General features: G+C 35.8%; 8 protein-coding genes and 1 pseudogene across 9 annotated transcripts; 5 read left to right on the top strand and 4 right to left on the bottom strand.

Annotated features, from left to right (window-relative positions):
* Positions 1-4,590: 4,590 nt before the first annotated feature.
* LOC110409708 (homeobox-leucine zipper protein ANTHOCYANINLESS 2-like) lies at positions 4,591-9,805 on the top strand. Its single transcript, XM_021419148.2, is given in 10 exon segments — positions 4,591-4,776; positions 4,938-5,152; positions 5,271-5,388; positions 5,487-6,149; positions 6,503-6,604; positions 6,677-6,889; positions 8,214-8,340; positions 8,343-8,387; positions 8,471-8,838; positions 8,952-9,805. Coding segments are annotated over 10 exon segments (2,433 nt in total). The 3' UTR covers positions 9,348-9,805.
* A 766-nt stretch (positions 9,806-10,571) lies between these two features.
* On the top strand, positions 10,572-15,057 carry RPD1 (Ubiquitin carboxyl-terminal hydrolase family protein). Its single transcript, XM_021441080.1, has 2 exons — positions 10,572-12,569; positions 14,719-15,057. Exon 1 carries the CDS (start codon positions 10,703-10,705, stop codon positions 12,125-12,127), a length of 1,425 nt encoding a protein of 474 aa, XP_021296755.1. The 5' UTR covers positions 10,572-10,702; the 3' UTR covers positions 12,128-12,569; positions 14,719-15,057.
* Positions 15,058-16,291: 1,234 nt separating this feature from the next.
* Positions 16,292-21,479, top strand: LOC110420315 (E3 ubiquitin-protein ligase XBAT33). Its single transcript, XM_021433587.2, is given in 11 exon segments — positions 16,292-16,978; positions 17,113-17,172; positions 17,634-17,705; positions 17,918-18,102; positions 18,404-18,564; positions 18,655-18,713; positions 18,793-18,839; positions 18,949-19,092; positions 19,732-19,823; positions 20,675-21,126; positions 21,128-21,479. Coding segments are annotated over 11 exon segments (1,524 nt in total). The 5' UTR covers positions 16,292-16,801; the 3' UTR covers positions 21,203-21,479.
* Positions 21,480-21,872: 393 nt separating this feature from the next.
* BFT (PEBP (phosphatidylethanolamine-binding protein) family protein) lies at positions 21,873-23,378 on the bottom strand. The gene is made up of 4 exons (XM_021430982.1): positions 23,106-23,378; positions 22,924-22,985; positions 22,760-22,800; positions 21,873-22,656 (listed from the first exon to the last, which is right to left on the bottom strand). Exons 1-4 carry the CDS (start codon positions 23,304-23,306, stop codon positions 22,439-22,441), a joined length of 522 nt encoding a protein of 173 aa, XP_021286657.1. The 5' UTR covers positions 23,307-23,378; the 3' UTR covers positions 21,873-22,438.
* An 8,563-nt stretch (positions 23,379-31,941) lies between these two features.
* Positions 31,942-36,124, top strand: EMS1 (Leucine-rich repeat transmembrane protein kinase). The gene has a single exon (XM_021430971.2). The coding sequence runs from the start codon at positions 32,138-32,140 to the stop codon at positions 35,960-35,962; it is 3,825 nt and encodes a 1,274-aa protein (XP_021286646.1). The 5' UTR covers positions 31,942-32,137; the 3' UTR covers positions 35,963-36,124.
* Positions 36,125-44,832: 8,708 nt separating this feature from the next.
* On the bottom strand, positions 44,833-46,796 carry HSFB2A (heat shock transcription factor B2A). The gene is made up of 2 exons (XM_021421563.2): positions 46,237-46,796; positions 44,833-46,114 (listed from the first exon to the last, which is right to left on the bottom strand). The coding sequence occupies exons 1-2, from the start codon at positions 46,492-46,494 to the stop codon at positions 45,410-45,412; spliced, it is 963 nt and encodes a 320-aa protein (XP_021277238.1). The 5' UTR covers positions 46,495-46,796; the 3' UTR covers positions 44,833-45,409.
* A 5,081-nt stretch (positions 46,797-51,877) lies between these two features.
* LOC110415941 (transmembrane protein 161AB protein) lies at positions 51,878-53,540 on the bottom strand. Its single transcript, XM_021427735.1, has one exon. The coding sequence runs from the start codon at positions 53,426-53,428 to the stop codon at positions 52,034-52,036; it is 1,395 nt and encodes a 464-aa protein (XP_021283410.1). The 5' UTR covers positions 53,429-53,540; the 3' UTR covers positions 51,878-52,033.
* A 4,873-nt stretch (positions 53,541-58,413) lies between these two features.
* Positions 58,414-60,159, bottom strand: LOC110420773 (uncharacterized). 2 transcript variants are annotated; one of them, XM_021434143.2, is made up of 3 exons: positions 59,718-60,159; positions 59,127-59,224; positions 58,414-58,823 (listed from the first exon to the last, which is right to left on the bottom strand). In XM_021434143.2, exons 1-3 carry the CDS (start codon positions 59,926-59,928, stop codon positions 58,734-58,736), a joined length of 399 nt encoding a protein of 132 aa, XP_021289818.1. In that variant the 5' UTR covers positions 59,929-60,159; the 3' UTR covers positions 58,414-58,733. The 2 variants fall into 2 exon arrangements, with proteins under 2 accessions (XP_021289818.1, XP_021289822.1); XM_021434147.2 differs by having other exon boundaries at positions 59,127-59,221; positions 59,718-60,073.
* A 2,239-nt stretch (positions 60,160-62,398) lies between these two features.
* The window catches only part of LOC110425735 (tetrahydroberberine oxidase pseudogene), a 2,120-nt pseudogene continuing 848 nt past the window's right edge, over positions 62,399-63,670 (top strand).

Raw genomic sequence — 63,670 nt, 5'->3', positions numbered from 1 at the left:
TTTTTACATGAAAAACTACTTATAATTAAATAGTGACACCATGAGACATAACTGTTCAATTAATATATGTGACTTTCTAATAGTCACAACTTATCTTATTAAAAAATATAACTTTTCATTTTGAAAATACACCAACAATTTTAGATGAACAAAACTTACAACGATAATGACATATAAATGTAAACTAATTACCCAAATACGTCCCCGAATTATGTAAAAAAAGTTAATTAGGCATTTTATTAAGCTCTTGAATTTTTATTTTAAGTCAAATAAGTTTCTCTCTAATTATTAACTAACTTTTGTTAATCAATAGTACAATTGGCACATTTATACCTTGTCACTTGCACAGAGTATGTTGACATGACATTTTGATGACATCAATACTATATGGTGGATGACGTGATAACAAAACTTACCACTTAAGAATGGTGTGTTTATCTATTTTTCCCTTGCCAACCAAAAATAATTGGGTGAGAAATTTGAAAAAAAAAAACATAATGTTCAATAAGTCTCTAAATTATTTAAAAAATTTTAAGTCTTTATTATTTTATTACATTCAATTAAGTCTCTATATTTTTATTTTGGATTAAATAAATACTTATGATTGATGATTGACTAGTTGTTATTAATCAAAATATCACTTGTCATTTTAAAATCACATGGCACTAATATATTGTTGACGTGAATGGTAAAAAATATTACATAATCATGTTATCGTATTAAATTAATATTTCATGTCATGATCAATTATAATTTATTAATATGTCATATCATCATTAATTATTATATGTCAACATGCTATGCCAATATCATGCGACATAAAATGACAAATAATATTTTGACTAAATCAATCATTAATTATAAAGATTTATTTGACCTAAAATAAAATATAAGAGTTTATTTGTCTTGAAACAAAAGTACATATAAGGGTTTGGTTGAATGTAATAAAAATATAAAAGTTTATTTAATTTTTTTAAAATAATTTAAAGGTTTTTTAAATATTATGCCAAAAAATTAAAAAGAGGTCTTCATTATCATTTGATTTCATTCTTAACCTTGTTTTAGGGCTTCTATTAAAAATTTAGTAAGTTATCCAAAAAGACAAAAAATCAAATCCCTACCTTCATTATCCATTAATGCCGTTAAAAACAAAATTTCACTATAATTATCAAATAAAACCTAATTCAATTCTTGTATAATTTGGTTCCAAAATACACCTTTCGATAGCCCTAATACCAATTAATTAGTTTTAAATCTATAGTTCCACCATGAATACAAAAACAAACTTTGCAAAAAATTGGATTCCAATGAAATTGCCCAATATTTCTACAATTGAAATAAACTTAAAAAAAATCATTACTTAAACAAATAAAAACACAACAAAAAACCATCAAAGAAATCTAGAAAAATTTTCATCTAAAATAAAGTTGCCATGATTTTTCTTATTAGATAATTTACTAATTTTTCTACAAAAACCCTGAATCAAGATCAAGAACGGAATCAAATGATAATGAAGACTTAGGCTTTCTTTTTGTCTTTTTTTTTATAATATATAAAAAAGCCCCCTAAACTATTTTACAAAATTTAAATAAGTTTTTATACTTTTATTATATTCAATCAACCTCTTATACTTTTATTTTTAACCAATAAACCCTTATACTTTTATTTTTAATTAAATAAATTCATATAACTAATGATTGACTTGATCAAAATATTAGTGGTCATTTTATGCCGCGTCATGTTGACGTGGCATACCAATATATCATAATTGTTGTTTTATCTTTTTGGATTATTTGCTAAATTTTCAGCAAAAACTCTAAATCAAGGTTTAGAGCCAAATAGGACAATGATAAGACTTAGTTTTATGTGTTTTTTTAAATATATATATATAGTTTAGGGGTTTTTTTGCGTTTTTTGTCATCAATGTATAATATGTGTTGTATCTCTTAATTGTTAAGTACTGACAAGTATGTATGGAATATCAATTGTCTTTCCAAAAAGACACGGGTTTTTTCTATTTTAGACATGACGACAGAGAAAATTTTATATTTCATGCACGTGATAAAATTGTGATTTGAATCAGTTCTCAAGTTTCCATAAATACTAATATTGTTTTAGTAGAAAATAAAATGCTTGCGAGATTACCATGTATTCGTTATTGACTTAAAATTTGTTTGTTGGTATTATTAAATGTGCTCAAACTCGTAATCGAGTGAAATTTAAAATACAATGATTTGATAATTCCTTAAGAATCTTGCAAATAAACGTTTAAACATGCAACTTTGTAAATGTCATACTTATTATATACCAATCAAATCTCTAAACTTTTGCCTTAAGGTAACTTCCCAAACTCCATTTGAGCATATTCTCAAATCAACCATGTTAGCTATTGATTCCAATGGAATTACAGTAACTCAAATTGGAATTATGTGCTTCCTTTACCCTTTTTAACGTTTTCTTACTTTAGTACAATCAAAGTCAATGATTCACCATCACAAGTCTCGTCTGACATCTTAAAAAGTTCAATGTTAAACTTTTTCCCTTTGGCAGCTGAAAGAATAACAGAGAGGCAGGCTCAAATGTATATGTCACCATTAGGTAAACAAGTTAGGTTGAACTGGGATTTTTAAACGTTAAAAATTGTGGTTATTGAGGATATGATGGGATAAAAAACGCATACAAAGCTATTGATTATGGATTTGGGATTGCGAAATTATTACAATGAAAGGAAGTGATTCTGATGGTGCAAAGCATGTGCATGCATATTCATTGTCAAATGATGAATGGATTTAGTGAACGTTCATCCAATAATTGCCCTGATTTTCTTATATTTAAGGGAAAATTAAAAGCAACGATAGGGGAATCCAAAAAAAAATATGGGGAGAGTTGGCGTCTAAATTAGGGTTTGAACAGAGGCCTCCTGTCACGGCTGAATTCGATTAAGGAATCTAGACTGTGTCCCCATGTAGAGAACATTAAAAGTACTATATTGACCCTAAAAGTTTTCCAGAGAATGGCCAATGTATCCTCCGGCCTTGTACGTGTCGGCTTTGCGATGGATGTCTACAATAAGTTGAAGGCGGGATTACGGAACGACGAACCAGTGGATCCCAAGCGGTCGAGAAGGGACAAGCCTTGCGTAAACCGACACGCGCGGGGGAACGCGTGGGGCTAGAAAAGGGCGGACATCCCGAACCCAGTTTTGGAAGGTAGTGGGTCCCACACTGTTTTGAGCTCTTGATTTTCTCTCCCCGCCCTTTATATTATTTTATTACCTCAGCCAAGATTGGTGCATGGTAGGAGGACGGGGATGAGAGGGAGAAGGGGGAGAGGAAGAAGAAGTAAAAGGCCATTGAAAGAAAAATAAAAAAGTGAGAGAGATCCCTGGAGCCTTCTCTAGGGTTTAAGAGGGTTTTTCTTTTTATTAAATCGAGACTTTTGGATATTAAACAAAACCTTTAACCTGTTTGACCATTGATTTCCTCTACCTTTTCTCGTTGTAAGTCAGCTTACTTCACAGCTTCCCAACTCCATTACTTTTATTTAATTTTCTTCTTTGGGTTCTTTTATTCTATAGCTTAATATTTTATTATATACTTTCTGTCCTTTTACTCTTCTAAGTTCTACAGATCCCAACAGTTAGAGAGAGAGAGAGGAGAGAGAAACAGAGGATCTGATGCGACCTGTATCTATCCTCTCTGTGCCGAAACACTGACCTTTGCTTACTCTCAAAATTTAAAAAGGTATACTTTTTTTTAAAAAATTTCCGTACTGGTTTTGGGTTTTGTTTTTGTGTATTTATTTCTTACAGCCTGTTTCTTACTTGCATTGCGAGAGAAATAGAGAGAGAAAGAGAAAGAGGTCAACTGGGTCCTTTTATGCTTTGATTCTGGTTGAGTATATTACTATCATATATTTGAATAGTGTGAATGTGAAAGTGATGACCTTTTAACTTTTTGTGTTTTGGTTTTCTTTTCCATGCCATCTTTTTGAGCCCCTTTTGGTGTTTGTATGCAGTTCTAACTTTTTCTTGGGGTCCTTTTCATTTCTGTCAAATATACTGACAAACAATTGGTCAATTGGACTGATGGAAAATTAGGGTTTTCATATTTGTCAGTCTTTCTATGGCGTTTTCGGAGTTTTTCGCAGGCCTGGCTTAGGTAGAGAGATAAAAGAAGGTGTGAACTCTTTGATTTTAAGATAAAAAAGTGGTCTTTCTTGCCTCTTTCTCCACTACTTTTCTCTTCCTTAACTGACTTTGTAGAGAGAGAAAATTAAGAGTCGGCTTAGAGAGGGGGAGATGCGTTTTGAGTCATGCAATGCATGGGCGTTGACAAGGAGACAGCTTTTTTCATTCTGTCTTTGTTGCGAATAAAATTGTTAAAAAGGTTTTAGACTTTTGCTCATTCTGGGTATTGTTTGTGAGGTCAAACTTGACGACACGAAAGAGAAACGAAATTGAAGCATAACCTTGTGAAAGTGATAGTGACCGTTTCCAAGAAAAAAAAACCGAAATGAAATAATGATAGACGAAGTATAGAAAAATTTTAAGAGAAAAATAAAAATTTTTCCTTTTATTTTCTTATTTAAATGAGTTTTGGGGATTTGATCAAGACTAGTAGCAGCAGCGACAGTGGTGGTATGGGTGCAAGGATTGTTGTGGCTGATATTGTTCCACCCAGCAACATGCTAAGTGGTGCCATTGTTGAGCCACCTCTTCTCACCCAACATATTCCCAAATCTATGCAAAGCTCTCCTTCCCTCTCTCTCTCCTATGTATTGCCTCGTCTCCCTCTTAATCTCTCTCTCCTCTGCATTGTCCTTTAAGTAATTTATTACCTACTTTATTTTATATATATTTTTGTTTTGATCTTTGCTGTGTGTTTGTTATTATTTTTAAGATGGGTCATTTAATGGGGGACTTACTTTTGGTGCAGAAAAAAATGGATGCTCATGGTGAGATGGGGCTGATTGGGGAAAATTTCGATCCGAGTTTAGTTGGGAGGATGAAGGAAGATGGATACGAGAGTAGGTCTGGAAGTGATAATTTTGAAGGTGCATCCGGTGATGATCAGGATGCTGCTGATGATGGACGGCCTAAGAAGAAGAAGTACCATAGGCATACTCCACATCAAATACAAGAGCTTGAATCGTATGGTTGCTTATCTTACATTTTATTATATTAAATTTTGTATTTTGTAATTCGGTCATCAAGATTTTTACGGATTTGCTTGTTGAAGTTTATTTTCTTGCTTTATTGCGTTCTCTAGTTTCTTCAAGGAGTGTCCTCACCCTGATGAAAAACAAAGACTGGAACTCAGCAGGAGGCTAGCCTTAGAGAGCAAGCAAATAAAATTTTGGTTTCAAAACAGGAGAACCCAAATGAAGGTAAGTTGATAATCTATTTTGCTCTTTTTAAATCTTCATGGTTGAGGTATAAAATTGAGTTCGAGACTGGTAATAATATGAATTGTTGTTTGAACCAGACCCAATTGGAACGCCATGAAAATGTTATTCTTAGACAAGAAAGTGATAAACTTAGAGCCGAGAATGATTTGTTGAAGCAGGCCATGAGTAGCCCAATATGCAACAGTTGTGGTGGTCCAGCAGTGCCCGGTGAAATATCTTATGAACAGCATCAACTTAGGATTGAAAATGCTCGATTAAAAGACGAATTAAATAGGATTTGTGCTTTAACAAACAAGTTCTTGGGCAGGCCTCTCTCGTCCTCAGCCAGTCCTATTCCTTCCCAGGGCTTAAACTCCAATTTGGAGCTTGCAGTAGGAAGAAATGATTTTGGTGGCTTGAACAATGCAGGCACTACATTGCCATTGGGATTTGATTTTGCTGATGGGGCTATGATGCCTTTAATGAAAACTATGGCCAATGAAATGCCATATGACAGGTCAGCCTTTGTAGATATTGCTTTGGCAGCTATGGATGAATTAGTTAAGATGGTGCAGATGGATAGTCCCCTTTGGATCAAAGGCTTGGATGGTGGGATAGAAACCTTGAATCATGAGGAGTATAGAAGGACTTTCTCCTCTTGCATTGGCATGAAACCAAGTGGCTATGCAACTGAGGCTACAAGGGAAACTAGCCTGGTTTTTCTCCGCGGCTTGGCTCTTGTAGAGACGCTAATGGATGTGGTATGCCATTCATTCACTTCTTGCAGTGCTGTTGTTGTTGTGTTGAACTTTCCTTCTGCTGTTAGGATTTGGTTATCTGTTTTGCCCTTTTGTGCCCCCTTGTTAGACTCTATGAGGAAAAAGTTTTTGTTCTCCCTAGATAATCATCAGTAGTGTTTGTCTACCTATATGTTACCTTCACGATTTCATTTGATAAATATTGCTCTGGTTAAATCAATTTCACTTCTGGTAGAGGTGGTGCTTATGCTTGCTGTGAATGGTCCCATCACTGATTTTGCTGATTGAATCTTAAAGAAAAAAAATGTTTGAGAGTTGTTGTTTGACTGGTTCTTTTGCTGCTACTCTATGTATAGAACCGTTGGGCAGAAATGTTTCCCTGCATGATTTCAAGAGCAGCAACCATTGATGTGCTATCCAGTGGTACAGGTGTAACCAGAGACAATGCATTGCAAGTGGTATGTTTCTCTGCCATCTGTCTTTATTTCTTTTGCTTCTTAGCTAGGTCTTATGAAGATCATACCTTGCAGATGGATGCTGAATTTCAAGTGCTTTCACCTTTGGTTCCTGTTCGTCAAGTGAGATTCCTTCGGTTCTGCAAGCAGCATACGGAGCGTGTGTGGGCTGTGGTTGATGTCTCTATTGATGCTAGCCAAGATGCTGCAACTACACAGATGTTTCCAAACTGCAGGAGACTTCCTTCTGGTTGTGTTATCCAAGATATGGACAATAAGTACTCCAAGGTAATCACTAATGTAAATTCTTATCTTGTTCTCTAAATTTTTTATAAATGAATGTGTACTTGATATTTTGAAGTTCATTGAGCTCGCATTGCATGTCTATGATATTTTATAGGTATTTAATGAGGTTGTTGTTATAACAACTAGTTCTGAGTTTGGTTGTGACTGCATGAAGGTGAAATAATGTGCACTTGGACTTCCAGTCTCAATGCACCTTGACTTGTGCTTTACGAAATTTAATACTCCTTTTATTACTCACCAAATTTCCCTTTTCTTTGATGGGGCAGCTGATAGGATATTGTAAAATCTCACCTAAGAGTTGAAGCTTTTATTATTTTTTGCTCAAGAAGATGCTTTCTTTTTTAAATCATTTAATCGTCAGTTTCAAAGCTAAGGTTGCTTATGTCTGCACTTAAATAGTCTACTGCTACTTGCTGAGATGAGCAAATCAAGGGTACAGTCACAGTTCTATACTAGTATAATTCTGAGTGTACTTTAATCATAGCCTTTATCTGCAGGCAAATCCTTGGAATTCTCAATCATTGTTCTATAAATTATATTTTCTTGTTTCTATTCCTATCTCTCCTCTCTTAATGCCTTTTTAATTGCCCATGAGGTGATATGATCTGGATCCAGTCGTTATCTTGTAATCTTTAGAACCCCGTGTTATGTGCCGCTCTGTTTCTTTTTATAATGTTAGACTGTAATTTAGTTTAAAGTTTGACAGAAATTGTCTATTCAAGTTTCATGCTTCTGTTTTCTAATTGTGTTGACATTTTGTCCTATGTTACCTGGACTGTTCCTCGATATTTGACTTAATTTCTTTCCTTCTTCTATCTTGTCTCTGCCCTACTTCATGCAGCAGTGTTTTGAAGTTTCATGGATATTTTTCTTAACGAAATAACAAGAAAAATCTCATAAAAGAAAGACCCAAGAAAAATTCTTGTACTTTGACACATGATAGTTTGGTGAAATTTACCAACCTAGATTTGAGTCTAAAGGGAGTTATAAACACATACTTTCTTTCTATCTTCCTCCCTTTTACCGCCGACTAGATAATGCTTATTAGGAGAACTTTTCCTTTCAAACTAGTGGAGTAGACAGTAAAAGTTTTCTATGCTTCGTCGTAGTTAGTATCATGACAGATATCGATTTAAAAAAAAAAAAATCCTAAATGAAACATTTTTAAAATTTGAGATGAATGGAGCCAACAGAGCTTATGCTTTCTTTGTTTTTCCATAAATCTATGAGTGCCTTCTATATGAACTCATGATGATCAGTTTGATATTTGTTGCAAGCGGGCATGCTTACAAATCGTTAAATGCAGGTTACATGGGTTGAACACTCAGAATATGATGACGGTGCTGTCCATCATCTCTTGCGGCCATTACTCAGTTATGGTTTTGGCTTTGGTGCACATAGGTGGCTTGCCACTCTTCAAAGGCAATGTGACTGCTTGCTGTACTAATGTCCCCCAACATCCCGGGTGAAGAAAACACAGGTCTCTCTTTACTGCTATGTCATTCTTTCATCTTTGACAAATGTGGCAGAGTCCCTCTTCTAATACATGGAACTTTGGCACAGGAATAACTCCTGCTGGGAGGAAAAACATGTTAAAGCTGGCACAGCGCATGACCTATAACTTCTGTGCTGGAGTTTGTGCTTCAAGCGTGCATAAGTGGGACAAGCTCAGTGTTGGTAATGTGGGTGAAGATGTAAGGGTGATGACCCGGAAGAATATAGATGATCCTGGTGAGCCTGCTGGGGTTGTGTTGAGTGCTGCTACTTCTGTTTGGATGCCCATAACACAGCAAAGGCTGTTTGATTTCTTGCGAGATGAACGGATGCGGAGTCAGTGGGACATTTTGTCCAATGGTGGGCCAATGCAGGAGATGGTCAAAATTGCCAAGGGCCCCGGACATGGCAACTGTGTCTCTCTCCTTCGTGGCAGTGTAAGTGATCACTGTCTTATTTTAGTAGACTTCATCTGATTTTCTCATCCACTTTTCCTTCCTACTATTCTCCTTTTTTGAGATGTATAGTTCCTTTATATGCAACGTTGCAGGCCATTAACGCAAATGAGAACAACATGCTAATTTTACAAGAAACATGGAGTGATGCCTCTGGTGGAATAGTAGTCTATGCACCTGTTGACATATCATCAATTAGTGTGGTGATGAATGGTGGTGATTCGGCTTATGTGGCACTCTTACCATCAGGATTTGCAATTCTTCCTGGTATTTCACCTAGTTACCATGGTGGGCAAAGCAACTCTAATGGACCTTTGGTGAAACCTGACATTGATGGGAGTATAAGTGGTGGATGCTTGCTTACAGTTGGATTTCAGATTTTGGTGAATAACCTTCCTACGGCTAAGCTAACAGTGGAGTCAGTTGAAACTGTTAACAATCTCATCTCCTGCACAATTCAGAAAATCAAAGCTGCCCTCACAGTTACATAGCTGGAGCCGCTGAGCCTGAGAAAGGGGTTGCTTAAGAAATTTATATTTATATTTTTGTGCTTTTGTGAAAGGAAAAAGTAAAAAAGAAGAAGATAGATTTGTGGAAAGTATAGGAGATAATGAGATAATAGAATGGGAAAGGAAATGAAGCTTGAGATGGTAGTTTGGGTAAATTAGGTTTCAAGTCAAGAACGAACCGCTCGTGGAGAAATTTGTTCTACCGTGAATCTTAGCAGAATGGTACTTGCATCATACTGAACGGTGCACAGTGGGATTGTGGTTCGGGCATTGACTTGGTCGACCTGTGAGATTCTCAACTCTTTAAATTCTCAGTTGGTAAACTTTGTTTTGTTAATGTAGTCCAAGTTATAGAGAAACACAAAGATAGACATTGCAAGACTGGTCTTGATTTTTGTGTCTTCAATTTTATCAATATCTTGCCCCAGCTGTCTTTTACTTGTTTACAGGCGGGTTTGAATATTTTTATCATATGCTATGACCTTGGAATCTTAACACACAGGGTCCCGACCTCTGCTTTTGTTGGTTTTTTCTCTCTATGTTTTATGTGGTGTGTCATCCCTGATCACATGTTGCGTCTAATTCAGGGTTTCTGTCTAGGATGGTGTATTGGCGTGGGGACAGACAATGTAGCATATCTCCAAGTGTTTCTGTGGAACATATTTCTATGTTTTTGCAAAACCATCCTGGTACTTTTATCATTACCAAAACATCAACGTTTTGAATCTAATCAATAGCACGAGTATGAGTAGGTTCATTATCTATGTAGACTGGAGCTATTATTCACAGATAAAAATCATCATTTATGATTTATCCCATTGGAGTGCAAAAAACTCCATAAACAACAATTCCATTTGACTGTAATTAAGGAAATTGTTTTTAGATTATGAAAGCAGCATGTTTAATTAATTAGGAATATTCCCTCCAGGAGCAAAACTTATCACTGGTTCACATTTTTTAATGAGAAACTTCACTTTGGGCCATCACGGAAACAGATAGAACGTCTTCCTTTTACCAGGCTTTAGACCCAAAACAAACCCATATTAAAACTAGGCCCAGACCTAGGCCTTAAGTTTATCAGCAATCAGATTGTTTTAGCTTGGGTCCCTTGCCAGCCCACAATCAAGCAACCCTTTTTTGGACCTGCCCTACTCCGTATAATAATGCCTGTTGCCTGTTCGTCAAGGCGCCTTGGCCGTCTACAATCTACATGTCCGTCAAGCTCCCCGGGCCCAGCTTCAAACTCATCTTTTCCGTTACAACCCCATTGTATTTACAAGTTTCAAAATTCTGCCACTCCCAATCAAAACCCTAAACCCCCCATTAATCCATAAACGATGCTGATTTTCTTCACTTACACTTCCAATCTCCTCAAACCCAGAACCCCTACGCCTCTCAGACCGCTCCCTTCAATCCTCTTTTACAATTTCTCATCCCAAAAGCTCATGTCTCAATCCACCTCTATCCCTAAGAAACAGCAAAGAGTACGCGACCACGGTTACGACAACTACATGGAAGTCGAGAAAAAGACCCGAAAAGTCCTCAAATTTCAGTCTCTAATCCTTTCCCAACCGAACCAAACCTTGCCCATCTCTCGCTTCGACTCTCTCGCTCGTCGCCTTGGTCTCGGCTTCAAACAAAACGAAGCCGGCGCTTATCTCCTCAAATTTCCTCATGTTTTTGAAATCTATGAGCACCCAGTTCAGAGAATACTTTATTGCAGGCTAACCCGGAAGGCACTTCTCCAAATTGACCGAGAAAAAGAAGCACTCAATGCCCAGATACCTGATGCCGTGACCCGGTTAAGGAAGTTGCTTATGATGTCGAATACGGGTCGGTTAAGACTGGAACACGTTCGCATTGCGAGGAAAGAATTCGGGTTGCCTGATGATTTCGAGTACTCGGTAATTCTCAACCATCCACAATTTTTTCGATTGTTTGATGCTAAAGAGACTAGGAATAAGTACATTGAGATCGTTGAAAGAGATCCTAAGTTAGCTGTCTGTGCTATAGAGACAGTTAGGGAGAGAGAATATAGAGAAAAAGGATTTGACGCTGAGGATATTAGGTTCTCATTTATTGTGAATTTTCCGCCCGGTTTTAAGATAGGTAAGTATTACAGGATTGCAGTTTGGAAGTGGCAAAGGGTTCCATATTGGTCGCCCTACGAGGATGTGTCTGGTTATGATTTGAGGTCATTAGAAGCTCAGAAGAGGATGGAAAAGAGGGCAGTAGCAACTATTCATGAGTTGTTGTCATTGACTGTGGAGAAGAAGATTACATTGGAGAGGATTGCTCATTTTAGGATGGCAATGAATTTGCCTAAGAAGTTGAAGGATTTTTTGCTACAGCATCAGGGGATATTTTATGTTTCAACAAGGGGGAATTATGGGAAGCTTCATACAGTGTTTCTTAGGGAGGCTTATAGGAAAGGGGAGTTAATTGAGCCTAATGATTTGTATTTGGCGAGAAGGAAGTTGGGCGAGTTGGTTTTGATAAGCCCTAGGAAGGCAAAAGTGGATAACGAACTGGTTAGCTTTAAGAGAGATAGAGAAGGTGATGAAGTGGAGCGTGTTAGACGAGACTATGTGGAAAATGATTTTGAAGATTTTGGGGTTGAGGGTAAAGTTCGGCAAGATGGGGAGGGGAAGGATGGTTCAGATTCAGATTTAGTTTCTGATATTGAATGTCATTACACAGATGAGGATGAGGATTTTGATGAAACTATGGATCAAAAGAAGGATGCCCGTGTAACTGAATAATAACCAACTTTTGTTCTACTCATTTTTAATTTGATAATATTGAACTTATAACCAGCTGGACATTAAAATGGAGGACAACTTTGCATTTACTAAGCTTCAACAACCAGAAGACATTTTGTATTAAGGATTGCCATGTCTGCTCTGGAGAATTTTATCAGGTGGAAATAGCACCTCATGTCGGAACTTGATTATTGGAGAAGATCTATATGAGACAAGTATGTATTTATGGATAACTTGGGGGTTTGATGGATATGTAACGGAGTGGAAGCATATTTGATGTTGGTTAAATTTTTATGGACTACTAGAATTGAAGCCATCTGTACTGCCATGTCTTCTTGCCTGTGTTACTCGCCCAAGAAAGAATTGCCAAAAAATTTCAGCAGGTAAAAGGAAATAAGAAGCGCCCAGAAGTTTTGCTTCATGAAGTTGCTTGTGCAATCATGTAAGTCTAATAATTCTCATATTCACAAGTTAAATTACCTGCACATATGTTGATGCATGTGGTTATATAGGCAGTCTGTTGAGAGTAGATTATTTTTATAATTTGATTTGTCCAATTCCTCTCCCGTTTAATGTTCTGTTGTTACTCTCATGATGAGGTGAATTAACCTTCTATTTTTGGTTTATACAATTGCATACCTGTTATCTTTCAAACTTTTATCTTCCTTTGTGTGTGGTTATTTATTGCTGTTCATAAAAAACAATAGGTCATTGATCAGGAGTGCTTCTCAATAGGAGTTTGAGAGCTTCAGAGTCAGCAGTTGTTTTTAATTTTTCCCCTACCTCCGTCTGGATGTTCTATTCTCCCTTTCTAATATCTATATAGAGGTTTTTTTTTTCTTTTTGTTTTGAAGGAAGAGAAAAAAAAAAGGAAAAATACTGGGTGGGATGTAGAGCGTGGGTGGGTGTTTTGCTTTTCAGTGCAAAGCTTTATTGGTTCTTGTAGGGACTTTTAGGCAGGTCTTGGGCCAGAAATAGCTGTCCCTGTTCCAAGATAATGTATGTAGACTTTTTTTTTAAATTTTTTTTTTATTTTTTACAATTTCCAATCTAGCATTTATTTTGGAGGGACTAATCCTTAATAGCGAGCTATTTTCAAGGCATATATAGATGTGCAATAGGGTCTAATCAAATACTAGCACTTTGTTGCAAGTAGCTGTTATCATTTTAGGTTCTTTGATGAGTCTAGTGTGACAAGGTTTTAAGAAGATAAATATGCAAGATTATAATCAAAGTCATTGGCTTGAAGTTTTCTTATTATCATTTTTGGCATATATGTAATGAATTTTTGAGGAGTCTGCTTATCTGGTTAACCAGACTGGAGTCCTTTTAGTTAGGCATCATATAAATTTTTCTTACTCTGGTTAGAAGTTGTTTATCACCTAATCTGGCTGTCATGTTATAAACAGAAGGCAGACCTGATGGATTTTGTGGCTAAAATTTGTTTTAGTTGGCTCTAAAATGGCATACCCATAGCCATATGCAAATTGTCGCAAGAAAAATAGTCCAAAACCATATGCAAGTCATATAGTAATTAAATAATGTGATGAACATGCTGAAAAAATTGGGTTAGAAGTTAGGACCTTCACTGAATCCACTTGGTGTCGGTGTTAATGGCATGGCAGTGACAGTGGTGTTAACCATCCAATTAGGTTAAAAGAAAAGGACTGTGGCAGCTACTTGGGTTCTGTTTTTGCAGATATTTTTGTTTTAGGTTTTGTAATATGTTAGGGTTAGACAATACTAGAAACTGATTAAAATTCGACAGTTGGAGGTGGTCTGGTAGACAAACTAAATATTCTTCACTGTCAATATATTTCAAATTCATTTGTTGGTTAATGTGGCAAATGCTTGGAGTTAATTTCCTTCTCACCCTGGTTTGATTTCCTATATTAATAATATATATATATATAATTAAATAAACAGGTTTGCTATTACTCGGATATTAAACATAATCAAGTTTAGGTATTTGGTATCTAAAGGGTGATACTTGAACCTGTCCCAAATCTGAATCCTTTGTAATCCGGTAGGGTACCCTTAGGTACCTGAAAATGGCATCCTTGCGATGAAGGAAAAGACTTTTTGTTTTACATCCCACCTTTGTTCCAGCCAAATAATATGAAAAGGAGAAAAATCTTGTTTTCCACTCCAGAAAATTCTTTCCATGTTGAGACATGGAGTTGATATTTGTTGGGCAATAAGTTATAGTTTAATATAAAGTGGCTTGTTGTACTAAAATTGCTTTTGGGCAATAAGTTAGGCCATAGGTGTGGAGCAGAAGCTGAGACTTGTCTATAAAAGCCATAGGGCCAGGTTGGTTGGTTTGGTTTGAAAATCAAAGCCAAAAAAGATCTACAATTGAAAATTATAGTGCGTCACGTATGAGTAAAGTATTGCTTTGTACCTACCCAAGTGTATCTGGAGGAGTATTCATATTTCCACTTGTAACCACTGAAAACAACGGATACCAATTGATGAATATAGAATTCCTCATTGCATGTCTGATATATTCTGTTTCTATTTATGATGAAGCAATTTGCAATTCTTAACTTGATAATTATTCGTTTTCTTGGTAAACGGTTGAATCCCAGATTCTCTCTGCCAGCATCCTGGAAGAAGGTTGCCATATGAGTCGTGAACATAATACAAGTAGAAGGCGTCATCAGCTGTATGTTTTTTCATTGCCCAACAAATGATTCTTGGCAGGTTGTGAGTGTAAACAATTGGACGCCGAAAGCTTGTTGCTTTGCAATTGTGTTACGCAAGGCATAAATGTTCTAGTTAAAACCGTTTATGGTCAGTCTGTGGTTTGATTATCGAACCTTGTCTTTGTATATTTGTTGATTCTTTTGTAAAGTTTTGTTAATAATTCAATGACAGTGAAATATTATAAAAGAAATTGTAATAAAACTTTATACTAATCTTAGATATTTTAACAAGTCCAATCATTTTGGTTATCAAACAGAAAATGTGGACTAACAGCTAACTTGGCATCGTCATTTGCCCAAGCTAAAAGACATTATAGCTTAAGCAAGATTATACTTGGTATTATCCTGAACCTTCATTCTTAAACAACATAAACTAAATATGTGCTTATCATTCTTAGCTCTTTGATAATTTAACATTCAATTTCATCTAAATCATAGTGCATGTCCCATAATTAAGAATTAAAGTTAACAAGTTTAATCCCCTCTGAAAACTAAATTTAAGTTTTCATTTGAATCTGCCTATTTAATATATCCAACAGCGATTGTAGGGACATTGATTGAATAAATGTGTGATGCCTTGACCCTTTATCTCATTATTACCGATCTTCATGAATTAGGACCCAACAACCCACTTCCATCTTTGCAAACATGTCTACTCATTTAATTAGAATTGTCCTGGAAATTCTTTTTAATTAGAAAAAAAAAAGGAGAAATTTTTATTTTTTTGGGTTGGGTCGTAATTTTGTTCTTTTTTGGGTGGACTTGTGTGTGTGTTTGTTCTTTTTTCTCTCAACTGCCGAATTGGCCATTTTCCCAACTATCGACGGCCCACATTCCCCACCAAACTGAGCTAATCCTGAGGGTAAATTTGATGATACTAATATCCTGTCTGATCTGCTTACAGCTTTTCACGTGAAACAATTCATGACAGCCGTCCGATCATCATCTAACCAATCAAGTCGGAGATCATCGATTACTGTGTGTGCCCCCACGTGTACAGCTACTCCCCGGTATTTAAAGTTCTGATCTGTGTTTTACGTTTCATCAGGATGATGCTCAGTATCTGCAGTCCTGGTTATCGTGATCTGTGAAGTATGAGATAATTTGTCTTTCGGCAGACTCGAGAACGCACGCGCTTTCCGACCTTTTAACGCAAGGTGGGCCAATGGCTGCACTGCAGTTAGTACTGAGAACACTTTCTTGTCCTTTTTCTTTTAACCTATTGTAAATCCATTTAAAAATAAAAATAAAAATTATTTTAATACACGAGTATTTTGCACATTTTAAGTAATTGGTTACACTATTCTTTTTTAAATCTTAATTTTGAAAATCTATTTACTATAAAATAAATTAGAATATTTGCTGTTACAATGATCTACTGCCGTGGGAAGTGGGGATTTCATTATCAACTTGGAAGAGAAATAGTGAAATTTGGAAAACAAGAAAGCAGAAGTGAAAGTGAAAGTGAAAGTGCCATCGTTTTTGGTCAAGAGAAAACAAAGAAAGAGGAAAGGTAAAGTGGAAGTTAGAAACGTAGTTTGGCACCGAGGCATCCTGTTTCTTCTCCATTTGTCCTCAAAAAACAGCGAAAACTGGACCAACAAAACAAACAAGGAAACAACATAGCCCCAGAACGGCTGAAGAAATCAAAAGAAAAACAAAGAAAGAAAAAAGTCCGCCACGTCATCCCCTTTCGCACATTTCTTCTACTACTGGATTTTTTTGTTTTTTTTCCACTTGGAAAGCGAGCATAACACGAAAATCCTCCCCCCGGCTCTTCCCCGTACCCTCCCTGCAACCGTTATAGCGTTGCATTTTTTGAAGAAAATATATTTGAATTTTGTTCTACGACGGTTGACCTAATTTCAATTCCCATACAAAAGAAGACGGCGGAACAGAAAAAAGCTTCCGTAAGTCTGAACTCAAACAGATACCTGAGGGAGAAACAGAAAAGGAGCGAATCAAAATGGGAAATTCCTTTGGGTGCTCAGCTTCAGGGGAGAGATTAGTGTCTGCTGCGAGAGATGGGGATTTGGTGGAAGCCAAGATGCTTTTGGATTGCAATCCTTGTCTTGCTAAATATTCCACTTTTGGTGGCCTTAACTCTCCTCTTCATTTCGCCGCTGCCAAAGGCCACAATGAGGTTTCATTTTTTTATTTTTCGCGTTATAATTTTTTACCTTTTGTTTCCCTTTAGCTTATACAATGTCTTGTGGTTGATTTTTTTTTTATTATGTTCTGATTTCCTGTTTTATTTATTTGGTGGGTTTTCGGTAGATTGTTGCTTTATTGCTTGAGAATGGAGCTGATGTTAATTCCAGGAATTACTGTGGCCAGGTAACAGATTTTATCATTTTCTTATCTGGGTTTTGTTCACTCGAAATGTTGCTGATTTTTTTTTAAAAAAAAAAGAATTTGAGGATTAATGTTTGGAAGATAGTTTTATTTTTGCAGATCTTTTGCTGTGGGTTTAGTTCTGCTTTAGAGTTCCTATGTAGATTTGAAATTTTAGAAAATTTAGTATTTAATTGTATGAATTTGGCATTTGGAACCGAAATGGAGCTTTCGGACATATTTTGAAAGAAAATTCTTCTGGTCGGCAAGCTTCCTAGAGAATCTACCATATTGGTTTAGAGAGCTCGTTTAACATGATTTAGATTCCAAATCTGATTCTGTGGAAGCCCAAAGCCAGAGTCAAAGAATCTGGACTTGAACTTCTGCTCTTTGCTAAGCAACAAGTGGAACTGATCTGCAGTATTCCTAACTTTTAAGTTTTTCTTTATGTTTGAATTTGAAAGACGGCATTGATGCAAGCGTGTAGATATGGGCACTGGGAAGTTGTGCAGACCCTTCTGCTTTTCAGATGCAATGTGAGTTTCATTTTTTTTTAACTTTTATAGTTACTCGAAAAGTATTCCTCAATGATTGTTTAGTTTTAACTGGGTTGGATGCTACTCCTCATGAGAGCTTCATTTGCTTTTTGATGAAATTTCCTTTTCCTAATTTTGTTTTAAATTTAAAGGAAACTTTTTCCAATGTTTGTTGATTAGTTGATAACCAATGTTATTTTACTTCCTTATAGGTTACAAGAGCAGATTATCTAAGTGGGAGAACTGCTCTACATTTTGCTGCTGTAAATGGACATGTAAGATGCATAAGACTAGTTGTAGCTGATTTTGTTCCTAGTGCTCCTTTTGAAGCTATAAACACCCAAATAGAAGGTGAAAGAGGGGATGGTTCTGGTGTGAGGAACAAAAATGATCAGAGGTGTGTGGTTTTATTATTTCACTGAATCACCCTCCTGCTGGCACTGATTTGAATTTAAATGGAGAATTAGGTTCAGGGTTCTTTGCATGTTCCTTTCTGTAATATTTTAAAATCAATTAGTCCGAAAGAAGTTCTTTTACAGAAAAAATGCAGTTTTGAGTTGTGCAAACAATAGATTCTCAAAACAAACATATTTCTCTGAGTAATCTCAATTGCTATGGAATTACTCAACCTTTGATGCCTGCCAAAAGTTCTCGGAACTGTTGTCATTATGCTAATTATGTAAGTTATTACTATGCAGCGCACTGTCAAAGTTTGTAAATAAGGCAGCTGATGGTGGGATTACTGCTCTTCATATGGCTGCATTAAATGGGTATTTTGATTGTGTACAGCTTTTGTTAGACCTTCACGCCAATGTCTCCACTGTCACATTTCATTATGGAGCATCAATGGATTTGATAGGTATGGTTTTCATTTTAGTTTTTCCATGGATGGTTGCTTTGTGATTTATACTTCTGGGGGATATGAATACTGTGTTTTTTATTTTGGCAGGAGCTGGAAGCACTCCTTTGCATTATGCTGCTTGTGGGGGAAATTTGAAGTGCTGTCAGGCAAGACTTATAGATATTGTTTTCGGACCCATCTGTAATTTCTCTTGAATTAGATATTATGTTATTCTTTTTTCTGCAGATCCTTCTTGCAAGAGGAGCCAGTCGAGTGACTTTGAATTGCAATGGGTAAACTATCCATTGATCTTATTCCGTTCTTGTTTCTTTGGTCTTTCGTGTGGTTGCTATTTCAGTTCTGAACGTATCATGGCTAACAGAATTATCTGTATTTTCTTAGGTGGCTGCCACTTGATGTTGCCAGGATGTGGGGTCGTCATTGGCTTGAGCCCTTGCTGGCACCTAATTCTGACACAACCATACCTAGATTTCCTTTTTCCAACTACTTGTCCTTGCCTCTTTTGAGTGTACTTAACATAGCAAGGTAATCCTGTAAATATTATGGTCTACAATCTAGGTAGGCTGAGATTGCTAGTTTTCAATCACTACTGAACAGTTGTTATTGCACAATGTTGCTTTAAAAAATAAAGGTTATTCATGATAATTTGATTTCTGTCAAACTCGAATGGAGAGCTTGGTCAGTGTTTGATATAAGGTGATTCGATATACTTTAATCTTTTGTTATAAAACATTCTTCTATGATGGAGAGATTTATCATGAGAAAAAAATATGAGAGAAATTTAACAAGCTTCTTGTTTAATCAATATGCGGTTAGCAGGGCTGGAGCAATTCAATTTCTTTGTTGCTGTGCAATGTTTCTCCTTGCAAGAGTTACTATTTCTTAAATTTCTAACTTTTAGGTGATTGAAACTGGTTATCATTTATAGATGGGTTAAGAGTAATCATCTTGTTTTGAGGCACAGGTTTCTTTCATGTTGCACATCAAAATTCGGTGTCTTGTGTGTCACGTCAAGATCATTATTATATGTAAAGCTTGGTGCCAGATAATTCAACACCCTGAGAATGTGACTGTTTAAGTACATACAATAATTGGATGCAATAGGCTTGTCAATGTGCTAAAAGTTTTTGTGGTACATAGCTCAATTTTGACAATTGTTAGCAGAGAATGTGGGTTGCAGTCCTCAACAACCTCCTCAGATGATGCTGACACTTGTGCAGTCTGCCTTGAAAGAGCGTGTAGTGTTGCTGCTGAAGGTATGTCTTCAACTTGATTTTTCAAAATTTTGTTTTGTATTCTCTTTACCTTTTTTCTTGAAAGAAATGCTGGTAGAAAGTAGCTTACTGCGTTGATCACTATTTTCATAAATTTATGACTGTTGTCCTTATTGATTTTACCATCTTTTTTGGTGACTATATGAACATGATCACCCTAGTCTTCCAGTTGGGGCTTTGGAAGACAAGGCAGGCAATACAGATTAGATTTAGAAGTTTTATAATATGGCATAGCAAGAAAAACTTAGATTTGTTGTTGATGTTGTCATCAAGTTATGAGGGAAGCCGGTGAATATGTCCATATCGTTTATCCTGTGCTAGAGCTTTACTAATCAAACAAGAATATATGTTCTGGACTCTAGAATATTAAAATCTGGGACTTTGTATAGGGTGGCCTAGAGTGGGCCAGATGTACTAGCTGTTCGTGAGTGGCTGTTGTTTATTCTTTTCTTTTTTCCTAATGTGTGCAACACGAAACCTGACATTACTAAATTTAAAGTTAAAATCATATATTTTGTTGCAAAAGGAACTTTGATTTTAACTCAGAATCAAAATATATTATTAGTATTTACTTTTGTAACCAGACAGGCCTTTTACCTTTTGTTTCTATTAGTAAAATGCAATTAGCAAACTCAAAAGGAGCCTAAATCGATAAAAATATCAAATATTAGCCTGCAACTCTCTCTATTATCAATTTCACTGTTATGTTTTCTGTTCTTATGATTAAACTGCTGTATTTATCCATATACTAAACATCAAATTTTAAGGACTCTCAAGGTATTGATCGGTAATTGTTTTACTTGTTTCAACTTGTCAATTCATTTATCTTTCAGGATGTGGGCATGAGCTATGCGTAAGGTGTGCACTCTATCTTTGCTCAGCAAGCCACATTCCTTCCAATATGGTGGCACCACCTGGGTCTATTCCATGCCCACTCTGTAGACATGGCATTCTTTCCTTTGCCAAATTGCCCAGTTCCCCAGCAAAAGAAATTAAGCTACATCTGTCCCTTGGCCTTTGCACCCCATGCATGCTTCATCCTCGTGATGCAGATTGCCTATCACCAGCTTCAGAGATCCGAAAGAATCGTGTTGCATCAGTTTCTTCAGATCTGTTCTGTCCCGTAACCTGTAGTCCATTCCCTTCTGTTGCCATCCCTTTGTGCACCTGCAATGATGGTCCTTGCCCGTCTTTTGAACCTCGAGAGACAGAAACACAAGATGAATCACCAAGACGGTCACAAGCTACATCAGTTGACCAGGATAAAATTGAAGGGCCACGACTGGAGAGAACAACCTGTTCAAGCATGTTTTGGGGCAGAAGGAGCTGCAGTAGAGAGCATCAATGCAATTCAGAAATAAATGCTTGACTGGTTTCATCCGTGGTTGTTCCATACTGAAATTTTTTACAAAGGAGCTTCAGTCTTAGGTTCCATTGTGGGACAACAGCAAGTCTGCGATGTGGAAAAATTTTTACAATTCCTGTTACAATGCTTATATTTTGTCCCACATTAAGCTGTGTATGATGATTTACATTGCTTTCCTTCAAAGGTGTTACCCAGGCCTTTTTTAACATTTCAATTAGTGAATCTAATCTCTAGTCATTTGTAGATTATGAAATGAGTCAATTTTTACGAAACAGAGAGTGCACTATTCTAGTATTCTGTGTTGGAAGATTTGTCAAAGAAATGGCAGTGGACTTTATTCTCCAAAATCCACTGCTTCATCCACCAAAAATTTGCAATCTCGTCGCCAAGATTTCGAACTTTCTAGTTGAATGGATTCATGAGCAAGTAAACTGGGTCCTCTGTAACTGTTCCTGCTTTTGAATTATCCTCCCCTCTGCTCCATTAACAATTTAACATGACTCAGCCATCCACCGTCCAAACTTCGAAGCCTACACGTAATTAAAAGCAATATAATCTTCTAAACTTGACATTTTTTGAACACTTATCTATGTTATAGGAATTCTTTCATTAATCAAACTGTTGAGTAATTAAAGTCAAATTATATTAATATTAAGTGATTGATATGTACATGTATTCTAGAATTTCTCAGTCCTCCAATGAATACAAATGGCAGTAGCAATGGTATAGGATGGGGATGGCCTTAGAAAAAAGAGAGTAGTATTCGATAAAGAAGGCCCTAACCCCATCCTAGTTTCTGTTATTTCCATGACGGATCGATTGGTTTGGGGACCTCATGATCATTTTAGTAGAGACTTTTATAGCTTGCCACGTACCCACCAGAAGGCATGTATTTCTCTGATACTATGGACATCCCAATCAAATCAGACAACTCTTTAATGAACTTTAAAAAGAGATGGGGTCCACGGTCAACCGAAACCTAGTTCTTACATAAGAGAACAGCCTCCCTCAGCTAGCAGTGGCTCACACATAACAGTACAAGATTACAAAAGTAAAATAACACGACAGAGAAAACTGAAAACACAAACATACGTGTCAAACCCTAAATCCAGGAGAGATAAATGTTGAATGTTGACAGTAGCATTTCTTTCCTTTTTTTTTTTTTGCCCTTTTGGAAGCAGAGGAAACGAGCTTTCGATGTGTATGAACTACGGTGAGAGAGCTGCAAAAGTTATCTTCTTCTTGCAGCAGTTTCTCTCTGGGCATTGAAGAACACGGCAGCCACTGGGAGTCCCAAACCGTTCTCTTGTGAGAAGCTCCTGGTGTTGAAGTAATCCCTCGAAGTTGGTGGCCTCACTGTTTGCCTTCCTCTCTGTTTGAACAGTATGAACACGTATCTGTGGATGCCCACTGTTGGCTTTGGAGTCTCGTAGCTAACAACTTCCCTCCCTGTTGGCGTTAAAGTCGATTGAGTGCTGCGTTCTCTTTTCTTTATAGGATATAAATGAATCACAAAAAGGTTAAAGTTGAAATTGCGCTTTTGGAAACTCACCAAAAGAAGCATCGGTAGTACCGGGAATGTCGGTAACCATCCTGGAAGATATGTTGGTTTACAGTTTAGATTGTGGACTAAATATATATTGAAGAAATTGTATCGTTAAGATAGAAGCTATGTAGTACAGTGATATTGATACTGATACTGATACAGATACAAACCAGTGCAAATGTTCCCGCAAGTACGGATCACTAGGGCTTGGAGCATCAGGATCTGTCAGGATCTTTCAAAGGTAGGAAAGAGAAGCAGAGAAAAAGAAATTTTGCAAGAGTGAGACTTGGTACTAATATTAATATATATTAACGTGGCATGCCGTACAATGTAAGGTTGTGATGGAACTTACTAATGTGTAAGCAGCTCTCATGTCCTCACCGCCAATCTCAACCCGAGGTCTAGCAGCAACGACAGCAGGCATGAGCTCATGGCCGTTGGCAACTTGTTTGTTGGAGTTGTAAGTTACTGTCATTTTGACACTTGGGGAGAAATTGTCCACCACCTCTCCTATAACTCTCCCAATAGTAAGTGGCTCGGGGACTCTTGACATGGTGAAGACAAATTAATGCAACAGTTAAAGATCGAGAGAAAGAGAAGGAAAGAGAAAGAGAGAGATATCTATGCTTTGTAGCTGCTTTGATGCAATGGGTTTGGGAGCATATGAGAGCTTTTATAGATAGAAGAGAGGGGGGAGCTTGGGTTTGAAGCTCATGGATTCGAAAATGCTTCAGCATACCATAAGAAATAAAGATGTCTATTTCCGGAAAGGACATGTGTGACAAGCTTTTTATAATCGTCTCTTTTGTACAAAAAATTATGAAGGGAGAAGCCCCTGGAGAGATGGGATTGCTTCATAGAGATCCCCTCGCAAAAGCTTAAAAAGCTTAATTCATAACATATATATCTCTGTACTGGAATCTAACACGTCTTTGGCTTAGTGGGTTCATAAGAATGAAGAATACAACTTTTCCAACTTTAATATAATATCTTGGACAAATGGGAATTCAGCTTTTAAGGTGCTTCACTCCTTACGTATTTCTCTTATTAGAAAGCACCAACAAAAAAAAAACAGTCTTATCAGCCAGCTTAAAACATGTAGCTAATTCAATGGAGGCAAAGAGTAATTGGACTCCGTCATCTCATTTGGCAAAATGGTGTATGTGATCACGTTTAAAGCACATTTTTGGATCCCTTCATTTGCTCTGGTTTTCTTAACATAAACCCAAGTCCTTTTCGTCTAATTAAATCATGTGGTTATGACTGATAGATAAAAAGTAGTTTCTTATTGGAAGCTTTGGAGCTGTATCTAACTTTCGAAGTTGTGGTCATTAGATAGTCAGAGTTTAACATATCATTTTGAGCCAATATTTTTTAATAACCTTGATATAATTTCCATAGCTGACTTTTGTGAGAGAAAGCTTTCAACTTGGTCATAATTTCATTCATTAAATTTTATTTTATAAGAAGTATTCATGACCTTTTTGATTAAATGCATTGATCAACATAATCCTTACGTACGTAATTCCCACTGAAACAATTCAATGGAATTCCCCACAGTAGCACTGCTTAAGGGTGTCTTGTCATTTCAAGTTGAAAAATGAAACCATTTGCTGGACTTAATTAATTGCTTCCATATTAGGTATCTGCATTATGATATAAATTTGCTATGTTTGGAAAACCCATATTAAAAACATTGATCTTTCCGTCAAATTAAATAAAGAAGAAAAGTTTGATCTAAACCATCCAATTATCATTTATCACCCTGCAGATACTTAATCAGAAAATATATATACGCTCTTCGTCAATTTGCTCATGTTTTCCAAATGGGTAATTTTCGAGAGTCCAAGAGTGGGTACAAGTAGGTGGGAAGCAAAATAATTAACAAGGATGCTCAGGAGAAACTCTTTTGGTTCTGGGGCCTTTCAAAGAAGGACTGATCAGCTGACCATGGCTTGACATAAAAGTTTCCAAGTACGTGCAAGTACAACAATCATACTTTGGTTTTGTTAGTTTGAAAGTAGAGTAAACCACAAGAACTAAGACAGATTATAACTAGTTGAACCATTTGCTGAACTTAACATATAAAATAATAAAGATTTAAACTATAATTAAACGTTGATAAATTTTATTTATTAGTTTCAGAGCAGATCAATAATGAACTAGTAATATTTCTTGCTTTCACAATATTGCAACAACATGTCACTTCTCCCTCAAACTCAAAGTCACAGGCCACAGCACTTACCAACTTTTTGAAAGTTCCATGGAATATAGAGGTTTATATCTTTATTCCTTTCGAAATTAACGAATAGCGTTTAGAGATAAGAAAAGGGTGTTTAATGTGTTCAGAAAAGGAGGAAAACGAAGAAGTCCAGCTGTACGTGGGGAATCAATGGCAGCCAACGCGCTAAAAGTCTTCTGCTTTCCTCATCCAATAGTTAACTTTCCTTAGATATTTGGAAAATGGGGAGTGGGGTCTAACCCTCACTTCATCTTCCTTTCCGTTCATTACAAATACGAGACGTGCGTTTATAAGATCTCGACGCATTTAAAGTTAACAAGGGCTTCAATGAACCTAGAGTTGGACCAAAGGAATTCGGAGGAGCAGTCATTTATCTGATGGTCTATTGCGAGAATAAACCTCTCTAAATCTGACACGTATTTGGATTTCAAAGAATAATTTTTGTTCAATCGATCCTACAAAGTTTTCGCTTCCCATATTCTTTGACTGACATAACTTGCTTCCCCAACGATCAGCATAAATTCAGGCAAAAATCTGCTTTTTTGGCTGTCTCTGCATTGGACACGTAGGTCTCCACCCGCACCCTCAGAAGCTCCATGTTTTAGTCAAATTAGCCACGTGTTCTCGCATACTGCTGGAGCCTGAGAGCAGAGCAGGCAGCTGGAACTGCTGGCTTCTACGCACAGCAGCCTTGGAAGTTGCAAGTGAAAGTTTAAGCTGGAAACTGAACATATATCCTGGCAAAGCGTTTTTCTCGTACTACCATACCTCGGCTCTTCGTACGTTATGGTTCACGAAAGAATCCTAGTTTTCCTTGTCTCTCTTTTCAGATGCCACTGGATCAAATATATATATGATCCAAATTTTAATCAAGTTGCTCTCTCATTTTCGCTTTTCCTGACTGATTTAATTATTGTTAATTGTTACTGGCTGATGCCAAGTATAAATCAATTTCTGATGGTGCTGGCACCCTTTTGCTTTCAATCAGTTCTGCAAACTTTCTATCAGAAACGGCCACCTGAGTTAGTTAAGGTTCACCATACCGTATGTACAGAAGCAGGTTGCTAAACGAAAATTAGTACTCTATAACTTGTAGAGCTGATGCAGAAGATCCAAAAGCTGCGAAGAAAATTGCCTACTGAATCTCGGGTTGGATGGCAGAATGAAAAGCGTAGAGCTTAGACGGTTGCAAATTGATCAAATGCTACTCTTTACGTATGTGACAGCATTCTTCAATACATACGCATAATAGCATAGTATTGGAGTTGTAGTAGTAAATTAAATATTACTCAAGGAGCAACTCTTGGGCCAATTTAGACCTATCCCCTTACCAGATTGGACCATGCCCGCTAATAGTATACAGAGAGTATATCTTCTTACATAACATCAAGAATCAATAGGGGCACACTTAGCCCATCAACTGACCTGGATTGAGCTTAATTCATTGGTCTTTGGAATTGGGCCTCAACTCTATAAATGTTCAACCCTAAACTCAATCCCGTATTTTGCATGGGCCCTTGTACAGAAAACATGTCTCGCTTGGGAGATGGCTGAGTTGCTTCAGGCCTCGCTGGGCCTGACCTGAGCAACCTCAACAGATCAGGCGATCAGTGTAGGAGGCAGGCTCAGACCATCAGTACGAATGTGTACTTTGAAATTATTCAAACAATCCAGGTATGCAAATATTGATCATCACAGGAAAGATAGAAGTAGTTAATTAAAATTTCTTCTACAGTTCTATAGGCACGGCCAAGAGAAACTAATCTGTCAAGACTCTGAAAAGATATACTGTAGATTCTGGGTGAATTCTATCAATCAAAAAACCTTTTGCTGCACCTCAACACTTATTGAAAGACCATTAATTGGATGTCTTGAGCTCAGCATTTAACCATAATGGAAATGCCGTCAGCTGAGTGGAAACCAATAAGGGAGGCGAAGCACTGTGAACATGGATAACCTTCCAACATATTCCTTTGCAGTCTCAAAATGATAACAATGACAAAGATTCACCTGACAAATTCCTTTCCAACATATTTTTAAAATGAATCAAGCACTTCTTGCAAAACCTGCGTAGCTTGCTTGAATCTAATGGTGCCAAGGGCAAAGTTGAACAAAACAAATGTAGGTAAATTTGTCATCTTTTCCATATATTGTTTAATGTGAATCGAACTGTGCCAAAATTCAACTGGTAAAAGTTCTTGCATATAAAGAAATAACACTAATTTTGAGGTTAGCATGCACTAGGGCATTAGTTATGTATGGTGATGAACTAAGTTTTTGCAGCTTTGGTAGCTGGCTCGAAACTTAATTTGGACAGGTAGCCCCCAAACCTGCCGACTCTCTTGTATTATCATATACATTCATTTCATATGACTAATCTGATTTAACTTCAACTGTTGCCAAGAATCAATACATATTGCTTTGCTTTTACTTGTCCATTTATTGCATGCTCTTTTGGGGAAAAAAAAGAAAAGAAAAAAGGAAGGGAGAATTTTGGTTGAATGGCAATACAGTTCGATCCTAAAAAATGCATTGGGTAGCTATCTTTTGACCTGCTATATTGAATGGCATTTATTACTTAACCATGCCAACTAATTACTCTATGTATTATATGGTTCGACCATTTTGCTTGTTGATTTAGATTGGAGTCAATGGTAAGTATATTCTGGATCCTTTTCTTTCTAAAGTGTCATGTGATCACAATGCCTATATACTTTCAATAGGAAGGAGCATCGATGAAGCGGCCTAATTACTGATTTGACTCTGGGTGGGAAGGGAAAGTGCCACCAACTCATCCAAATTTTCATTGGATCCGGACATACACAATAATAAACATTAAACAATCTAGTAGGAAAACATTTTTTTATTATATATAAAAATGATAAAACATACTGCATTTAAAAAGGGTAAATTTAGAAGGTGGAGTGATGAAATTGAAGGATGAAGATAGGTCCTCAACGTGTCACCATCCCACAAACTATGACCACATAAATTCAGTCTCTACTCTAACCCAACAACCTTTTACTTGAAACAGCAGTTGGGAAAAATACGAAGCATCTTATGGAATTTGGCACAGTGAAAATGATCTAATTCTTCTAACCATAGACAATATTCCGCCACTAATATAATATTAACGGATTAGCTTTTAGACTAAAATCTATTACTACTAGTCTACTACTATGTCATAGCATATGATTTAATGATTAGCTAGACATGTATATAAAAATAAACCGGTAAAAAAGACAAGGTAGAATTAAACATGGAGTGATCATTTTACATTTTATTCTAAACAAGTTTAGTTGACCCGAAATTGCATCATTAATAAAGAGGTGGGGGGCGAGGAAATGACGATTTATTCCTTCTTTTTAAGGCGCAGAGTCGTGGGGCGAAACCGACAAATACAGACAGCAGTTTAAGCAACAATAATAATCATAGAGACAAGCTCACCAAAGTCCTGGATCCATCAATCCATCATCATCTTCAAAGAGAAACCCCAGAACAAGCAGAAGAATCTCTCTGCCAGTTCACCCGTATACCTGTTGCAGCTAAAGCGTACAAATCCTGGAAAGAGTGAGCAGCCAGTTGCAATAACTAGTTCAGTTGCCGTAGCCAAGCAAAGTCATGTCATAGTCCATTTCAATCTTCCAATTCTGGACATTTATTTATACTAAAAGAGAGAAAAAGAAGAAAAGGAAAAGATAGTGCTCACGTACTCACAAATAGCAAACAAATCGCTTTAAATCTTCCGACTTTTATTGCTAGCTCAAGGCGTGCACGCATCAAATTTCAAGTGACCCTCTTTGCTATGCCAATCCAACACTCTTTTCAGTTAATGCTTTGTTTGGATTTTTAAGAAAAAGGTTTAGCCAACCCAGCTGAAAAACTGACGCATGCAATTCATGGGGATTGACTCGATATCTTATGCTAAAACTGACACATGACCTCCCATTCAAGAAATTCTCGGTCGCGATGCACTTGTCTTAAATTATGTTTTCCAAGAATAAGAACAAAAATTGATGCTACTACTAGGAGTTTTTCTTCTTTTGGAAAAAAGTGTTTGCGAAAATTGGGTGTTGGCACACAGATGAAACCCCTAAGTTTAACACAGAAAGAATCTAATCTCATCCGTTTCAATCTTTACAATTGCATAAATTAAAATGGCGAAGAAATCTGTTGAAGAAAAGACAAGGACGAGTATTATTCTAGCCTGCCTAGCTAGTAGCACATGGTATGCTGATGTATATCTGCAGTTCTGATTTCAGCACTGAGAAGTAATCATGGTACCATCAAAATGTAGAATCTGCTCCCATGTGTTGAAACAAGAGCTAATCCCTAGTGCCCCAGTGGCACAAATGCAAGTCAGTTTCTCCCAGTTTCAGAAAAAGCAATAAGGAATATGAGCCAATAATTTCAGGACTTTGCAGCTTTCAATATGTATTTAAAAGTAGGTTTAGCTTCATCATTATCTCTCTTTTAGAATTCTCAACGCTGCTTACTTAGGTTTAATCAAACATTTTGGCTCTCATTATAGTAGTCTACAGTCAGAATCCACCAAGGAAAAAGCAATTTCTTTTTAGTATTTTAATTCCACGTTTTGTTGATCAATCTGGAACACATATTCATTGTCTCTATCGCCTGAAGCTACTTAATAGAATCCATCATATTAAAGTTATGGAATCCTGCCGTCCAATTCGCTTTTTTACTTTTACTATTACGGTATTTTACAGGAAGAAACGACTGCAGTTAGGACCATAATTGTCTCTACGTACTAGCTTACTGCTGTTCTTTTGTTTTACACTTGTTGAGCTTGATGGAAACTGTGTCTTCTTGAGTTTCTTTATCCGAAATAGAATAAATAATCTACAGATAAGGAATCTAACACCGGAAGGTTTTGAAGCCAATGGGAAGAAACCCTGTATCCCCTTTCCGTAATGAATTTTGAATACAAAACTTTCGAGGTAATTGGATGTTAAGAAACAAAAGCAGAATCATTCTTACAGAATTTAAAAGTGAATGTTATAAGAAAAGAAACAACATAAATGAAGCTTTTAATCAGCACTAAAACTTTATGAATTAGAAATAATCTTAAAGAAAACCTTAATTAGATTTAGTCAGTGATTCATAGGACTATGAATTGAGTTCTTTATTCGTAAGACATAAAAGAGTAGTACTTAGTCAGAAACATGCTTCTTTGGCCTGCATAGTGCATGCTTAACTTATGAAGAGGTTCTAGCAGTGAACTAACACTATGCAGAGGAAAGCCCGGATAATAGGATGCCATTGTCTTTGCCTAAAAGTTTTGCGCTCTTTTGGTCATTGGGTAAGAGCTAAAAGAAAGAAACTCCAAGAAAGAATCAATGCAATTTTGCAGGTGCAACAGTACATCCAAATTCCATTCTGGGTTTGCTTCCTGTGAAGGGACAGCTCACCCTCAGTTTCTCTTTGTGAGTCTCTAGTCTCATCGTATCTCTTTCCTTACGAACAAGTCATAACAGGTAGTCAAATTCCCGAAACACCCCTACAACACAATTCCTCCTTAGGGGTCTTTGTCTGCATGAGATAGCCCCTTCTTTGCAGATGCCAACCAACAGCATGCTGTAAATGCCATCAAGGAAAGAACAACCAAATCCCACTATTGTCCCTTTCAGGGGGCAATCTCGTCCATCGGTATAATGCTTCTGGACCCAAATCAGCATCTTGGACTGACTGACCCTAAAGGACTGTTGTAGGGGTCCATAATATTAAGGGACCACTCTCCCTCTCCCTCTCCCCCTCCCCTCTCAAGTCTCATCTAGATGCTGCGTCTGCATCAGAACAACAAAAGCGGGATTCATAGTTGTTATACTACACTAGAAAATTTTGAAATACTATCGAATAAAGTAAAAACTTTGCACATTACCTATACTTATAGCATGTCATTTTGATTTCTCTTTGCATTTTAATGTGATTTCCTATCTGCCAATTAATTGAATCACTGGTTTTCTTGTTCCCAGTGCATGCACCTCAGTCTTGAGTTTAGTCCAGTTGTCCGCTTTTTTTGTTTTTCGTTTTTAACCTTTTAGGGGTTGAGATTAGGTAAAAAGCCGTTTTCTTCTTTATTATCCCCTTCTGACTATATCTCAAGGTGAAGGACACACATAATTCATGTTTAGAAACCTTTATTCAAAGTACATTTCAACCTTTTCACCTCATTTCTATTTTCTACCATTTTCCAGAGTTAAAATAATATCCCAAATCTTTGAGGATCAAATGGCAGAAAACCGTAGAGTACGGCTACAATGCTCTAATTTAGGATAATTTGGTTACCAAATGAGCCTTCATATTTAAATACCAACCATGATTCATTAAAAGAGCTCTTAATGGTTTCTTTCCTTCCCTTTTCTATTAAAAAATGTAGCTCTTAATGATTTACACACTCTTCCTCCTTGTAAGAGTATAGGAAATTTTGGTATTATTGTGAGGTCGAATGAAGAGGACAATATAATTGTCATTTCTTAACTCTAACCCCAGATTCTCCTAACAACCCACGAAAATAAACAAGAGTGTCTTTTATCTTTTGCTTATGAAACCACAATCATCCATAGTGTGGCAAATTTATCAAAGAAAAAGCAGCAGAACAGTAGAAAACAGGAAACACAGAAAGAAAAAAGGCCAAAAAAAAAAAAAAGAAGACAGAAAATGGAAGAGACAGGAGCCGGATTCTCTGAAGTAGGGGCCCTTTATAGGTCTTTTCTTTGATTTACATTAAACAAATCAAAGATTTTTAGTCCAATATATAATATAATTAAACCAGAGATAACAGTAATACTACTATGTTGCCTGTGGTTTCTTTGTAAAAAACGAACAATTAGAAAAAAAAAAAAGCAAAAGAAAACGGAATTGAGAATTGCCGTTACAAAAGCTCAAGTCACGTGAGCTACGTTGGCCATGGTCTCTGACACACGACTTCTTTCCTCTTTAGCAAAACCCTTCACTCTCCTGCGCATGGCGCCTTGCCAAGCTTTCATTTCTTTTCCCATTCTCTGTTCTATTAATATCCCTCTCTTTCTCTTATAAACCTTGATATTTGAAGTCTTTGTTATTTTATCCACCAGACAGTGTAAATATCGTTTTATGTTGGGAAGTCCTCTGCTTCTTTTGCCATGGAGTTTAAGCTTTTGTTGCAGTTCCTCTGTTTTTCCCACTTGTTGTTGTTGCTATCTGGCGCCATTAGAGAAAAAGAAGAGCGAAACCCAGATAGGGAAGTTCTCGTTTCCTTCAGAACAGGGCTTCAAAACCGTCATCTTCTTTCTTCATGGAACCAAAAAATCCATTACTGCAAATGGGATGGTGTGACGTGCCAACTCGGTCGAGTCACCACGCTTGCTCTTCCATCTCGGTCCTTGAAAGGTTCTCTCTCTCCGTCTCTTTCCTCCCTCTCAAGCCTCACCCTTCTGGACTTGTCTGCCAACTTTCTCTTTGGACAAATACCAACTGAGTTGGCTGAGTTGACTCTGCTCGAGACACTAAAACTCGGGTCCAATTTTTTCACCGGAAAAATCCCTCCCGAGCTCGGCAGCCTGAAAGCTCTTCGTACGCTAGACCTTTCCACCAATGCACTGAGTGGCACACTACCGAGTCAACTGGGACAGTTGACTCAGCTACAGTTCTTGGACCTGGGTAACAATTTCATTTCAGGTTCTCTCCCTTCAACCCTCTTCAGAAACCTACAATCCTTAACCTCTCTAGATATCTCAAACAATTCGTTCTCTGGTAATATCCCACCGGGAATTGGTGAACTTAAAAACCTGACCGCTCTTTACATTGGCATTAATCAATTTGCTGGGCGGTTACCACCTGAAATTGGTAAACTTTCACTGCTTGAGAACTTTTTCTCACCCTCCTGCTCGATAGCAGGGCCTTTACCTGAAGAACTATCCAATCTAAAATCACTCAGCAAGCTTGACCTTTCTTATAACCCATTGAAATGTTCCATTCCAAAATCTATAGGAAAGTTACAGAATTTGAGTATATTGAATCTTGTTTACTCTGAGCTCAATGGTTCAGTGCCAGCAGAGCTTGGAAACTGTCAGAATTTGAAGATGTTGATGCTGTCTTTCAATTCGTTATCCGGGTCCTTGCCGGAGGAACTTTCAAACTTGCCTATGCTAACGTTTTCTGCTGAAAAGAATCAGCTCTCTGGGCCATTGCCGCCGTGGCTTAGGCAATGGAACCAGGTCGAGTCCTTGCTGCTTTCAAGCAATCGCTTTTCAGGTAATATCCCACCTCAGATTGGGAATTGTTCAATGCTGAAGCACCTTAGTTTGAGCAATAACATGTTATCGGGTTGGATACCAAGAGAGTTATGCAATGCAGAATCACTTTTAGAGATTGATCTTGATGGTAATAACCTTTCGGGTACCATTGAAAATGTGTTTGTGAAGTGTAGAAATCTTACTCAGTTGGTTTTGGTTAATAATCACATCAATGGTTCGATACCGGAGTATCTTTCAGAGCTTCCATTGATGGTTATTGACCTGGACTCCAACAATTTCACTGGTCGCATACCTGTGAGTTTATGGAGCTCATCAAATTTGATGGAGTTTTCTGCTGGAAATAACATGTTAGAAGGTTCTCTGCCTGTTGAAATTGGTAATGCAGTCATCTTGGAGACGCTTGTTCTTAGTAATAATCATTTGACGGGCAGCATACCTAAGGAGATAGGCAATCTGACAGCTCTTTCTGTGCTTAACTTGAACTCGAATTTCTTTCAAGGGCATATACCAGTTGAAATAGGAGACTGCACGGCACTGACCACATTGGATCTTGGAAACAACAATTTCAGTGGATCAATCCCGGTGGAACTTGCGGACTTGGATCAGCTGCAATGCCTGGTTCTTTCTCACAATAATCTATCAGGTTCAATCCCTTCGAAGCCATCTTCATATTTCCGTCAGGCTAATATGCCGGATTTGAGCTTTGTTCAGCATCATGGAGTATTTGATTTGTCAAACAATAGATTGACTGGTCCAATACCTGAAGAATTGGGAAACTGTGTGGTGGTTGTGGATCTTCTTCTCAACAACAACATGCTTACTGGCAAGATTCCAGGGTCACTTTCTTGTTTGACAAATCTTACAACTTTGGATTTGTCTGGAAATTTGCTAACAGGTTCAATTCCTGTAGAATTTGGTGACTCCCTCAAGCTTCAGGGCTTGTATTTGGGGAATAACCAGCTTACAGGAACCATCCCTGGAAGCTTGGGTCAAGTCGGTAGTTTGGTAAAGCTAAATTTGACTGGCAATAAGTTATCTGGTGTAGTTCCTGCTAGTTTTGGGAACTTGAAAGAGCTAACTCACTTGGATTTAAGCCATAATGAGCTTGCTGGTGAGCTACCTTCGTCATTGTCCCAGATGCTTAACCTGGTGGGGATTTATGTTCAGCAGAATAGGCTCTCTGGTACGTTGGATAATCTTTTCCCCATTTCCCTGGCTTGGAAGATTGAAGACATGAATTTTAGTAATAACATTTTTGATGGAAACTTGCCACAATCTTTGGGCAATCTGTCCTACTTGACATACTTAGATCTTCATGGGAATAAGTTTGCTGGTGAGATTCCTTCAGAAATTGGTAATTTGATGCAACTGGAGTATTTTGATGCATCTGGAAACAGGTTATCTGGACATATTCCAGAGAACATATGCGGCCTGTTTGGTCTATTCTACTTGAATCTGGCAGAAAACCGGTTGCAAGGACCTGTGCCCAGAAACGGTATTTGCCAAAACCTGTCAAGAATTTTTCTTGCTGGGAACAATGATCTGTGTGGGAGAATTATGGGTTTGGAGTGCCAGATCAGAAGTTTTGACAGATCCTTTTTGTTAAATGCTTGGGGCCTTGCTGGGGTTGTAGCTGGAAGTGTGTTTATCATTTTTGCTTCAGCCTATGCACTACGGAGGTGGATTACTAGAAGCAATCAGCAGAGTGATCCGGAAGAAATTGAGGAAAGCAAGCTAAGTAGCTTCATTGACCAAAATCTCTACTTCTTAAGTAGTAGCAGGTCAAAGGAGCCTTTGAGCATCAATATAGCCATGTTCGAGCAGCCACTTCTGAAATTGACATTGGCTGACATTCTCGAGGGCACCAACCATTTCTGCAAAACAAACATCATTGGAGATGGAGGCTTTGGAACAGTTTACAAAGCTACGTTGCCTAGTGGAAAGACTGTTGCAGTTAAGAAGCTAAGCCAGGCTAAAACACAGGGCCACCGAGAATTCATAGCTGAAATGGAAACCTTGGGCAAGGTGAAGCACCAAAATCTGGTTCCACTGCTTGGCTACTGTTCTTTGGGTGAGGAGAAGCTCCTTGTATACGAATACATGGTTAATGGAAGTTTGGATCTTTGGCTAAGAAATCGCACTGGGGCTCTTGATGCCCTTGACTGGTCCAAACGCTTCAAAATTGCGATGGGTGCTGCACGGGGACTAGCTTTTCTTCACCATGGTTTCATTCCTCATATTATCCATAGAGATATCAAAGCCAGCAATATCTTACTCAGTGAAGACTTTGAAGCGAAAGTCGCTGACTTTGGGCTGGCAAGACTGATTAGTGCTTGTGAAACTCATGTTAGTACTGATATTGCTGGGACTTTTGGTTACATTCCACCAGAATACGGGCAGAGTGGTAGGTCTACTACAAAGGGTGATGTTTATAGTTTTGGTGTAATTCTGCTGGAATTGGTGACAGGGAAAGAGCCAACAGGCCCTGATTTTAAAGAGATTGAAGGAGGGAACTTAGTTGGGTGGGCGTCTAAGAAGATCAAAAAGGGTCAGGCTGCCGATGTTTTAGATGCAATGGTTCTGAATGCGGATTCAAAGCAGATGATGCTTCAAGTGCTGAGTATTGCTGCAGTTTGCCTGTCTGATAATCCTGCTAACAGACCTACCATGCTTCACGTGTTGAAGCTCCTTAAAGGGGTCAAGGATGAGTAACTGCCTTTGTGGGAGGAGGTTTTTGGTTTTTTTGGAAAGGCTTGTGCTAGGAAGTTTGAACAGGTTTCCTCTTGTAATAATCTTGTAAAATACTTACAAAGAAGCTAAAATCTCTATGGTGTAATATTTTCAGTTGCTAATCTAATATATTTAGCTTTGACTCTTCTCGATTGCTATATCTGATAATTAATCACGTCTGCCTTTTCTTTAAATCAACAGCCTAGCACCAAAGGACTTAGGTATATCTTGGAATCTAAGCAGAAATTCAATTATGATTCAGATCTTGAAAAAATCTTAAGACTCCTACTCGGATCAATTTTTGTTCATTTTCAAAAACTCTTTAGTGTAATGTCATTTGGGCTTTAAAGAGACCACGTATCTTTCTTTCTGGATAATAATAAAAAAAATCAGCACTAGTGGAGAAAGGTAATGGTAGGATATATCTACATTGCTCAGAGCTACCAATTACTAAAGATAAAATAAGGACTGGAATAAAGTTGCTGTATGAAGCAATTGTTAACAAACCAGACAAAAAATTACACAAGAATAGAAATTGTTTTGATGAAAGGTACATTTTATTTATATAAGACAGTCATATTTATACACAAAAATGGTAGTTACATGCATAATACTTGTCAAGACATGGATTTAAGTGCTAAGGCATGGATTACAAGTCTTAAGCAAGTTTAAAAACAGTTTAACACGTAATAACTGGAAGTAATTGCATGTCTTAATTCATTAATAAGCAAAGTAGACCTATAAAGACACCGAGCCATGCAAGCATTATTCTCAACACCCTTCCTTAATGCTTGCATTCTTCACCATAAGCATTTCTTGATTATGTTCAAACTTAGCCCTGGAGAGAGGCTTAGTAAGAATGTCAGCAGCTTGATCATCAGATGAGAAATATTGTACGAGAATTTCACTTTTCTTTTATGTGTCCCTCAAAGCATGATATTTTACATGAATGTATTTAGTTCTCCCATGAAAGACTAGATTTTGAACTATTGATATTGCAGATTTGTTGTCAACAAACACCTTGGTAGGATTCGTCAATAGCATTCCATGATCAAGTAGAATTTTTCTTAACCATATCCCTTGATGTGTAGCTACAGCAGCTGCTACGTACTCTACTTTTGTTGAGAATTGTGCCATTAATTCTTGCTTGTGTGAATTCCATGAAAACACTCCATTCTCAAGAGTAAATACATATCCATAGGTACTTTTGGCATCATCATTATCAGAAAATCCCACAAGCTCAAAATCCTTTTGGCTACTATAAGATGTGATTGACATGGCTGTTGCATGAATCATGACAAGTAATTGACGACGAACATAAGTTTTGGTTTAGTTGAACATATATAGAGAAGGTAGCCTATTAGACTTGTATATTCACTTGGATGGTAGACCTTGTTACTTGTGTCAATTGACAGTTTCTCATTTGCATTAAGAGGAGTTTCAGTTGTCTTGCAATTACTCATGTTGAATCATTTCAACATTTCTATTGTGTAGTTCTGTTCAGTCAGGTGAATATTGCTCCTTGTTTATGACACTTCAAGTCTCAGAAAGTAATCAGACCCAAATCTAACATGTTAGATTCTTTTTCCATTGATGCCTTAAGTTTAGCCATACCATTTGTGTTTGCACCTATTATCAAGAAATCATTGATATATAATGATACAATTAAAGAGCTGGTAGTTACTCCTTCCATCACATATAATGTGGCCTCATTCAAGCTTTTGCAAAACCCTTAATTTTGCAAGTACGAGTCAATCCTACTATACCATGCACGCGGTGCTTGCTTCAACCTATATTAGGCTTTATGCAACATATACACTTTATCTTTATCAACTTCCACTTTAAGTCCCATGGGTTGTTCCACATATTTCTTCATTCAGTCTGCCATTTAAAAATGCAAACTTAACATCCAATGAAAGACTTTTCAACCATGAGCTGTTGACAATGCCAATAAAAGTCGGATAGTATCCAATCTTGCTACAGGAGCAAAAATATCAAAATAAACTACTCTTGACATTTGAGAAAAACATTTTACAATGAGTCTCGATTTGCATTTATTCAGAGAACCATTTGCATTCATCTTCTTCTTAAAGATCCATTTCACGTTGATCACTTGTTTGTGTTTTGATCGATCAACAAGAGTCCAAGTCTTGTTTTTCTTAATCATTGCAATTTCTTTTCTCATAATTGATCTCCTTTCCTTCTGAAGTGCAACTTTATCAATTGAGGCAGGTTCAACTATTGCAACTTGACATTTGTTATATATGTCTTCAATAGACCAAGAACCTCGTACAGGAGTTTAATCAATAACCTCATCAAGATCAAGTTCACCATTGTCATCATTCTAACTTTGAATAACAAAATTTGATTCTTTGATTTGCTTTTCATTCTAATTTTAGCTAAGTTCTTCATTGAATGAGACATCTTTACTGATGGAAATCTTGCTAGAGTCAATTTGATATATGCCTTAGGCTTTTGATTCTAGATTATACCTTACAAATATTCCTTTCACTGCCTTAGACTATAATTTATCCCTTAGCACATTAAAGACATGTTGATAAAAAATGCACCCAAAAACACGCAAGTGACTTATAGATGGCTTTCTTAAGAACCGATCTTCATATGGAGTCACAATTCTTAAAGCTTTTGCGGGGAGAATGTTCAACAAGTATATAGTTGTATTGGATACTTCCACCCAAAATCTCTTTGGTAGCTCATTTTTTAATAACAGACACTTGTTCATTTTTATTATAGTTCTATTTTTTCTTTCATCAGCTCCATTCTGCTGAGGAGTGTAAGAGTTGTGAGTTGATGTTGAATCTCTTCTTTCTTAAGATACTGAGGAAACTCTAAAGACTTATACTTTTCACCATTGTCGGATATAAGGGTTTTAGTTATTCTCCCAAATTCTTGTTCAATCCTGGCCTTGAACGTCAGAAAAAGATTACACACTTCAGATTTATGTTTCATAAAAAAAATCCAACACATTCTGGAAGCATCATTAATGAATATTAGGAAAAATTTGCTTCCATTTAGAGATTTTTCACTTATAGGGCCTTCTACGTTAATGTACTAGTTCAAGCTTCTTGGTTACGCTACTTGATCGAGTAAATGGAAAGGGCTTCCTAGTAGATTTCCCAAACTAACATATACTACAAACTTGATTTGGATCAGTTAAGAAAGGCAGATTCTCCATTAAGCTTGACCTACTAGCCTATACCAAGGAACTAACATTACAATGCCCAAACTGTTTATGCCAAAGGGTTGTCATATTCGATTTCCAACAATTGGTTTTGGGGGGATTTTTTGCATTGGTTCAAAGAGGTCCTTATTTTTGTTTAGGATCTTTTTTTTGATGTATAAGATGCGCTTTTCTGTTTTTGTTTCCCAAACGTTTAGGTGACTGCCTGTGCCATGATTTTAGGTTCTTTTCCCCTTTTGTTCTTGTGAGTCATTTTGGCCAAAGTTAGGAGCTTTTGCTTATAATTGAATGGGGACTTCTATCCTTTGTGATGAATGAATGAATATGTTTTTTACTTTAAAAAAAAAAAACATCTTCCAAATTCAGAGGAAAACATTTTCTTTTTATAGGAACATTCATAACAAACTCACCCGATGGATCATACACAGTGCATGATTTATCTTTAAATAGTAAGACATAACCATCATCCACCATGTGGCTAACACTTAGGAGATTTGGAATAATATCAAGAACAAGCAACACTTTTTTGACATACTTAATTCCTAGGGAAGTTTAAATGTTGATTGTACCTTTCTTTACTACACATAAATACTTGCCATTACCTATTTCAACACTGGATCGATGCAAAGAGATCTTTTTTGAGGTTTATGTGATTTGAACAACCACTGTCCAACAACATTGATACGAGTCAACTCCCTTGGGTCGTTTCAAGGTCATAAACAATTACTCTTCAGCAACATCAGCCTTCTCACCTACTTGGGGTGCCTTATCATGCTTCTTTGGTTTATTTTTACATACCTTCTCAATGTGACCAAATTGATTACATGCACGACACCTTACACTCTATTTGAACTAGCAGTAGGTTACGAAATGATTCCTTTTCTTGCAATGAGAGCATATCTAGAACTTGTTCTTCTTTCCATGAGTTTTGTTATATTGAACCCTTCCTTTTTCTTTCTCCTTTTGATCACCTAAGCCCTTTTTTATGCTTGATTCGCCCCCTGTTTTTCCTTTCATCCTTGCAAATAAAGCATTTTCAATTGTATTATCATCTCACATTACTCTCATTGGCTTTACAGCTTGGAGTGAATTCACTAAATCAATAAAAGTCAAGGTTGAGAGGTTCTTTGACCTTTCTAATGATGTATTCGTAGATTCAAATCTTTCTAGTAGAGACACAAGGATATTTTGAACTACATGACTTTCAAAACGATTCTCTCCCAATATTCGCACCCGGTTTACCATTCGCATGATTTTGTTTATGTAGTCCTTAACATATCTTTTGTTGTGTTAATATCTTTTTCTTGTGTGATATGGATTGTGCTCAAAATTAAATGCAAAATAAAAGCAAAGACTACGTACAAGTGCACACGATCGCAACAAGTAATATAGTGATAAGTAGAGTTTGTCCATCTCTCAAGGAGTTAGTTTACTATTTATTAGTAATTACTAAAATTGTAATAAGCTAAGTTTTATCCAAGCAACAAAAGGAACAAGTTGTTGAGATAAAATGAAATTACTCTAAAAATCTAAATTAACCTAAGAGTTACAAGTTAAAGGTGTAGTGAGGAAACAATGTAATTAAATCCTAGGACTATGGTTTCAGCTATTACTTTGTAGGGATACAAGATAAATTAACTACCTACTTTTTTGAAAATCAATGTTAGTCTAGGTTCCTTAAGCATGCATAATACTCCATCGAGTCATCACACAATTGCCTAGCTTTATTATCTATCTATATGTCTATCGAAAATTAACTAAAGCTATGTTTACTAAGTTTAAAACCTATATTAAATATGTATGATTAATAGTTATACGTCTATCCTATTAATTAATCACCCACTTAATTTCTTAACATGGAATGAACATACATTACTCAAATTTAGGTTTTTTTGAATTATCTTTATCAAGCATCATCTAAAATCCCATACTCAACTTGTTGATGATCAAGCAACAAATAAGACAATAAACATAAATTTGAATAAACATTGATGTTCTCATAAAAGTAAGTAAAAATGAATCCAAAGTATTCCAACTATATAATAGTATCCACCATAATCCTAGATTAAAAATTCTAGCTCAACATGTTCAAGAGGAAAATAAACATTTCAATAAAGTAAAGCATTATTCTACACAAAGAGTTAGAGAGAGAGAATCAAATCTAGAGTGAGAAAATGATTTGCTGCAGCTTTTTGATCCTCCAGCTATTGATTCCTTTTCTCTTTTTTTCCTTCTTGGTTCTTTCCTTTTTTTGCCCAAAATGGTCTTTCAACATCTTCTTCTTTCTCAGTGCAAAAATATCTATTTATACTCTTTTCTTTTTTAACTTAACCTAGAAACCTGTGTAAGAATATTCATTAAATGATGTGTTCTCGTTGCGACGAGAATGGATTTTCGCTACAGCGAAATTCCATTTGACCTAGTATTACAAATATACTATTTTTTGCTACAGTAAGAATGGATTCTCGCTACAGTGAAAATCCTTTTGACTTTGAAGTTCATTTTGCTTTGTTTCTCGCTACAGCCAACTTGAATTCTTGCTTTAGCTATAAACTTTTTGACTTGGGAGCTTAATTCTGCCTTGTTTCTCATTGCAGCCAACTTGAATTCTCGCTACAACGAGAAAGTTTTTGACTTGGGAGCTTAATTCTATCTTGTTCCTTGGTGCAGTCAACTTGCATTCTTGTTGCAACAAGAACCTCTCTGACTTGCTCAGTGCAGTTTGTTGTAGTCCTCACTTTTCAGCTTAATTGTTGGCCATGATTCCTTCTGATTTGGGTGAAGTGTTGAATACCAAAGTTATAGCTCATCCTCACGACTTTCCATTGGTTCAAGATTCACCTCGATCGGACTTCTAGAGCTCAATTATGCTTCAAACATTGCAACATGTTCAACAGCTTTTTTAAGCCCACTTGCACCATCCTTTGCATCTATGCTCTAAGTCCTTGCATCTCTTTCAACATTAAAGGAACAAATAATCATAAGCTGAAATAAGGGATTTTGACAAGAATTTAAGCTAAAATTGCACAAATGGAAATTGACATCACATAAACTAAACTATTTCTAAAAAGCATAGAAAGTACCTAAGGATTAAAAAAAAAAACTAGAAGGTTAGCAAAATTCATGCTCCAAAGATGCATATGATAACTCTATATAATAGAGTTATCAATTTTTAATATCTGTCATTCTCAGGGTCTCAAACTCCTTTAATAAATTCATCACCTACATCTGCTTTGTCATCTTTGAGCTTTGGAATTCCTCCCTAAGTTTGTCTCGTGCATCCTTTGCTAATTTGGATCCCATTATCCTTGTAAATATGGCATCCGAAATAGCCCCATGTATACATGCTAGTGCTTTGTAGCACTTAGCAACTTCCTTGCTATGTTGCTTAATTTGTACAAGGGTTGCAGTCTCTCTCAAGACAAGCATTTCACATCCAGATTCCATGACATTCTAAAGGTTTTAGCCATGCAAATAGGCTTCCATCTTAACCGACCAAATTGCATAATTTTTTCCATTGAAGTTTGGTGGAGATTGATGACTAAAAATATTGGTGGAGGCTATTTTGCATAAAGATGTTTTTTTTTTTTTAAGATTTTAGAGAAATGGCTTTTTGATTATCTTATAAACAAAATCGCTAAGATCAAAATAGGCTCTAGATACCATGAAGATAAAATAAGGACATGAATAAAGTTTTTGTATGAAGCAACTGTTAGCGAACCAAACAAGGAATTTATAGAAGAGGAGAAATTGTTTTGATGAAAGGCACACTTTATTCATATGAGACAGCCTTATACACAAAAGATATAGATACATGCATAACACTTGTCAAGACTTGAATTCAAGTGTTAAGGCATGGATTACAAGTGTTACAAGAAGTTTAAAAACAGTTTAACATGTAATAAGTGCAAGTAACTGCATGTCATAATTCAATTATTCAGCACAGTACACGCACAAAGGCACAGGCCATGCAAGCATTATTCTCAACAATTACTGCCTGAAATCAACCATCAGCCCTTCCTTTTCTCTTGCATGTTTCCTTTTTCTCACCAGTGTAGGCGTAAATTAGTTAATTGTTAAACCTCACAGTCCTAACCTACTACTGCAGGCTTCGTGTATTCCGTCTTTTAAAAAAAGACTAAACAAATCCAGGCTTCTTGTAACTTACCGCACGTAACATTAGCCTTAATTTCTTGAAGTGCAGCCAAATCCAATTGCTACCCGCACTTATTCTCCTTATTCTTCCATAATCTAGGACTCGGTGTGCGACCAGCTTGTATGATCACCATATTCAATGTTATATCCGAATCAAACTAGATGAAGTAGAAACTTGTGAATTCTATAGCATTGGTCTTGCTTTTCTGACTTTTCATATAGAACTGGAGAATCTGGAATGATCTGTAATTACAAGATTAGGGACCCTATAAAAATGTCTGAGCTCTGACGCATATGCTAAGAGACCAAGGCAAGCTTACCGTCACCCCAAAAATTATGATAAAAAACCATGCTGTTGATCTTCTCTATTGGTTCGTATCCCTTCATGATGGTTGCAAAATCCAGGCCCAGCAACTGAACTTCATACTCCTTTTTGCTTATAAATTTATTTGATTCTCAACACGGCAACAATTTATTTCTTTTCATACAATCAGTAGAGGGCCAGATTGTATAAGCTTTTGAAAATTGCACTCCTTTCATCTGTTTCCAGCATTCCAGACGCTGCCTTGGAAAATCCAAGGCAAATTGTAGTAGTCAAGCCGGAAAAGGACATTGTTCGAAGAAAAAAGAAAGCAGAGAAAACATAGTGGCCAATTGAGTTGTTGACTCATAGGCTAATACCTCCAAATTTAGTCCTGTAAATTGTTAGGTTAGTGTTCTTTAAAAAAAAAAAATGAAAAGGGTATGAAAAGCATTGTCCACTCTTTAATTGAATGATCGAGTTTGACAGCATATTGCAGCTTCCAATATGCTTCACTGTGTGTGCAGACGTTAACTCGTTTTGTTGTTTTTTTGTGTAGGCTGATCTTTAATGTACAGTGGATCCAACATATGACATTATGGCCCATACTGATATAATGAAAACAAATCCAAAACCGGCCTAAGTAGGGTTGGAGTTTGGACTTGAATAACTTTCGTTGGAACAGTCAAAAGTTGCAGCTATCTCTCCCACAAATTCAATCTCAGTCTTTCGAGTCAATACGGAAAAGCTAGGAAAAGAATATCCAACCTTTGGATCCTTGCTTTCCAAAGAAATGTGTAGACGCCAAAGCAGGAAAATGCACGCCCCTGCTGGGGAACATGTGTTGATAAAACATTACCCAACGCTTTCAAAATGAGTCCAAAAAGCATTGCATGCGAGTTCCTGTTCAATCATGAACAATTCCACAAAATTTTGCGGTTCCCCGTCATCTACAGCGTTTCTCGTCAATCATGCACCACACTCGCCTCGGCTCTAATTTTACTATTTTAAGACTTTGAGAAACATAAATACTAACATTCTCTGAAAATTATACAAATTTTCAAAATAAAAATTTTAGTGTTCCACATTTAAATAGATTTTTTTTTGCACTTTTTAATATTGCCAGAGGACGTGTAAAATAAGTCACATAAACATCCGCTACTCTCAATTATCATAGCGTGTGCTCTGAGCAACTTCATTTAAACTCGTTTAGGTTCCGATTAGGTTTTCTTTTTTATAAAAAATAAATAACAACAAAAATATCATCCAACCGAACTTAACTCCATAAAAAGAAACTTGAATCTAACTCTTTTAGGAGCTAACTGTACATGAGGGATCACGCATTCACCACCTCACATGACTTGGCATTACTAATTTCTTGTTAGAAGTAACAACTTCATTTCCACCCAACGCGTTTTGATAATTTCCATCACTCTCGTGGAAGATTCCATCCTTAAGAGCCGTGGAAAATGATTAGATTTTCATTATATAAACATAAAAAGATATACTATAAGAGTTTAGACTTTTAAGAATTCCTCTTCTTGTTTTTTTTCCCTTGAAAAAAACAAAAGAGAAAAAGATATAGAAAAAAAAGTCCCGAGAAAATTCTTAAAGTGGGGTCCGTCCCTCTCGAAGGTTTCACCAAGCACGTGACGCCCTTCGGCACGTGGGTTTCCTTTCGCACGGGAACATTCTGGTCGGATCCAACCTTTCGCGGATCCACCATCAACCACCCCTTGGCCAACCTAAAACTACCTAAAACCGAACCGAATCAGTTACAAACCCTCTGATTCGCTCGGTGAAACTGCCGAAGCCATGGCGTGTCCTGATTCCCACGCTCATCGTCGCGCCCCGCGTTCTGGCAATCCAACGGCTCCGATTTGATCATCTCACTCGCAGTTCCACCAGGCTGCTGCAGCTGTAATTGCGTTTCGTCCCCCGCCGCCAAACCTTCCCCTTCTTCCCTCGCGCGCTTCACGCCTCCAATCGGCACACCGAACAATCTCGGACTCGTCTCTTCCTCTTCTCCTTCTTCGGATAATCGCTTCACTGGCAACAAGTCCAACGGTTTCGTCGCCACAAAGCTGCTCCCCGATTGAGAACTCGCGTAATTAGACATCAAATTGAATATGTTATTGCACAAGCTCTTCATCTCCACTAATTGTTTGTTAAGCTGCACGTTCTCTTTCCTCAATTTCTCGTTTTCTTCCATGAGCTCAGCCGTAACTGATCCCGTTTGGCCCGGTCTCGAAGGCGATGATGTCGATGAAATGACCGGAGATTGCTCGTCTCCGGAATTCGATGGAGATATGATCGGTTTTGCTATTGGAATCCCTGTCATCGTAGACACCGTAATAGCCGCCGTAGTTGGCGTCATGATCTTCCGACGCTGGATTTCGCATAAAAGCCGCTTTTCACCGCGTCGGAAACAATCGTTCGAGAATTCCCATCGATCAGGAACCACTTTTCTAAATCCCTAAAAAAAATAAAGCAAAAAAAATCAACAAAATAAAGAAAATTTGCATGTTTAAAACTTGGAGGGAAGAGATTAAATTTAAGAGTTTTTTTTTGTTTTTGTTTTTTTTTTTTTTTGCTTACATAAGTATTAAGTTGACGAACGAAACTAGAGAAATTGTTATGCTTGAAATATTTAGGAAGCAAATCACGAGCGAAAACCGTGGGGTTCCAAACGATAAAAGTAGATCCGTCGTCGTTCCACGAAATCACGTCGTCAATTGTGCGATCATCTACCAACTGATAAGTTTTTGTCAAAAACGGAGTGGGAACAGACCTCTGCGATTCTCCCGCCGCCGCCGCCGTCGCCTCTCCGTTTTGCTCCACTGGCGGCGGAGCCATCAACGGCACAAATATCTTCCTTATTGAAGGATTTTGAAATCAATGAAGATATATTTTTTGTTACTTTGGGAGCAAGAGGTGGAGAGGATCTGGTGATTAATTCTAGAAGGTTCGCCTTTTATGGGATGAGGAAACAGATAAGAGAGAGAGACAGAGAAAAGAAATGGCAAACGAAGGCAAAGTGAAAAGGAAACGAAGAAGAGAGGAAACAACGAGAAGCTACGTTACGTCTCGTCGAGAAACTTCCTGTTCGATGTTCCCTTCATACGTGGCAACCCGTGAGTGGGTACCACTCTTTTCTTTTTTTTTCTTTCTTGGAATTTACTGTGGGATCTGCACCATATCTTACGTTTATTGAAACTACTGCCAAGCCCACCTTGACTTTTTTTCTCTTTGGTTTTTCCGAAGAAATTTAATCACGTTTGAGGTTTTGTTTGTTAAAACAAAAAATAATTTATAAAAAAAATTATGTAAAATATATTACAAAAGATATCATTTTTTATTGAATAAACTATGAATTTTTTTTATTTAGACCATTTTATCGAAATTATGTAATGATGGAGTTATTTTTATGTTAAAATGATAAATATGAGTAAATTACAAATCAATAATATCATTTGATTTTCATATTAAAATAAAGAATGAAAATAAAAATATTTAAATATTTAGTTCATTGATTACTAAATAATCTTATTACTTAAAAAGTATGAATTTGAATCTCCTTTTTAAAAAATAAAAATAAAAAAATTAATATAATATTTTTAAAACATTTATTTATATATTTTAATAAAAGTAAGTTTCTACCTTTCAAAAATTTCCATCTCATCGTTTCTTTATCATAATACTACAAAAACATCCATATTCATTAATTGTATAAACTCTAATTTTCAAAAAAATTTCCATCTCATCCTTTCCTTATCATAACGCTATAAAAATATGTACATTCATTAATTGTATAAATAATCAAAAACTTATGTTTATAAATATATATTCATTAACTAATAATTATTAAAATATGTTTTGTTATAATTATTAGTAAGATTTATTCAATTTATATATAATAATATTAATTGAGTTGAATGATTTTATAAAAAAATATTTTTTTTATTTTAATAATACTTAATAATTTAATTATTAATATCTTAAATAAAAAATTAAAGTTAAATATTAATATCTTATTTTTAAAATATTTTAAATTAAATATTAATATTTTTCAAACTTATATAGCCAAGCTTAACATAAATGCATTTTTTTATTCTTTTGAAAATATCTTATGCTTTTGAGAATATTTTAAATTAAATATTAATAATTATCAAACCTATACTGCTAGACTTAGTATAAAAGTATTTTTTCTGTTCTCTAAAAATGTAATAAATGAGTATTTTTTTATTGACTTATAAAATGTTTTTATCTTTAAAATAAATTTTAAGTATAAATCTTAAAAAGGTTTTTTGAAAAATAAACAAACCCTCAATTCAAATAACAGGTACCCGCCCTTGTAATGTCTTCAATTTTGTTATCTAGACAATGGGCAATTCTAAGTACAGAAATATCTTGTTGATGAAATATGTCTTCAATTTGTACGTGTATGACTACCCCGATTGTCATCTAGATTAATATGTGTGTCAAGAGAGGATTAGCCGGTAATTAACATAAAATTTTATGCCCAACAAGAAATTTGCAATATGTTGGATGGATTAGAGTAACACCAAGGAAATGATATTCATAAATATATATATACACGATATTAGAGTAATATAATTATAATAATTAAGAATATTTTGCTATTTAAAGATATCATCTGCCTATTTAATCTTGCAATAACAAAAAACCTAATCTTTAATTTAGATTGTACTTGAGCATTTAATCTGCTAAGTGCATGTAAATGAGCCCCTAATTTCAATCCAAGTTAAATTGTTGTTTGACTTAAGCTTTAATGTTTAGGAGTACAGAATTTGTTCCAAAGGTTAGGCAAAGAAGCACCAATAATTGATAAGGCCAATCCTTTTTCTTTTGTTTTTGTCTCTCCTAATCGAGTGTGTGAGAGTTGATGAAAAATCGGAATTCACGGTTGATTCCTAAACAGACGTTAACTTGTCAGTATTCAGCAGTAGCTCCAAGAGACAAAAAGTAGATGGGGGTTGAAAGCTGTTTTCATTAAAAGCGTTTTTAGTGTCTACCAAACAATTTCCAACTGACATGCCCTGGATCTAACTTGTCTTGTTAATTAGCTCCTATCGAACCAAAGCTGCAGCTAAGACCACGTCCTTTGTTCTTTTCTTCTATCCCTCCAATTTCAAAATGCATTTTATTTAATTTATGCGTCCTATCGTCTGGCAGTCCCTTTATTAATTACTATTACTTTTATATGTGCATAAAATATTGAGATTTGGGAGCAACAATCAAAACCGTGATGGGGAGTTTAACTGGATTCCTCCTTCAGTCTATGCCGGATTGATGCCAAACTAATCAAAACCGTGGTTGATGTTTCAACTTCAAGTCTTTTTGCTTCTACTTTGATTATTCTGTTAAGCTAGAGAGAATACGTCTATATATATATATATATATATATATGACATTTCCAATTGATTTGCCATGGAAAAAAAGAGGTTGAATTTCACTTTTCCATTTTTAAAGGATAAAAGTGTGACTATCAACAAAGTCGTATCCTACCCATCATTGATTGAAAATACTTGAGAAATTTTGGGTGCGACAATTGTATTCCATTTAATTTCTGGGTTTATCAAACATGTTACTACTACCTTATAAGCCTTAGGCCGTAGGGCAAAGGAGGGAGAGGAAAGAACAATCTTAATAGCAAAGGGTTTGGTATGCAAAAAGGATCAAAACAAACTCAATACATCAATGATTATTAAAAGCTCATTAATGTTTAATGACTCATAAAATTGGTAATAAATTCTCACGGCCTACCTAAATAGCTACTGATAATCAAACAACTGTTGTATGGAGATGTCGTAGCTCCTGATAATTCCCAACGTTTTGGGCTCATGCAACTGTTAAAGATTTCGTTATTAAGTCCTGTACTTCCAAGTAAATAGGGACTTAGGGGGAGTTCTAGTTTCTTTTACTGTCAAATCTGCAATGAAAATCATTTAGGGGAAGCACGTTAATCTTAACCTTACTTAAAAGGAGGTTTCTTTGAAGCACTTGTACTGGATTTGGTCTTCATTTTTGTTTCCCCTCCTTGTTAAAAGCCTGGACTGTTTCTTCTCCAGGCTAAATTACTTTTGACAAGCATTGATGAAGGGCATGTTTTGTTTTGGCTCAAGTAGCCTTGCATGGTTAAGGTTTCCCATGGTTTTTAGAATGTTTCCTAAATTCCAAGAATAAAGATCTTTGAAATCCAGAGCCGTGCCCCTTTTGGTCCCCTATATTGGATCCAAATTTGCCACCGTTGCTGATAGGAGGTTTTATGACCATAAATCAATATAGCGCTCAAAGTGATGCCAACTATTATATGGGATTATCCTGTCCGACATAAAAATGAAAAAAAGGAAAAGGAAATTACATTTATCCAATCAACAGAAAACAACATTTTCGTTCGGCCGTGAGAGCCTGAAAATCATTGTCTCCGAGTAAAAACGATACTAATAAATCATATGTTAAACCATTAAATACCAAAACAGAATCTAGAAGGGGATAAGCTAACGGACTAGCAACCATTTAACTCACATATATATATATATATATATATATTATTATGTATGTACCATGGCAATGAAGATTTATGTGAAGCAGCTTTCATGAGTTATGAGTAAATTAAGAACAAAATCAGTATGCTAAGAAGTTGCACAAATCAGAGAACTAATAACAACTGTGAGATGCCATCAAATCTGTAAGAAAGATTTAATGCCACTCGTACCGTTTGATCCAGAATTCAGAATAGAAATCAAGCCTTTGTTTGAATACAATTCATATCATTTCAATCAAACAGATTTATGATGGTTGAAGCTGCAACAGGCGATAGCATTGATTGAAATTAGTTATAGTAGTTTATCCACAGAAGAGATGGCTTTCACTTGCAGATAGCACTTTGGATAATTAACAATCAGCTTTGTAATGCTAACCAAGCAACCGGCTACAGAGGACCTAATAGCAGACTCTCGAAAACCATTTGATAGCAATGTTAAGTAGATTTAGATATATTAATTCTTATTCTAAATGGATGAATATGCACACATGGGTCGAATATCAACAAAATTGACTGCAAATTAAAACCATTGAGTTACATGTCTGACAGAACAACCATAACAAACCCTAACAAGCCCATCTGGTACAAGCCTAAAACCACCAAAACTTTACCTTCTATAAAATAGTTCGGTTGTGCTGCACTATCTGCGTGGCAACTGGGGATTCAAAACAAATATTTTCTGTTATATTAACTAACAATAAAGATCAATTATTAAACATTATGTTCAATGATCTAAACATTTAAGCATTGTTTCAGTTCCAAGCCACATCAAATATCTCCTCTAAGGCTCATCCATTTTATGTTTAACTAACTAATGACCTTCAAAATTTTCCTCACAGGTCATGGCAAGAAATTACTACCTCACATACAACACATGCTTCATGCATGTTGACAATGATAAGAATCATCATTCAATCAAAAGTATGAAGCCAGTCACCAAGTCTATAAATCAACAGTAGCACCAAAATGTGATTGCTTATCCATTAGAGTTACAAGAATGATATCCATGATCACAGCAGCCACTTCCACCCAATTAAAAAAATAAAATTGAATTTGAAGCTATTTCCACAATCAACAGATATTGAATACATGTTTTAGTAATAGGTACTCCAAAAGTCAAAGAAATATAATAAAGGCATATATGTTTTAGCAATCCTGTAGAATCTCAAATCGTTCATCCAAAATCCAAAGTATTTAAATGATAGTAGTACAAAAACTTAATATGGATTACAGTTTGTATCTCAGAAGACAGCTTAATGATAAGATGATGGTTCTGCAGCATGGAATGGGAAACATTATACACCTTATGGGAGCAAAATACTGGTTAAGATAATTTAAAGCGGTAAGAGGTCCTTAAACTCCACATGATAGAATAGAGCAGAAAAAAAAACGATGACAATAATGCTGGGAAATTATATTGCTTAGTTCATAATGAAAATAAAATCACCTGGTAGCAGCTCAATTGTTCAGCAAATAACAGATGGAAGAGTCCAGATATGTGTCCTGACAGTACTTTAGGCCTCTCTTATGCGTAATAGATATGAAACAAAAAAATTAAACTATGGTTCACATCATTTTACACTTGCACACTTCAGCAGAGTTCCCACTACATCTTTAGACAGGCTTGACTATAGAACCCAGAAGTGGGATAAACTGAAGTGAAACAGCATCTGAGAAGAGCTTTTCTTGCCCCATGTATTCCATTAAAATGTATTGATCAATGTCTGTAATAATCCGTCACAAGCAAAACACACTCTCTATCCAAAATTAGGCAAAAATTCCAAGTCAAAGGCCAAATACTGAAGGCCATTACAAAAAACTAAGTTATCAGAAAACATACAAAATACCATGACGATAAAACAACAGACTTGCTGAAGTAACAATTGCCCACACAAATATGATCCACCAAGCCATAAACAAAGCCACTTCTTTAACAAAAGCAGAACATGGCAGTAAACCACAAACCAAGTTGTATTTGTCAAAGGAGTTACTGTCAATCTGAGATAAGCCAAGAAAGAGAAGTACCAATACTGGCGGTGCAAAGAACTGTAAAACTGCAAGACATAAGTAGTGATTGTGCAAAAAAACCTTTGCACGACTAAAATCCAAATCTGGGACCTTGCTAGCATGTAATCTTTGGTACCAAGACAAAACTGCTTCATTCAAAAACATCTGCAAATTTGAACGTAAAGCCATAATTTGTAGGATCCCGGAAAGCAATAAGCACAAAACCCTAAGCCTGGTAAAATCCAATTTTGAAAAACCCACGTTTCCAACCAACTTCTCAGCAGCTCCTCTACCATTATAACTATTCTTGTTAACAAGAATTTCAGCTAATGGATTAATCCAAAGTAAAGCTGTGAACACGGTAAACAAATAATTGGCATATAAAATCATTCTAGCAAACCATCCACAAGAGATTATGGACAAATTACACCTAAGCTGATCAGTCCCAAGCCAAAAGGACCGTGCATTCTTCCCAGCAGGCATATACAAAAAACCAGAAAGGAATCCCATCAAAACAGCAACAAAAATCCTCCAAGGCCCTTCAACTGAATCGAAACGGAAATCGGAAACCGACCATCCAATTCCAGAACAAATCATAATCCCTATAAGAAACCCCACAACGCCAAAAATTGCACTAAATTGCTTCTCCGACCTCTTAGAAGCAGATTTCTCAAACGATATCTTTGCAAGTGCTAACAAAACTTTGGTTAAACCAATAAATCCAAAAATAACTGGAATTAAATTCCCATTAGCCAAAACCCCAGAACCCTCAGACTCACCTAAATACTTGTAAAGCAACAAACAGGAAATACCCACAAAGGAGAAAACAAAAGAATTGTGATACTCATTGAAAAAAAGCCTTGTTTGAAGATGACCCTCGTCGAGTTTCAGCCTGAAGATCTGGGCATTGTTTTCATCGAACTCCAACTTGTCTTTAGATTTGTTTCTTTTTTTGAGTTCTGCACTGGTCCTTGATGACAAAGATCGGTAACCTTCAAGTCCAGGACCTGAATCTGAGATGGAAGGGCGACGAATAGCAGCTCTAACGCCAGAAGAGGCGTTGTTGCCGTGGCCAACGTTTTCAGGGTGGATGTAAGTGTGGAGACCTTGGAGAAAGAAAATTGGGATCTTAAGGAATGTGAGGATTAATGTGAGCGATAAAGAGAGCAAGGTTTGGAGTATAAGATTCTCGTAAACTTGAAAGAACGGTAACATTGTAATTCGCTCCAAGGAATTTGGGGCGTTGACAGAGACGGTTGGGAGATCTCGATGGTGTTTGTTTTAGAAACGTAGTTTTAAGTGTTTATGTTTAGGGAAGTATTGCAGTTTGAACTTTGAGTCGTTTGTTACTTCCTTGTTTTGTCGGCCTTGACTTCGATGTAGCCCAACTGATCATGTGGGTCCTGTCCACGTTGTAAGAGGTTCTAAAAAATCTGTCTTCCCTAAGAAATTTAAGTATTTTAAGAAATAAAGCACATATTAGTAGTCTGTTATTTTTGGCTTTCAGAATTAGGCTGTCTCTGCCAAGTACACGAAAGAAGATTTGATAATAGTAGTATTCATTGTTTTTCTTTTTTGTTTCACCAAATACATTACTACTTGAAGGACAGTCAATGTATTTCGAAAGCTTTTTACTTCTTAATTTGAGTCTAAACATATCACTTCTCGTGTTTGTTTTCTAAATATAACGGGATATTTTAAATTATGAATTTAGATCCAAGCAAAATTTATACATGGATGAGAATTTATAAAGGATGAGAGAGTACAATTTAATTTAAAATAGAAAATTAATACTTGGTAAAATTAGAATTGTTAGCTATTTATGACACGTTGGTTTGGTATGGGAGAATAGTTAAGTCATTGCCGTTTAGTCTTTTTTGTTTTTATTCTTTTGTTTAGTTGGTTGTTGAGGTGGCGAATAACCATTTATTGAAAATAATTACAACTTAACAAATAGAAAATTAAAATAAAGAAAAAGTGAAAAGAAATTAAAGTAAAAAATTTATATGAATAATTTAATAATAAATTATTAATATTTAAATATTTAACGAAAATAGAAATTAAAAAATGAAAATATAAATAGAGAAAAAATAAAAAGAAAGTGCAATAAAAAATCATATTAATAATTTAATAATAAATTATTAATATTTTAAAATTTTAATGACAATAAAATTAAAAGATTAAAAAAATATTATTAAATTATAATAATGAGTAATTTTGTCTATTTTATTAAATTATAATGAAAGGTACTGTTATCATTTTATCATTTATTCTTTAATTATTCTTATGAACCAAACTTAAAAATAAATTATAATAATAATACTTACTTTATTCTATTTTATGTACTAAGTCACATAATAATTATTTTATTTTAATTATACTTTATTTTATTTTTATAAAATAATTATTTTATTCTATTTTACAAATCAAACGTGTGATTAGAATTAAGTGTTTAATATTTTATTGTTAAAATTTATTATAACAAGATTGTTTGATTAGAATGATTATTTTATTTTGAGTCTATTTCAAATTAAATGATCACTCTAAAATTTAATTTAAAGAACGAGTTGATATAACGATTTCTCGTAGAGAAAAAGATTAATCCTTAAATATGCAAACTAATCATTATGAGAGTTTATCAAGGCTAGTTATTCCCCCCCTTTAAGTAATAACTAAACTTTTTAATGTCATTAGTATCCTGTCCAACTTTATCAAATCTGAAACCGTATTCAGACCCTCTCTCTCAAAAGATGAAAAAAGAAGATCATATTCCTCCCCACACCTCAACTTGACACCCGCAAGACATCTACCTTATTTCGAATCATCTCATTGGGCTAACTTTCACCAGAAAACGAACTCCGAAGAACCTAGGCAGGGCCCATGACCAGGGGCAAACACCATTTTCGGCGATCAAAGGTGAAACCATGTTTGCTGGATCCTTGGGAATGGAGCGATTTGGTTGCTGAATCGGTGAGTTTAGCACTGACCATCATTTATGGTTGTTGGCATCGTCGAATCAACTCACTGGGGACAAGATCTGGTCATTGGCAGCGGCATCGGCGACTAAATTGCCACAACAGTGGTCGGAGAGAAGAAAAACAAGAAAAAGAAAGAACAAAATTAAGGAAAAGAGAGAGGTGGCTGATCTTGCAACTAAAAGGCATTCCATCGCTGATGACCAGAAAGAACAAAAAGTGAAGGACAAAAGAAAAAAATTATAATAAAAATAATAATGAAATCTTAATTATAATTAATTTTTTATATCTTAGCATATCCTATGTTAATCAATTATCAAATTTTATAATAATTCTTCTTCTATTTTATTTTTACAAAATAATTAATTTTTTTTTTTCTGTTTCATTTCATGATTCAAACTTGTTATTATTTTGAATTTTTTCCTTCAGGTGCTGTTGGGAATAATAACATAAATAGAAGTTTCAAAGAATCTTTTTCCCCACTTTTTCTGCAACCCAATAAGATGTGTTTCCCTAATAAATGATGCCTCAAGCATTTAAACATTAGATTTACATAAAACTTTTTACTAAAAAAATTAAATCTGGATTTTTGTTTTTACAAAAACAAAAAAAAAAAAGCCTTTCCTTTAAAAATCACCTAAGCCCGCAAAGCATATATGTGTAAGACTTTTAGTTTGGTGATTTAATTTTTATGAAGATATATGACAGTAGGGTATTCAACTCTTTTACTCTTTGCATTTTGTTAATAACAAGAACCAAAAACAACTAGCGAAAAAAGAAAGAGTTCCTTGGACCTGTGCGCACAATCTAGAAAATTTTTCACAGATGCAGTACTTTTCCTGCTGATGCTTGCCACTCTCAGAAAGAGGTCACTGTTCCATATTGAGGTTGAGAAACTGTAATGCTGCTACTACTCTCTGGGAAGGCTTGTAGGTTGCATAAGTTCTTCATCCCAGGCTATTTCTTTGTTTATTGATCAAAATTAAGCAGACCGCGGGTGACCTTATTTCCTCTAACTAAACCCCTGGGAAGTCCATTTTTGCACAAGCTTGTTCGGTCCCGTAAAAGATTATAATTACATCAATTTCAAAGATGCTGGTATGTTTTAAGAGTCGCCTCCATGGAAATGGGCATCCAAAATCTGATAATTTTATAGGGCTGTAGCCTGTCGGTCAAGCTTTTTCCGCTTTTGTCTTTAATCTCTTTTGAAGAATGCTAAGTAAATCTATATGCTCCAATATATCTAGAATCGAGATGGCTAACAGCTTTGGGTAAAAGTGACGATACTCTTAAAACAACAGAAATAGGGAATGAAATCGTTTCTTCACCAACAAGAAATAGAACATGGTCACACGCCCTCAAAATCTGGGGTGAAGAAGCATGAACCAAATAGCAGAAGATTCGATTATTTCTTTAATTAAGACCTCATTGATATATGCTACAGCTGTACATTGCCAATCGAGAATCTTATTGGCTTAGCTTCTGAGACAAGAAAATAAGTTGAATGGAGATCAGCATTTTTTCCACACTGCTGCAATACGGTGTCAAAAGGACAACCTCCCATGTGCTTTGTAGTGTGTCTTCCATGCCAATCACGCCTATACACTCTCCTGGCTGCATGGATGCTCTCACCCTCCTCTCCCAGAATGGAAAATGACATGCTATCGATTTTATATATCTATAAATTATGTCACAGCAAATTGCTTGATAAAATATCAGCCATGCAGGATTAAAAATAGTAGTAATAATAAAAATTAGCAGGTCGGGATGAACACTAATAATTCGTTCGTTTAACAGATTTTCATTAGGTAGGGGTAAAAAGCGCCTATCCTAGGGAATAATAATGACGCTAATAATGAATCCACCTTGAGTGGTAGCTAAAATCATTGCAAACTATATATACAGTTGAAATTTTAATACCTTTCAAGAAAAAACAGTTGAAATTCTAATAATGTCATGGCTACATAGTGATTTTGTACGACTATGATATTTCCAATCCAGCTAGATCACAATAATAGAAATCGTCACTTGAAAATGAATGAAATGATGGACAACACTTTGATTTTTATGATCCTAAAAAAAAGCTAATCATAAAACAGTTTCATCTATATTTTCTTTACTTTAATTAGCTCTGATCAAGGATACAAATTAAAAGGCTAAATGCAAAATGAAATATCTATGTCCCTCTCTCTTGGGAAAGTTGTTTTATCTTTATCTGGATGTGGATTAAACTTTTGTGTTGAAAATATGGATTAAACTTTTGTGTTGAAATTAAACTATAATGAACTGAAAAGCATATTTTGTAAAATTGATGGTTTGAGTTTAGATATGATCAAGAGTGCGCACTCACTTGTGTTTAGATAGATATATATTGGATGTTGAAAACAAGGTTGGCCAAATAAAAATGGGGCATCAGAATCATTCGTGTGTTTCTTTCGCTTTCTTTACATTTGAAATTCTTCAAACATAAGTGATAAGATAAATGAATAGGAAATGAAGTGAAGTGGCCCTCTCTTCCTCCAACCTCAAGCCATTTTGATGGCAGCTCTAGCTAGAGAATTCAAGTGCGGATTGCACCAAACACATGTCACCAAATATCTACACGACTTTCTTCTTTTCGTTTTAAATATATTCTTCTCTTAAGCAAGCTGTCACGTTGTAGATCCAAAGGAAAGAACAGAAAAGAAAATAAGAGAATAAATTATGCTTGAATAAAGTCACTAGCAAGTCGCAAACCGAAACCAACCAAAACGTTTTGCAACCATATCAAAGAACTATCTTCCATCATATTTGGCAACATGTCATACATAATTCCTGTTGTTGAGATCTCTAAACATTCATTTACGTTATCAAATTTCCCGTTATGTCCAGTTAGCCAAAAACATTGTCAAGCAACTGTTGCCTGCAACGGGTAGGGTAAGATTGTCATTTACCTTTATCCGATAGGCTTTATTATCTGTACTACATAAACTAGACAGGCAGTATTATCATTTTGCGAAAAGATTAAGCAACCAACGCTATCATCAGGATAAGGCGTGCCTGAGAGATCAAGATTGAAATCTCCTTTCTTTGTCCCTGTCGCCATCTCCTTTATCCCATCCCGTGACCTTTTTACCATATAAAACTAATTCTATTTAAAGAATTAAAACATTGTTTGCATATATATATATATATATATATATGTGTGTGTGCATATGGATAATATTATTATATAGAGTCGTACAGTTGAAGAACGAAAAGATCCTGCTGTAGATACCATAAAAATATCTTCCAAGAATCAGCCGAAATACATGACTATAGGGCACTCTATAGCCAAGTGAAAAATCAAGAGCATTGTCATAATCCTGGACACTGAAGTACTAGTACAAATATTGTTCTGGTGCTGAAAGGACAGATACCCAGTAGCAAGGCAGAATGATTCAGCCATATTTCACCATAGCTCACACTCACAAATCATTCCGCTGCTATTCTACTACAAAACCAACTACTCTAAAAAGCAAAGAAAGAAAAGAAAAAAAAGTCCTACAACAAGAATAATCTTTCCATCAGTTTGCTGCTGCCACGGATGCAACTGGTTCATTGGGGAGCTGTTCCTCATCTTTATCTCCTGTTCGGTTGTCAATCTGTGGGACCACCTGAAAAGACTCACATAAACAGAATTCTTTAGTCTTTAATTCGTCTTTAAACAGGGACTTTCTCTTGTACAAAGAGATCGAGCGATCGAACCCCACACACGCGATCCATTAAGATGAAAAACATAAAATTTAACAACAAGTTTACTTGCTACGATTAAAATTCATCAAATGTCTGAAACAGTTATAAGAAAATCTGTTGTAAAGATTGAAACTTGCTAGCTAACTGGGTCCATAGCACCTTGATTTTTCAACCATCCGATTATGATAAAAAAAAACTCAGTGTGGTTTGATAGAGTGACCAACCTGATCTTGTGATGAATCCTGCGGCTTAGATGGTGGTCTCCTTGATCTTTTGTCAGGCCTACCCTTCATTTTGCTTCTAGTTACGCCAATAAAATCTACTGCGGGGATCCCCGAAAGGACCAAGACAAAGAATAATTAAAAATGATCAAAAAGAGATGAAAAGAACCATAAAGTGAACTGACCAAGTGACCCTGCTACAAATATCTCCAGGCATATTCGACATTTTATATATTCTTGAGGTGGTGTTTGGGGAGGCTGGTAAAAAACGCATTTTATGCAAACAAAAAAAGGGCATTCTCAAGTCAATATTTCACAGCTTTTTCGCGCAGCACTTCCAAGATGCCAAAAAAAATCTTCCAGGTTTTGGCACTTAACAACAAAACATTAAAGCATTAAACAAGCAAGGTCTAAAGATTAAAAGAAAAAACACTTGTCTTATGCTAAGATGCACCGTTTTGCACCATGGAAGATGGTAATCATGATATGATCAATACAGCTCTAAACAAAACCCTCAAATCTCTGACAACTGGCGCTCAAAATGCACCAAAAACAACAATAAAACAAGGCCAATGACAAGAACGTTACTGTTACCTGAAGTGGCATGCTTTTTTCTCGTCTGGTTCTGTTTGCAATCGAGAGTCGACTCAGAGCTGTCTGGCAAGTGACGGTCCAGACGGAGATTATGGCGGCCGTCGTTCTCTAGCATTGTATGGACGAACCATGCCTCCACGGAGTTCAAGAAGTGCACATGCTTCTCGTTCGTCCACGGCTCATTCCGGTCGCTGGGCACCTGCGAATCCATGCCCACCGGCTCCCAAAGGCCAAAACAAGACTTAACCTTTCTTTCCTTTTTAATTTTTTTCCTCTCTTGCGGATTTTCGAGAAACAAACAGTTGGTGCCTTGGTGGGTGGGTTTATTTGCTTTGTTTATGTTTCTTTTAAGTGTCAATCTTGTTTTTCTGTTTTGTTTTTGAGTTGTTGTAGCAATTTTTCCAAGCGGATCTTTTTGAGTTGGAGGGAGGGGTGGGGTTGGAAAAAGTGTTTCAGGGTTTTATATAGAGTGTGGCCGTAGGGTTGGGTTTTCTTTTGACGGGCTCTTCCAATTACAAAAGGGGAGGGATGTTGGACTTGGATGAGAATACCCAAATTCGATACTCGCTGTTTTACACCCGACACCTGTTCATACATGTCCAGATAAATTCTTTTATGTTTCCCGACGATATTTGTTTTCTTATGAGTGAATAAATGGCAATGAAAATCCAAAAACCATGTACGTGCTAGCTGTCTTTTGCATCATTTTTGTAATTGATGTTTTCAAATAGTTAAATATTTTTCAGCAAAAAAATCTACTTGCTTTCACATCATTTGATTAAATCATTAGATTAAACGCTAAGAAAAACAAGCTTAGCTTTCTTAAAAGTACTTGGTAGTTTCTAAACCCTTCCAAGTCATCATTTCATAAAAGAATCTCAGGCAGAGGGGCAGGCATGATTAATTTCATCTACCAATGATGAAAGATTTCTATTAATATCTTGTCACGGTTCAATAATGTTGGTATACTGGTGTTAATTATAATCCAAAATTGTTAAAAATAATATGGATTTCTTCAAATTAAATTGTGTGCTAGTATTGTTTTTACTTTCACATGTGTCGCATGTGACAAACTTGAGTTGACAATTAAAAAATTTTCTTAAAATATAAACAAAAAGATATGAAATGCAATTACCATTTTAAGGAAGTAGCAGTATGAGACACAGAGGCGAGTATGCAAGGGGCGGAGTAGAGGAGCGAGTACATTGTGGTGGGGCAAGCTAGGCGAAAATATCTGGTCCTAAAAGGATTAAAATTGGATTGAAGAGAAAGATATTTTGGGGATCAACAAAGAATCTGATGGGCAGGTTTTATGAGATGCTGACTGTTATCCTTTTCCTGGGATTGATTTTTTCTTTTTCGTCAGGGGTGGGCCAGCGAAGCTACTGCTAATGGACCTTGTCATCCATCCATTCATTCCAAATTACGCATGTATCCTTGTGACACTGTAGTGGTCAAACAAACCAACAAAAAGAGCTGTCCTTGTATGTTTATACAGCACATACAAGAGGCCACGTCAGCTATTCCGCTGTGCTTACGTGACATATTAATCTTTGCTTTTGTTTTTCTCTAACAAAAAATGCTCTTTTTTTAAGTTTAAATTTTGCGTCATAAAAATAAAAGGAGTTTTAATTTCCACTACTTAATTTGTCAACTCAGCTCATATTTAATTTGTACACACATACTTATAATACGTGCGTGAATTGTAAAGAATATAAACAAATAAATAGAGCACATAAGATTATCAGAAGTAGTAACGAAAATAGATTAAAAAAAAGGGTGAGTGATTGTCGATATTTAAATATTGATATATTTTACTTGTAAATTCACTATCACAAAGTAATTTTTTACCCATGTGTGGGTAATCATAACAAAATAAGTAATTCAATAGGATATAAAATTCAGTTTTGACATGACAGAGTAGAAAAGTGCAAATGGCAGCTCATACAAGTCATTCTTCCGTATTTGAAAACGTCAAAATTGGTAGGGTGGTTTGGAATCTTGCTCGTACAATTTTCTTTTGAAATAAAAAGATTCAATTCATTTTAGCCCAATCTTCTCTTTTCTGTTTAAAGACAACACGTAGACTATGCTTTTCTTTCTCTTCTTTATGATAGCATTATCCCAAAACAATCCTCCGTTTTCAATTAAAGCGTGCTTCTAATGAAATCATTTTTTTTTATTTTTTAAAAATTGAAATACTAAAAAATTTCAATATATATAGAAAATAGATATTCTTTTTTTTTTTGCTTTTTAAATTGTGCACGTCTTTGTGGGTTTTTTCTTGTTGCTCATGAGTTTCATATTTAGCTAGAATTACGAGTTTTGTTAAACAAAAACTCTATTTTGTTCATGCTTGCTGGATTATCTTGCTTTTATAAGCATGACTCGCGAAATACCAATTGATACAAACTCATTTGCATTGTTTTTTCCTCTTATGTGTAGGGGAAAGAATTGCCTAATAAAACCAATGAAAGGATAAAAACAAGATATTTATTTTACTCAATAATGAGGAAAAAAAGTGTTTTATAATCATCTTGTAAATAAAAGATTTTCCTCTTTTCCTTTCTCCACTGTAAAAGCAATGATGAAAGTTGAAACATAGTATAAACTGGGAGCAAAGGGATTCTATCCACTTAAGAGCCCAAAAACTCGTGTTGGGCAGGTCCAACAATCAAAGAATGAGGTTCAGAATTGGACTTTGTATGGAGTAAGGTCATAAACACTGTTTCTGACCTCTGTATATATTTCTTCGTCTCGTTCATCAGGTTCACCTTAACTTCATTCTCAAGCAAATTTTGTTGTCTGTGGCAGAAGCCGAATCTCGAGCCCATAACAAGCGTGCCGTTAGGTTCTTATATACGCATCGAACACCATTTAAACAAAAAATCTAAATTAATGGGGTTTTAAATTATAGTATATTATTTTAAAATATTTAAATTTGAGATTCAAACAAATATAATAATAAAATTTTGATGAGCCATATTTAATTTTATGTCTGAAAAAAATTCCATAATTGATCGTAATTGATTGGTTGGTTATTTTAAAAATAAATACATAATGAGCTTTATTGCCTATTCAGTCAGACTTTTTTCAAGTTACCTACTTTTTAAAAGTAAAAATTAAATCAAATAAATTGTAAAAAGCTTTTTTTAAAAAAAAGTTAAAAAAAAAGTTATAGAGATGAGCTTTCTTTTCTTTTCTTTTAAAAACATGTTAGTTTTTCAAGAAACACTTTTTTCTCTCTTAATCGATCACCATTTCTTTTCCTCTTTTCTACAAGTCACCTTTCTAAAATGCAAATCACGATATCCATTTCCTTTATTTCTTTACAAAAATTATTAGAAAAAAAATAAATGATCCAATAAAAAAATAACAAAATCTGAAGTTTATTTTTTTTACAAAGATTAAGAGAAAAGAAATACAAAATTTAGAACTTTATTCAGTTACTGTATAAAAGTTTTCTTTATTCTTCACTAAAAATGATTTTAATATTAAATACATCATTTTTTTTATTCTTTTTGGGAATTGAAGAGCATGACCAGATTGCTTGCTAGATCAATAATTAAAATCTAATAATATTATTACTATACAAAATTTGAGAGTTGTTCTTTATATAGATTTTTTTTATTTTAACATCTAAAATCATATATAAATTCAGAAGCAAACTTGTTCTGCTTTAGTTTATTAGGTGATTAAAAATAACATGAATAACCTTTATAGTAATTTAATTAAAATTAAAACTTATACAATTTATTTTATCAAGTAGCTTATCAAATAGGTTTAGCCAAATTTTAAAATCTATTGATAACATTATTGATGCTCATTTAATTGATGCTAATGGAAGAATTCTTGATAGAAAATCCATGAGAGAAGATTTGTTTTGGGCTATCCGAGGAGGTGGAAGAGGTAGCTATGGGATTGTCCTTGCTTGGAAATTGAACTTGGTTCTT

The sequence above is a fragment of the Theobroma umbraticum genome, unplaced genomic scaffold, assembly GCF_002168275.2.
Source record: "Theobroma umbraticum cultivar Fairchild unplaced genomic scaffold, ASM216827v3 scaffold_30.0, whole genome shotgun sequence".
Lineage (NCBI taxonomy): Eukaryota > Viridiplantae > Streptophyta > Magnoliopsida > Malvales > Malvaceae > Theobroma > Theobroma umbraticum.
This window is presented reverse-complemented; position numbering and strand designations above follow the sequence as displayed.

What these genes read in the sequence shown, in the direction of transcription:
- RPD1 (XM_021441080.1), top strand. Translation starts at nt 10,703, where the DNA reads ATGCTGATTTTCTTCACTTACACTTCCAATCTCCTCAAACCCAGAACC.
- EMS1 (XM_021430971.2), top strand. Translation starts at nt 32,138, where the DNA reads ATGGAGTTTAAGCTTTTGTTGCAGTTCCTCTGTTTTTCCCACTTGTTG.
- LOC110420773 (XM_021434143.2), bottom strand. Translation starts at nt 59,928, where the DNA reads ATGGATTCGCAGGTGCCCAGCGACCGGAATGAGCCGTGGACGAACGAG. An exon ending in AAAAAAGCATGCCACTTCAG is followed by an intron (nt 59,225 to 59,717) that starts GTAACAGTAACG and finishes GGATCCCCGCAG; the next exon opens with TAGATTTTATTGGCGTAACT. An exon ending in AGGATTCATCACAAGATCAG is followed by an intron (nt 58,824 to 59,126) that starts GTTGGTCACTCT and finishes GAGTCTTTTCAG; the next exon opens with GTGGTCCCACAGATTGACAA.
- LOC110415941 (XM_021427735.1), bottom strand. Translation starts at nt 53,428, where the DNA reads ATGTTACCGTTCTTTCAAGTTTACGAGAATCTTATACTCCAAACCTTG.
- BFT (XM_021430982.1), bottom strand. Translation starts at nt 23,306, where the DNA reads ATGTCAAGAGTCCCCGAGCCACTTACTATTGGGAGAGTTATAGGAGAG. An exon ending in TGAGAGCTGCTTACACATTA is followed by an intron (nt 22,986 to 23,105) that starts GTAAGTTCCATC and finishes TACCTTTGAAAG; the next exon opens with ATCCTGACAGATCCTGATGC. An exon ending in TACTACCGATGCTTCTTTTG is followed by an intron (nt 22,657 to 22,759) that starts GTGAGTTTCCAA and finishes TAACGCCAACAG; the next exon opens with GGAGGGAAGTTGTTAGCTAC.
- HSFB2A (XM_021421563.2), bottom strand. Translation starts at nt 46,494, where the DNA reads ATGGCTCCGCCGCCAGTGGAGCAAAACGGAGAGGCGACGGCGGCGGCG. An exon ending in TTCGTCAACTTAATACTTAT is followed by an intron (nt 46,115 to 46,236) that starts GTAAGCAAAAAA and finishes TATTTTTTTTAG; the next exon opens with GGATTTAGAAAAGTGGTTCC.